At 40.0% G+C, this 72089-nt stretch overlaps 1 long non-coding RNA gene across 1 annotated transcript; it reads left to right on the top strand.

Annotated features, from left to right (window-relative positions):
- Nucleotides 1-22417: 22417 nt before the first annotated feature.
- LOC145796989 (uncharacterized) lies at nt 22418-62572 on the top strand. The gene is made up of 5 exons (XR_014337855.1): nt 22418-22569; nt 26423-26493; nt 60313-60480; nt 60584-60651; nt 60793-62572. It is a non-coding gene; the product is annotated as an uncharacterized LOC145796989 (long non-coding RNA).
- The last annotated feature ends 9517 nt before the right edge of the window (nt 62573-72089 follow it).

Raw genomic sequence — 72089 nt, 5'->3', positions numbered from 1 at the left:
TCTCTCCTACTTTTTCTAAAAACCATTTTTGGGAGCCTCTCTTTCTAGAAACTCCCTTCTCTCTAGGGTTTGATCTAGTTAGAGTGTCCTCCTTCTCTTTGGCCTTTGTAAAAGTCGTGTTGATCGTTGAGGGCGTCGTTTTGATCCGAAAATCTTGTGCTTTGGAGCATTTTGGTTTTGATCTCTACTCCATCCGAGCTCTAACTTCGAGGTAGGGATAACCTACTCCTTACTATGAGCTTTGTCTTTAAATTTTTGCATTTAGATATGTTGGGGGTTGTTGGGTAATTTCGAGAGAGTTTGGGCCTTTGTGTAATTTTACAAAAGTTGGGGTTTTCATTTATATAAAACCAAAATGCATGTTTGCCATGGAAAAATTAATGTTGAAACAATAATGAAAATGGAACCTAAGGGTTGTAATGTTAATTATGGAAAATGCCCTAATTACATTAATTGATTAATTTGTATAATTAATTGTTGGAGATGAGGGATTGATTTGAAAATGTGGAAATTGGAAAGGGAAGGGGTTAAAGGGTGTAGTTGGATCATTTATCACTCACCTGGTTGAAATGTTGATTATATATCCATTGTTGCATTTATTTTCTATACAGAAATAACTGCTTTGGGCTATCGGTGGAGGATAGTCTTGATCGTTGTAGACAATGCATGATGATTAGGCAAACTGAAACTAATCACTGGAACGGGTCATTGAGCATGACGGTTGAAAGAATACATTAAATTTATGTATTGTGTGATGATGTGTATAATTATTGTTTATATGCATTGTGTTGTGTTGGAGGAGATAGAGGATGTACTCCACGGTTTAGGGGAAGATAGGGGATGGACCTCTAAACCGGATGTTGTTGGGAGGAGATAGGGGATGGACTCCATAGATAGAGCTCATATGCTTATCTAATAATGTGTTGACAGAGCTCATATGCTTGTCATTGGAAGTGTGATAGTGCTTTTATGCATATCTGTGGAAGTGATGATATAGCTTGTATGCTTATCTGTTGATGTGTGATATAGCTAGTATGCTTATCTATTGTGAAATGGGAAAGTGCTTAATATGAGTTATTGTCTCGTGTAAGTTGTTTGGCCAGGTTCTGAGCCATGGTTATAAATTGAGAATTGAAAGGAATTGGAAAATGGATTGTAACATGAACTTGTATGTCATGAAACTCTAAAGTGTGATAAGGAAAAGTATCAGTGTTGACCATCTATCAATTGCTAATCTTTTAGTCATTGTTCATATTTGGTTAAGTGTATTTCTACTGGGCTGTGGCTCACCCTATATGGGAATATCATTTTCAGGTACAGGTAGCATGCCACCTCCAAGGACATAGCTTGGGAGGCTAGAGGAGGACACACTTTTGTTGTCTTATTTCTTTTGATGTATTACATGTAAATTCAAGCCAAGGGCTTAATATGTAATCGAGTTGACACTCTTTTCTTTGTAACCAAGTGTTAACTTGGAAAGCTGTAAGCCTTTAGGGCATTTGCTTTTGTTGTTAATATGTAATACTTTTGGTAATGGAACTCTGATGAATAGAACAAAGTGGAGCTTTTATATATCAATGCATGTCTATATTGATGGGTTTTATGTTATTAATTTGAGGGCGTTACAACTTGGTATCAGAGCGTACCGGGTTCGAATACTTTGGGTACGTGGGAAGTGATTAGTATCACAATGGGTTTGTCTCGCTTGATAGAGACTTAGATGTAGTGTCATATGCTATGTGCTTATTTGATAACATGCTTATGTGACTATGTGGGTATGGGATTTAGTTTCTGGGATGTTGATTGGATCCTTGGGTTTCTGTGAGTCTTGTTGGAAAGGCACTTGATCAATGCCATTTCTAACCGGAACTCCAGTAACGCCTCGGGACTATCATTATCCGGAAATGAAATTCATAAGTGCTTATGTGTTTATGTACTTACGTGGAGTGAATTACAGTTGTCCATGCATTAGGACGTGAGTGTTTAGTTTTGGCACATTTGTGAATGTGCTAACGTTCTGTATTACCTTTATTAGGATGTCAGGACGAGGAAGAGGTGCTAGGCGTGGTAGGCCTGCGAGGCAGGAAGTGCCGTTACCGGAGGACGTTCCGGCAGTACAGGAAGGAGTTGGTCAGGCCCATGCGGCCGAGCCAGCGGGTCAGCAGGCTATGAGTGCCTTGGCATGAGAGATAGAAGGAGCTTTGGGTATTCTTAGGGCTGGAAATCAGGTAGCTGAGGCAGGGCCTTCTTTCTTGAAGAGGGAGTTCTTCCGGTCTAATCCGGATGAGTTTGTTGGGGATCCAAAGGAACCACTGAAGGCTGACGAGTGGTTAGAACAAATGAGTAAGACGTTCGAGATGCTTGGCATCGAGGACGGAGCTTTGAAGGTGACCTTGGCATCCTTCCAATTGAAGGGAGATGCGGGTCAATGGTGGAAGTACGAGAAGGCTCGTGTTGGTGGTACATGGGAGGCGTTTGTGAATGCTTTCCAGGAGAGGTTTTTTTCTGCAGTTGCTAGGGAGAAGCTGAGGGATCAGTTTAGCCGACTTAATCAGCAGGGTATGTCCGTGGCAGAGTTTGAGGCTACTTTCACTAGTTTGTCCAGGTTTGCACCTGAGTTGGTGGCGTCCGAAGAACACCGTCGCTATGAGTTTGAGCGGAAGTTGAAGCGGGGCCTCAAGTTGAGGGTTGGTGGGTCTTACATCCGAGAGTATAGACACTTAGTGGATGCTGCAGCTCATATGGAGCTTATGATGTAGGAGGAAGACGAGGAGAAACATAGAGGCGCCAAGCGGGGCCAGGAGGGTCAGGGTGATGGCAGGAGACAGAGGGGTTATAACCCTCAGCAGTCTCAGGGTGGAGTTGCTAGATCGACCTTTCTGGTGCCGAGTGCAGGCTCGGGGAGAGGTAGTCAGGGAGGCTTGACTTGTTTTTCGTGTGGCCAACTGGGTCACAAGTCTTCGGTTTGCCCACAAAAGAGAGGGGGTCAGCGAGCTACTTCTTCTTCAGCTAGACCTCAGGGCCAGAGTCAGGGCAGGGGCCAGCCCTTGTCTTACTATCAGTGTGGTCAACCTGGGCACCTGAAGAGGTATTGCCCACAGTTGAGTGCTACTTCAGGAGCGTCTGGTTCTAGGCAGACGCAGGGTTATCAGCCAGCTCAGTCTGTGCAGGCCTCGAGGGCCAATCCGGGGGCTTCGTCATCCCAGTCAGTGCAGCAGTCGTATGCTCCGAGGGGTGAGCAGGTGGATCAGGGGCCTACAGGGCGCGTGTATGCTGTTACCGCACAGGATCTAGTACCGGCTCCATCAGTAGTGAGAGGTACTTTTCTGTTTTGCAACTCGGTTGCTAGTGTGTTGATTGACACGGGTGCATCTCATTCTTTTGTATCTGCTGCATTTGCATCTGTTTTGGAATTGGAGTTGGCACAGTTAGCATCTCCTATTTGTGTGGTATCGCCTATTGGTGGTGAGTTGATCTTGAAACAAGGTGTTAGAGGTTGTGATATAGAGGTCGCCGACCATAGGCTTCCTTTTCCCTTTGTAGTTATGCCCATGAAGGGTTTTGATGTTATTTTGGGTATGGACTGGCTATCGTCATACCAGGCTGTCATTGATTGCTACCGCCAGAGGGTTACGTTATGTACCTTGAGCGGGGAGTGGTTCCATTTCTTGGGAGACCGGATTGGTAGTGTTTTGCCACCGGGGTATGATTCGCGAGGGCGGAGTGAGCTTAGTGGTCTACTTGCTAGCTTTGAGAGTGGTGAGTGTGGTGAGACCCAGCTTGTGTTGCCAAGGGTGGTTTGCGAGTATTCGGACGTCTTTCCTGAGGACCTTGTTAGTTTGCCACCCCACCGAGAGATAGAGTTCTCTATTGATCTAGTGCCCGGCACGGCGCCGATTTCTATGGCACCTTATCGTTTTGCCCTAGCAGAGTTGGTTGAGTTGAAAGTTCAGCTCCAGGAATTGCTAGATAAGGGTTTTGTTCGCCCTAGTGTTTCACCGTGGGGAGCACCGGCCCTCTTTGCTAAAAAGAAAGATGGTGCCTTGAGATTGTGTATAGACTACCGGAAGTTGAATCGGGCTACGGTCAAGAATAAGTACCCTATGCCCCGTATAGATGATTTGTTTGACCAGTTGAAGGGTTCCCGTTGTTTCTCTAAGATAGACCTAAGATCGGGTTACCACCAGTTGAGGGTCAAGGAGGAGGATATTCCTAAGACGGCATTCCGTACGCGGTATGGCCATTATGAGTTTCTGGTGATGCCATTTGGGCTCACCAATGCACCGGCAGTCTTTATGGACTTGATGAACCGGATCTTCCGGGAATTTTTGGATCAATTTGTAGTCGTTTTCCTGGATGACATTCTTATCTATTCGCCTTCAGAAGAAGAGCACGAGGAACACTTGAGAGTGGTGCTTGAGTTGCTTAGAGCCCATAGGCTGTATGCCAAGTTTGGGAAGTGTGAGTTCTGGCTGGGGGAAGTCAAATTCTTAGGTCACGTAGTATCCGGGGAAGGGGTGTCTGTTGATGCATCCAAGGTTGAGGCAGTGCAAGATTGGGCACAGCCTAAGAGTGTGTTTGAGATCCGCAGTTTTCTGGGATTAGCTGGGTATTACCGTCGGTTTGTGAAAGATTTCTCCAGGCTAGCTTCGCCGTTGACTAGATTGACTCGGAAGGGAGTCAAATTTGTGTGGAATGAGACTTGTGAAAAGTCGTTCCAAGAGCTGAAGGTTAGATTGACCACTGCTCCGGTCTTGGTTATCCCGGAGAGAAGGTCGGGTTACGCGGTTTATTGTGATGCCTCACGAGAGGGTTTGGGTTGTGTATTGATGCAAGAGGGGAAAGTGGTAGCTTATGGCTCACGTCAGTTGAAAATTGACGAGAAGAATTACCCTACACACGACCTAGAGTTAGCAGCAGTGATCTTTGCCTTCAAGATCTTGAGGCACTACCTTTATGGTGAGAGGTTCGAGGTGTTCTCGGACCACAAGAGTTTGAAGTATCTGTTTACACAGAAAGACTTGAATTTGAGGCAGAAGAGATGGATGGAGTTCATTGAGGACTATGATTTTGAGTTACACTATCATCCGGGGAAGGCCAATGTTGTGGCCGATGCCCTTAGTAGGAAATCCATTAGTGATGTAGCTTGTATAGCCATCCGGGAATGGGGGATGTTGGGTGTACTTGGCGAGTTTGATTTGCATCTGGGCGAATCTGTTGAGGCTGCGGCCTTGTTTTCTGTTGTTGCGCAGCCTACACTTGTGACTAGAGTGTTAGAGGCACAGAGAGGTGACCTTGAGGTAGAGTCCTTCCGAGAGAAGATCTCTAGTGGGAATGTTGAGAAGGGATTGACGGTGTATCCCGACCTGAGTGTGAGATACCGAGACCGTTTGTTGTGCCAGAGTCTTGCCGAGAGGAAGTACTCCGAGAGTTCCATCATTCACGCCTTGCGGTGCATCCGGGAGGTACTAAGATATATCGGGATTTGGGTCGCCAATTTTGGTGGCAGGGTATGAAGAGAGATGTGGCAGTTTTCGTGTCTAAGTGCCTTACTTGCCAGCAAGTGAAGGCCGAGCATCAGAGGCCAGCGGGTTTGTTGCAACCCTTGCCTATTGCCGAGTGCAAGTGGGAGCATGTCACTATGGACTTCGTTGTAGGTCTTCCGAGGACTCAGCGGGGTAGTGATGCTATTTGGGTGGTTGTAGACCGGTTAACTAATCACTGGAACGGGTCATTGAGCATGACGGTTGAAAGAATACATTAAATTTATGTATTATGTGATGATGTGTATAATTATTGTTTATATGCATTGTGTTGTGTTAGAGGAGATAGGGGATGTACTCCACGGTTTAGGGGAAGATAGGGGATGGACCTCTAAACCGGATGTTGTTGGGAGGAGATAGGGGATGGACTCCATAGATAGAGCTCATATGCTTATCTAATAATGTGTTGACAGAGCTCATATGCTTGTCATTGGAAGTGTGATAATGCTTTTATGCATATCTGTGGAAGTGATGATATAACTTGTATGCTTATCTGTTGATGTGTGATATAGCTAGTATGCTTATCTATTGTGAAATGGGAAAGTGCTTAATATGAGTTATTGTCTCGTATAAGTTGTTTGGCCAGGTTCTGAGCCATGGTTATAAATTGAGAATTGAAAGGAATTGGAAAATGGATTGTAACATGAACTTGTATGTCATGAAACTGTAAAGTGTGATAAGGAAAAGTATCAGTATTGACCATCTATCAATTGCTAATCTTTTAGTCATTGTCCATATTTGGTTTAGTGTATTTCTACTGGGTTGTGGCTCACCCTATATGGGAATATCATTTTCAGGTACAGGTAGCATGCCACCTCCAAGGACATAGCTTGGGAGGCTAGAGGCAGACACACTTTTGTTGTCTTATTTCTTTTGATGTATTACATGTAAATTCAAGCCAAGGGCTTAATATGTAATCGAGTTGGCACTCTTTTCTTTGTAACCAAGTGTTAACTTGGAAAGTTGTAAGCCTTTAGGGCATTTGCTTTTGTTGTTAATATGTAATACTTTTGGTAATGGAACTCTGATGAATAAAACAAAGTGGAGCTTTTATATATCAATGCATGTCTATATTGATGGGTTTTATGTTATTAATTTGAGGGCGTTACACATACTGCTAATGTCCAACAGACTCAGGGCAATCTGGCGAAGCCAATCCCAAAACAGGCCTCTAAAGCTCTTGTTTATCAAACCGAAGCTCCGTTTGAATTTGAGGTTGACCCAACTGCACTTAAGGTCAATAAACTGGAGAAGTTATTCAAACGAGCACAGGGAGTGAACTCCATCCCGGATTTAGAGGACGAGTATACTAAATCTGCAGTTACCTTACCGGAGCGGTTCAAAATGCCGCATATCGACCGCTTCGACGACTCTGGAGACCTAATGGTGCATCTCCGCATGTTTTTTGATATCCTGAGGCCAATAGGTCTAACCCCAGCCCAGAAGTTATCTCTCTTCAACCGAACCATGTCTGGAATAACCGCAAGCTGGTATGCGAAATTGGAGGACTCTGTGAAACAGAACTAGAAAAAGATGGCTAAGGCCTTTATTGCTCAATACTCCTGCAACACACTGATTGAGGTCACAAGTCGTGATCTCGAAGTCACCCGCCAAGAGCCAAAAGAGGGTTTTTCAGAGTTCTTGACAAGATGGAGAGCAAAGGCCTTGATGGTGACTACAAGGCCTTCCGACAAAGATCAGATCAGGATGATTGTGTGGAATCTGCATGGCAAGTTACTGCAAAAGATGATCGTTCTACCTCTGTTTACCTTTCCAGACCTTCATGAAATGGGGGTTCAAATCGAGGATGCCTTCAGACAAGGGATCTTTGCGGAAGATAATGAGTCTTTGAAAAAGAATGTTGTTCGCAGTTCCAATGCTACTGCTGGCGGTAGCACAACTGCGAAATGTTCAGAAATAGACACTATCACCACTCCCCTCAATGGCCAAAAATCAACCACTTCAACTCGGCCCCAAGCCCGAAATTTTCATCCTCTTTACATGAGTCTCTCTCAAGCTTTGAAAATGTTGGGAGAAGAAGGGTACCTAGAGCTCCTAGAACCTCAACCCCTTCCAAATCCTCTTCCACCAAGATATGACCTAGCTAAATATTGTGTCTATCATCAACAACATGGTCATGATACAAACCATTGCATCCGCCTCCGTCAGAAGATTCAGGATCTTATTGATGAAGAGACCATAACTCCACCAAAAGGACCTCAGGTTAGTATTGACTCGTCACCTCCCCATCTCAATCTAATCCATACACTCACGTCTACCTACAACCCCAACATATACATCACCCCGGCCCATTTACCCAAGCCTGAGGTGTTCATTTCGGAAAGCATGGACTTATGCATGATGGATGCACTCGAACCCCAATCATCTCAAACCCATGAACCCACTACTTCAGAGCTAATGAGAATGATTGAAGATTTGCAAAGAACTGTGGCTGATTTAGCCTTTGGAATTTTGGCTCCATCATCGACCACATCACAGGTCGGAAGTGTCAATCCAAAAGGCTCCTCAATCTTGGGGCAAACTGCAATTGAAAAGGGCCAACCTGATGCCATCTCAGATCTGGGTGGTGGCATGTCGGCAACAACTGGGCTCCACTCTGATATAGCGATCCGATCTTTTGGCAAAGTGGAGGCAAATGGCAAGAACAAGGTAGGTCGGGGAGCATTGGTCCCTATGAACATCTTCAATGGGTTGTTGAGGCTTTGAAAGCCGAAGGACTGAACAAACAGCAAGTGCTTACAGTTGTTGCAAAGACTATGGATGGCACTTTTGCCACTCAGGATGAAAGCATTCTGAATCAATGGGCAAGCCGGGAAAAGGGATGTCATACCAAAAACGTTCCTTTTAGCTCCAATCCTATACTCAAAAGAGATCATCAAACCCAGCCAGCACCTGCCAATCCCTTTGCTAGTACATCCAACACTTCACAAACCTCGAAGTACCAACCCCGAGGCTAGCGGGGTCTTCAATCCTCTCTACATGACTTTGTCCAAAGCTCTCCAAATCCTCATAGGACAAAGCCATCTCAAACCCCTTAAGCCTCGACCTCTCCCGAATCCCCTTCTAGCTAAGCATGATGTGGCTAAGCACTGTGCCTTCCATCAACAAGCCGGCCATGAAATACAAGATTTGATTGATAACGAGGTCATCATCATACCAAGTCCTGCAAAGTCTATCGGTACTGGATCAACGAGCATGGGAGATAATGTGACTATGTGTATACGTCCCCAAACGTCCCGGGAGGATGAATCCCCCCCCCCCCCCCGGTTTTGTTCATTGGGCTCACTACAGTTCAGGACTCAATGTCACGGTCCTGTATCTAATCTCGCAGAGTACAATGCAAGACCGATGAAATCATCAAAGAGTCCAAATCCGGCAAATCATTTTTTAAAACAGATTTTTTGAAAGAAGTGCCAAACATGGACTACTTTGCTAGATACAGAGTCGCCACCTAAATATTTTATTTTGAAAAATTTAGGAAACCCTGACTCGTTGCCTAAGGCCACGTGTCCGTCATCACCAAAGTTGCCTCGGCTCGAGAACTTGGGTACGATTGGGGAAGGTCACTTCGTGAGCACCCCCGCTCGCCCGATCAAAGATCGGCCTCTACTAACCATGATATCTAGTTTTGAAAACATTATGCGTTCTTATTCCGATTATTAGCCTAGATTTCCTATGTGATGCGCACAGCATACAAGTATAGACTGGATCGCCTGAATTAGAACGAAACAATTCATGTTTGTTTTGAAAACGGTTTGCTACTCGCAAGTAGGCTAAAATGTGGATTTGCCACCCTCAGGTGGGCTTAGAAAACAAGGTGATTTGCTACTATCTAGTGGGCTTAAAACTCGCATTTAATGAATTGTTCCAATTCAAATAACCCAACCGTCACCCACAGGCAGTTATATCATATAAGCACTTAGCCTCATGGTAAGCATGCTATCATGGCAGTCACTCACACACATGCAAGGATGCTAAAGCATAAAACTTACCAAGTACTCCAAGCCAAAACAAAAGCTATGTTAGAAATCCATGCATGATCCTAACTATACAGAAATGCCTAATGCAACACATGCAGGAATGCAACTACAACAGGCTCGGCTATTCTAAACATGGCATATGATGATGCTACAGCTAGCACATATTCAATTTGGAATTTGGAATTTGAAATACAAATGCAGTTAGTATGATGCGCCGAGCCCGGTGCATGCAATACAGATGAATGATGCAAACATGCTATCATACTGTATGCTAATTGAATCATGCCCTAATCTAACCATCATAAGCTGGTAAATAAAAGGGAGAAAGACGTGGGATTGGAAGACATACATCACACTCACGCACACTTATTACAACATTGCCCTTGCTCGGAGGATCCGAAAGAATAATACAGTCCGAATGAATAATACAGATATTACAAAACCCTAATTAATTAACAAATTAATCTAGGAAAGCGAGTAAATTGGCACGCAAATCCATGGACTGCCTCAACTCTGTTCCAAATGATAAATGATGCATGCTCGAGTTGCCTGGTGCGGAAATCCATTGCGATGCCCCGAGTCGCCTCTGTTTCCAATTGTTTTCGGAATATTGCGCAATGCTCCAGAAGGCCGGTGATTTTTGATTTACTGCAACAAAGAGCAACAAAGGTGCATGGCAAAGTATTTCACATGTGTATGCATGACTACTCTTCAGGGAGTGTAGTCCTCGATCCTCGTGCCACCAATCACCCATATCGATGCATGATGGCTGAGGAGCTGATTTGCACGACTCAATATGAAATGAATGCACATGAAAACACAACAAGACCTAAACTCCATCATGGGTAATCCGGAGTGTCGGCGACAGGGAATTGAGACACGTTCCGTCACTTGGAGTACGAAACGTCCCTCGTTTCCCGTGCTTGGGCTAACTCCTATTCCAAACACAATGCAAATGAAATGGCATACACAATGCGACTAACATACAACCTAGCATACGCAATGCTATGTGATGGCATACACAATGCTCGATGTAACATGGCATACACAATGCATTAACACGCAACCTAGCATACGCAATGCTATGAATTGAAAAGGCATACACAATGCGTAATAGACTTACACCAACATGAGTGGACCTCAACCACACTCACATCAGTAGCCATAAGATGAAAATGAGACAATCGAAATGCGTGCACACATGCACGCAAACCGAGGACCGAACCTAAGGCATAAAATACCACTCTACCAAGGCATGGCAAGGATGAAGCATGGCATTCAAACATGTAATTTTCAGCACTGAAACATAATGCTAAATGGTCCCGAATCATGCAAACATGGCACCCGATGCATGGAGTAAGCCCCGAACTCAAAACTAGCCACATGTATTGACTTGTAGCTATACAAAGCATGCATTATTTGACTATGAAGCACAAAGGCAGAGCCAAGGCAGTCCCAAAACATGAATATTTCTAGTTCAAAGCATGACCAAAAGATGCTAGCATGATGGACTAAAATAGCATGCAACTTTGACTAGCAAACATGGTTTACATGGCATGCATATGAAGCATATGAAATCTCACCAAACCAGAAAAAATTAGTGAATAAAACATGCCAAAATATGTCCAAATAATTATTGAAATGCAGCCAACATGTGCAAAAATGAGGGGCTTCTTTGGAAGGGCATGCAAGGGGTAATTAAGCACATGCATCATAGACACTTAACATGACCAAACCAACTCTGAAAATGAGTTATGACAGCCCTAAAACTCACAAAATTGGCCCTGAAATCAGTCAAGGAAGCATGCAAAGAAAGGCCCCTTCAAAAGGCCTTGAATGGAATTGTTCTACACATGCATTGTAGACATAAAATATGGCAAAATGGGCTCTAGACAGAGCTTATGCAGACCCCAAAACTCACATAATGAGGCCTGAAACATGACTTTGATGTATGCAAAATAGGGTCCCTTTGACTTTGATGTATGCAAAAATAGGGTCCCTTTGGAAGGCCCAAAAGACCCCCAAACAAGACAAGGAGAGAGGGGGTCACCCCCCTCTAATTTTGGCCCTCAAAAATGCATCAAAGCCACTGAAAATCCACTGGATTTCAGTGGCTAAGAGGACAAACCATGGCCAATGCAAGTGCTCTAATGCATAGCCTTAATCATGAAGAGATGAAGCATGCATAGGGGAATATGACCCCAAACGGAAATGGGACCTTAACAAAACTTGAAGAGGAGCTCAAAATAAGAACTTTTTCAGTTTATAGAAAATCTCGAAAATGCTCACAAGTATGGCTAAAATAGGATGCAAAAATAGCCCTAAAAGAGAGATAGAGGATAAGGGGAAGTAAATGACCTGAAACATCAAAGTGACCTTAAACAAAGTTGAATAGAGGATCAAAATAAGACACTTTATAGTTTGGGTCGAAGCCCAAAAATGTTTCCAAATAAGGCTAACCAATCATGCAAAAAAATGTGAATTTAGGGGAAATAGGCACTTACCCTTGAAAAGCCAACCTCCAGCAGCTTTTGGACCAAGTTGGTGAGCTTTCAACCTCTGCAAATAACTTCCAAGGTGCTGGAATGGATGATGGAGGTGTTAGCCTTAGAGGTGTAGTGTAAATGGCCAAGAAAATTAGGGTTTGGAGCTTTGGAGAAGAAGGCTATGGAGGGTGGAGTGCATGTGCCTTGGCCAAATTTTTCTAACCCTTGCAAAATGAGGTGGGGGGTTGGTTATATAGAGGGAGAGAAGTAAGGCTTCTTGGAGAAGCCAAGAGAGGGGGTCAAAGCTTCTTAAAGAAGCTTTAACCAAAAAGGTCAAGCTTTTTGAGGAAGCTAGACCAAAATGGTCAAGCTTCCTCAAGAAGCTTGACAAAAGAGTCAAGCTTCTCCAAGAAGTTAAGCAAGGGGGGCAAAACAAATTAAAAAGGATCAAAAAGAGGCTCAAAATCTCGGACAGTGGGTCAAGTGCTTCACAGCTGGCACAACTGTGTTGCATTTGAGAAGAGCAAAAAGTAGAAAGCTGGCCGACCAGCTAAGGTGGCCGGCCGGCCACTCCCTATGGTCGGCCGACCAGGGGTCAAAAGGGTCAAGCAAAGTTGCTGGTCGGCCTACCCAGAAAGGTGGCCTCCCAGATGAGTAGATCACAATGGTGGTATGAAAAGCCAGAAAATGTGGCTCAAAAGTGAGAAAAACTAGCTTTCTGTCAGGAAAACCGGCTTTTGGAGAGAGAAAATGAGGAAACTGGCTTTTCAGGGAAAAAGGTGGCCGGCCACCATGCTACCCCCTCCCTAACAGTGAAAATAGGGTCCCTACCAAAAATGGACCAAAACGGACGCAAAACGAAGGTTCGGAGGCCAAAACGCGCGATTCGGGGCTCCGAAAACAGGCTGTTAGGCACCGGAAGTGGCGTATGAGCACGAAGGTGGTCTCCCAGGCCACAGTGTTCCTCTAAAGGGAGGAAATAAGGTGTGTGCCAAAAACCGGAGTAAACGGAGGTAGTTAAGCGGTCTCGAACCGAGGCAAACGGCCGACGGCTCCGAAAATCGGAAACCGGGCTCCAAACGGGAAAAATGGCCTACGACCACGAAACGTGGCCTACGGCCATTGAGAGATGATCTACGAGACCTCTCCCTCCCCCAGGAAGAGAAAATAGAGAAAACATGACCTGATTCACAAACCGAGGCAAGGCACAAAAAAATCTTGTTTCATTTATCCTTTCACGTTGAGTAGCGTTTAGGATCATTGTCCCTCGAGGCTTATCTCAGGATGCGTACAACGCGCTCTTGATTGCTTTTCTTTCAGACCACTTCTCACGATTTCAGCGTAGTTAGAGTTTTTTTTTTTTCTCACACGATTTCAGCATGTTTGGAATTTATCTCAGGATGCATGGAACGTATTCCTGATTGGTTATTTTCAGACCTCTTCTCACGATTTCAACATGGTTAGAGTTTTCTTTTCTTCACACGATTTCAGCGTGTTTGGAATTTATCTCAGGATGCATGGAACGCATTCGTGATTGGTTACTTTCAGACCTCTTCTCACGATTTCAGCGTGGTTAGAGTTTTTTTTTCCTCACACGATTTCAGCGTGATTAGAATTTATCTCAGGATGCGTAGAACGCATTCCTGATTGGTTGTTTTCAGACCTCTTCTCACGATTTCAGCGTGGTTAGAGTTTTCTTTTCCTCACACAAGTTCAGCGTGTTTGGAATTTATCTTAGGATGCGTGGAACGCATTCTTGATTGGTTGTTTTTGGACCTCTTCTCACGATTTCAGGGTGGTTATAGTGTTCATTTCCTCACACGATTTCAGCGTGTTTGGAATTTATCTTAGGTTACATGGAACACGCTCCTGATTGGTTTTTCTTTTAAGCTCTTCTCACAATTTCAGCGTGGTTTGAGTGTTCCTTTCCTCACACGATTTCAGCGTGTTTGGGATTTTTTCTTCCTCCTCTCACGATTCCAGCGTGGTTGGAGTATGTCACCCTTTTGCATCTACTGCATTATCTGTCACATCTATCGCATCATATCCATTTTATTGCCTGCATCCTTTCCATGATAAGCTTAGTCTAGCATGTGCTCATACATTTTCTTCGTTGAAGCACAGCTCTATGATAATGTGTATGCGCCTATTCCACTAAGAGAATTGTGGTCTGAAGGTTTCGGCACCTTTTCCCTGTTAGACATGCTTTGTTTTGTGTCCATGCCTTTTCTAGACAAAATGTGGTTTGGCTTGCATCCCTTTATTCAGTGCATCCATTGCATCGTACTTTGTTTTGTTGTATTCAGTACTTAGGGTCATGATCTTTCCTCAGCAAATCATTCCTCACTTATATCATCCCACCCAATTGCTTGTATTCTTTCTGCGAAACACATAGTTCTACATGTGCATACGCCTATTCCACTAAGAGAATTGTGGTTTGAGGGTTCCAGCACCTTTTCTATGTTAAACGTAGTTTGATTTTACATCTCCATCCCTTTATGATATTTGTGTGGCTTTGCACTGCTTGTGGTTTGATTATGTCATTTACATTGTTTTGTTGCATTGTGTATCATTTGCATCCTACCCCTAAACTACTCTGGTTTGATTCCTTGAAAAGGGATACGTAGGCAACCTTCGGGTTCAACCAACTGCATTTACATTTTGTTTGTTTGTCCAAGTCTTCGGCCTTATCAAAAATGGGTCGTCTTTAGGCTTTGACATTCACTCACATCATTTCATGACTCTGAGCTCTGTCAAAGAGGGGCAACTGTAGACACCCCATTTTTGACCGCCCTTAAGACTTGGGTGCCACTGATTGCTTATTTGGTAATGAAAGTTGTGCAGTGCAAAGGTTCGATTTCTTCGGCAAAGAGAGAGTCAAATCCCAACCTTACAACCCTCTTTTTTTTTTGGACCAAATCCTTTAGACCAAAAAATATTTTAGACCTTAAAATCCTCTCTTTCAAAATAGTTTTTGAAAAAGTTCCTACGATGTTCCGAGGCTCGCATTTCGTTCAATATTGCGCTTTTCGGTAAACTGAGCAAGGACAAAGTAGAAATAAATGAAAGAGAGGTGAACTCTTCGAAAAAATCTTTAAAACATCTTGTTTAGAGGTTTGGGGTTGAGGAAAATGGGAGAGGAGAGAAGAAAACTAGTTGAGGAGAAGTTTGGCATGAATCCGGGTAAAACCAAAACTGAGCAGTCTTCACTAAAATGAGCATAACATTTTGCACACTTGGATATTTGATGTGAGGCTGCCACCATTGGAAAGCTTACTTCCGGGGATTCAATTTAGACACAAGCTACTTCTGGGGATTCTATTTAGACACAAGAATGACCTAAAAAGGAATCTAGATGAAGGATATATTCCCATTTGAAGTTGGGCCCAAAAAGAGATTTTTTTGGCCAACTAGAGGTGGAGGTTGCTGGTCATGAATGGGATTTTCTGGCCATGTGCCGGCCATGAATGGCCTATGCCGGCCACCTGCCATCCAAGAGTAACCATTGCTGGGAAAAATGATCATGTGCCGACCATCAATGAAGCAGTGCCGGCCATTGATGCAAAAAAACAGCTTTTTGCAAATATTTTTGTTCCAGCTGTTCCAGCTGTCCCTTTTGGGATATTTTCGACCTGGAGCCTCATTGCCTATATATAGAGAGTCTTCTCTATGGTTTTGAAGGTTAGAAACATTTGAGGAGAAAAAGTTTGGGAGCCTCTCTCTCTACAATCCCCTCTCTCTAAATTTCTCTCTCTTGAACTTTTGTGCTTAGAAGCTTGTATACCTCAAACTTTAGCCTATACATCCTTGACCAAAGTGATTCATCTTTGGGCTGAGGTTTCTTGAAGCTCTCTTGGAGCCTCCTTTGAGCTTTAGAAGGTGTTTTAAGCTCAGATTTGTGCCTAAAGTGTGTTGTGCTTCAAGAGGTATAACTATCACCCTTTAAACTTGTTTTGCACACTTGTTTTGCCACCTTTGCAAACTGTTTTTGAGCTGGTTTTCAACTGTAAAAACCTCTACTTTTCAATCCTAAAAATGGTGGTTTGAGCCTTTGTGAGTTAGGGGGTTGTCCCCCCTTTTGGCTCTTTGGCTACTGAAGCTTTTTGTGTCATCTTTCATCACCTTTCAAACCAACTCTTTTAGCCTTTCAACCACTGAAACTTAGAGACTTTTCAGTGGTAAAAACTTTATTTTGAGGTCCAAAAATGAAGGGGTTAGCCTCCCCTCCTTGTGTCTTTTTTGCAAATGTAGATAGCCTAACATGTGAGCATGTATTTCTACCTTTTTGTAGCTTAATTCAAGCATGTTTTAGGCTCGATTTTGACATGTTTCAACTCTGTTTTTGGTTGGTTGGAGCCCTTGTTGCTTGCTTCTTGCACTTATAGTGTACTTATGCTTACTAGCCTAGCATGCCTAATGAGTTAGCCTATCATTCTGGCTTGTGTTAACTTAACTCCAGCACATTTTTGCTAATATTTTGACATGCTTTAACTCTGTTTTGAGTGGTCTTGATCATGTGAGCTTTCTATTGCATAGCTACAGTGCAAAGGCCTTCACTAGCTTAGTGTTTTAAGGCCTCCAACATGTTTTGCATGAGATGATTGCATGTTGTAGCATTGTTCGACAAATGATTTCAGTACATATATCTCTATCATACTCTCACATATATCACTTTTTCCTTACTTTTGAGAGTTGTGCTTTGTGTCTTGCTTGCGAGCCAACATGTGTGCATGATTTTCTTGCCTTTTGTGCCTAAATTTTAGCATGTTTTGGCTACTGATTTGGCATGTTTAAGCTCTGTCCAAAGCTAGTTTGGTCAATTAAGCTTGTTATTGCATGCCTCTAGTGTAGTACTCTTCACTAGCTTTAAGGTTTTTGGCTTTTGAGCATGTCTTGCATGTTTTGCTTGCATATTTTAGTGTCTTGAGCATGCCATTTCAGCACTAAAAAAGCTCTACAACCTCCCTCATTTTTTCATTTTTCTATTTGCTTAACGGTTGGTTAACCTTATGGTTGTGTTTAAGCTTAAGATGGAGCTTGTGCTCAATGGCTTTAACTCTCTTTTGAGGGTTTCTAATAGCCAAAGGCATGGACTCTCTCATGTCTTAAACCACCCTTTGATTAACCCCTCTCTCATTAGAGGACACTCATCTTGGACTTAACCAATTAAAGAATGGCTTGGCTACCAATTAACCCCTCTCACATGTGTGCATGATTTTCTTGCCTTTTGTGCCTAAATTTCAGCATGTTTTGGCTACTAATTTGGCATGTTTAAGCTCTGCCCAGAGCTGGTTTGGTCAATTAAGCTTGTTATTGCATGCCTCTAGTGTAGTGCTCTTCACTAGCTTTAAGGTTTTTGGCTTTTGAGCATGTCTTGCATGTTTTGCTTGCATATTTTAGTGTCTTGAGCATGCCATTTCAGCACTAAAAAAGCTCTGCAACCTCCCTCATTTTTTCATTTTTCTATTTGTTTAACGGTTGGTTAACCTTATGGTTGTGTTTAAGCTTAAGATGGAGCTTGTGCTCAATGGCTTTAACTCTCTTTTGAGGGTTTCTAATAGCCAAAGGCATGGACTCTCTCATGTCTTAAACCACCCTTTGATTAACCCCTCTCTCATTAGAGGACACTCATCTTGGACTTAACCAATTAAAGAATGGCTTGCTAATGATAAAATGCGTAAACAAGAATTGGACAAGTAAAACCTGACCAAGAGAAGCATGTTATGTGGGCATTGCATGTGTTCAATCAGACGTTATATTGAACACAAGGTAGATTAGTCCATTTCATACTCAAAGTGATGAAATGAGCCAATCTCCTTTGGTCTCCATCACCCTTGATCATGCATGGTAGGGTGGTGGTCCCTTGAGTCTTGATTTTGTGCATTTATTGAAAGTGTACAACTTGGATCTTTGGCCATCATGCATTGAATATGCTGGATTGGTGGTTTTGGATCCAAGAGTGCCTCTCCTTTGATGTTTTGAGATGATAAGGAGGGGCACAGTACAAACATGTTCATGGAAAACCCTCAATTTTTCTATGTTTGTGCTCTGTTGCAGAATGGTGATTCAGCACACCAGTGGCCGGCAGTGCCTCATCAGTGGCCGGCAAGGCTTCATCCTTGGCTGGCAGTGCCTCTATTTGGCCGGCAGGTGGCCGGCAGCAAGCAATCATGGCCGACAGGCCACTGGTGTACTCCTCAGCATGGAATTGGTAAGGTGGAGTAGAGAGTTCTTGGAGTAACCCTACAAACAGAGCCTTTCAAGAGCAAACCGGTGGGCTTTTCGGGGCGAAAACCGAGTGTATGTATCCTCCGCTTCCCGAGGCAGAGCTGAAGCAGTGTAGTTTTAACATTTGTTTTGCATGTTCAGTTAGAATACATTTGTAATTTAATTAATTAGTTTGCTAATTAGTTAAGTGTTGTAATAATTAGTAAGTAGTTTACTAGTTATTCGATTGGTTTGTAATAATTAGTCTAATTAGTTTAATTAGATTAGTTAGATTAGCTTAGCTCTTATTCATTTGGACCCTCCTTCACGAGAGCGTAATGTTGTAATAAGTGTGCGTGCATGTGTGCATGTCTTCTAACCCCACGTCTTTCTCCCTTTTATTTAACCGCTTTCAATGGTTAGTTTAGGGACATTTTCAATTAGCATGCCTTATGCTTACATGCATGCATCATTCATTTGTCTTACATGCACCGGGCTCGGTGCATCATTCAAACTGCATTATATTTCAATACTTACTTGAATACATGTTTCAAAGCATGTTATCAAGTTGCTTCGTATGCCATGATTAGATGGACGAGCCTATTTAGCTGTATTATTGCATGTGTTGCATTAGGCATCTAACATAGTTAGGATCATGCATATTTCTAACTATCTTTTGTTTTAGCTTGGAGTACACTGTAAGTTTTACGCTTTAACATATTGCATGAGTGTGAGTGTTGCCATGATAGCATACTAGCCATGAGGCTATGTGCTTAAATGATTAACTGCATGAATGCCTGTGAATGAAGGCTTTGTTACTTGAATTGGAACAATTCATCAAATGTGAGTTTTAAAGCCCAGTTTGCGAAGTGGCAAATCATGTTTTAAGCCCACTTGAGGGTGGCGCTTTCAAACCATTTTCGAAAACAAACATGAATTGTTTTGTTCCAATTCTTGCGATTTAGTCTATACTTGTACGTTGTGCGCCTCACATAGTAAAGTTAGCTAATAACCAGAATAAGAACACATGTGTTTATAAAACAACATATCATGATAGTAGAGGCTGATCCTTTGATCGGGCGAGCGGTGGTGCTCATTTCAAGACCTTCCCCTTTCGTACCCAAGTTCCCGAGCCGAGGCAACTTTGGTGATGACGGACACGTGGCCTTTGGCACGAGTCAGGGTTTCCTAAATTTCCCAAAAACAAAATATTTAGGTGGCGACTCTGTAATCTGGCAAACCAGTCCAGTTTTGGCATAATTTGATTCAAAATCTGATTTTTCAAAATGATTTGCCAGATTGGACTCTTTGGTGTTTATCAGTCTCACATTGCACTTTGTGAGATTAGATTCAAAACCGTGATAGGAGTCCGAACTGTAGGACCAATTCACGCCTCTCCGAAAAGGGGGCGCGCGAAGAAAGTCGAGCGCTACAACATATATAAGCATTACAAAGTATAGGGGCAGAACTTGGGTTGGAAGCCAAGTGATTTACTATATTACCCTTGAAGGTGGTCATTTGAATATCATTTCCATCTAGATTATTAACGTAGGTTAATAAAGGAAGTGAATTGACCTGAAGGTACTGCTAATGTGTCTTTCAATTTGGCTAATTGGACTATTCATTTGGGGAATTTTTTGAAGCTTAACTATGATGTGGCTGTTGAGAAAAACTTTTCTCAAGGTACAATTGATGTTCTTTTATGAAGTGCTCATGAAAATCTCATTAATGAAATAGCCAAGCATGTGACTATTTCATCTGTTCTACAAGGTGAAGCACTTGCTATTCGGCTGGCTTGCCATGTGGCATAGGTGCATGATCTTTCAAACTTTGAGATTAAAGGTGACAACAAGTTAGTCATACACCTTTGTGTGTCTGAAACTGTTCCCCCTTGGGAGTGCAGTGTCCTTGATATCAGATGCATGGCAAGGCAAGGCAAGGAAATTTCTTATTCAAGTGGAGTCCTCGATCAACAATTAAGGCAGCTTATTGGAAAACCCAATCTCTTCTGCGAGGTGATTTACTATTTTCTTGAGTGTCTTGTCCCCCTCCCCTCTCCCCCCTTCCCTCCCCTCCCTCTTGGTTTATTAAGGGCTTTGTCTTTGTAATTGTTTGTTTGGTCTTCTTAGTTTATCAGTTCAAAAAAAAAAAATGCCTTGATTAGAAGTATAAGGGTTTAAGTGTCACTTTTTAAAGGTCAGGGGCCAAAGTGGAATTGAGTGTAAAGTGCAAGGGTACCACGTGTAATTTTCTTTAAAAAATAAAAAGGCAAATTTGAGTGTGTTCGTATACCCAATATATATACGGAACTACAAAGTATTAATACCTAATACGGATAGATATTTGTGAAAGTAGCTGCTTCATAGAGTAAATAATAGTTAATGGTGACATTATTCCTAGAGGGGGGTGCTGAAGAGCCACTCTCTCTCTAAGTGATTTCCGATGCCTTTCCGATGACTTTATGGCATGTCTTTGCCGAGCTCCCAAAACACTTTCACAGTATAGATCTAGATTTTTTTTATGTTTAGGAAGAAGGGTTTGAGAGTTTCTCTCCCGATTTTTGAATTTTCTACACCCACAATGGTTCCCTCTTCTCTCAATCTTCCTCGCATACTGTTGTGAGTGTTCTTCCATTTCAATTCTAGCTTTTGGCGGTGACCGAAGTATAGTGATTGTAGCAGTGGAGTTGGGTAGCAACGATAGGGACGAGGTCGACGGCAACAACAATGGCATGTTTGATGTAGATCTTGATTTTTCAAACCACATTTGTGAGAAGATTAGTGGTTTTCTTGAAATTGTAGTTGTGTTTTTTGACAGCTTTGTAATTTGTTATTTGTAATTCTTGTTAGGTTGTTTGTTTGGCTCTTTAAGGTCTTATTGTTTTTGTTGTTATTTTTATTTTAATATAATTGCTTTATATATTTTTTTTTTTTTGAAAAAAAAAATAATTAATTGTTAAATGATAATCAAGGGTAACTAGCTATTCAATTTATAGTGAACCTAGTAGTGACCTTTATTAGCATCTTCAATGAATGTTGCACAAGATCTTAAAATGAAAATATGTGCTAAAACTAACCAAACTTGGCTAGCGATGGGCAGGCCAAGCGGTCCAAGCACTGTGAATGAATCATGGGAAGCCCAATATATGATAAATGGAGATGTCTACGCCCATCTTCTCAATCCTGAACCTGGATTCTGAAACCTAGGCTGTGTTGGTCTATTAATTTGAATAACTGTTTGAAAATATATATATATATATATATGTAAAACATAATTATATTTTAGGGAAATTTTTTTTAAGATCTCTGATATTAAGATTTTATAAGATAAAGGACATATAATATTTTTATAGTAGTCAAGGTCCCTGAACATTTCTACAGAGAAAATTCGATTCAGAGAAATTTTATCCAACTTAGAGAAATTTTACCCCGAGTTAGAGAAATCTTAATTTTTACAGAGAAATTAATTTCTCTGTGATCATACCAAAGAAATTTTGAAATTTTTTTGAGTAGGAGTCAAACTTTCTCTGAAATTGATGAAATTTTTCTGATTTCATAGAAAAATTTCTCTATGATCATCTAAATGAATCTCAAAATGAGCTCGGTACAATAATTGTTGTTGTGCATTTCTAAATCCCTAATTAACCCTGTTTTTGGTTCCATGAAAAATAATGAAAGCAATAATACTATAAATTTAGAGTTAATTATTTAAAAATTATTCATAATTATTATTTCGTGATTCGGATTTATTTTATGTGTAGATTTTGCACTACATAAATTCAATTTCAACCACACAATTTCTATTTGGAATAAATTTGAGATAATTAAGTAGGTTTTATAGTATTTTTCTATCAAAAATGCCACAAATTTTATAAAAAAATACTAAAATATTAAAGGAGAATTCTACCTACACACTCCTTGTCATATGCGCATCTAATTATGTTATTTTATTCAATAGTTATGAACAATTTTGTTCAATACTTATGATATTATTTTATTTATGTCGCATGTAGTATTTTATTATAATTTTTTTTAATTATGATTTAAAAATATGAGATTATGATATATATATATATATATATATATTCATTATATGATGTATATGGTTGTACATAATTTTTCCAAATATTAAATACAAAATTGCACCTATAAATAACGGTCTTCTCTAGGTCGTCGTCTTCGTCAACTGGATGAGAGAGGAGAGCGAACCATGGAAGCTCTGCATAGGCTTCGAGTAGCCCTAGTGTTCTCAGTCGTGGCTCACTTCTCTCTCCTCGCCAAATCTTCTTCTTTCTCCTCGCAGGAGTTTCAGATCGTCAATGTCGAAAGCAGAGTAAGCTCTCTGAATTCATCAAATTTGTGTCTCCTCTATCTATATACATACATATATATATATATATATATATCATCAGAACGAGTCCCTGTAGCAAATTGAGCCACAGATCTTACACTTGAGGCTTTGGTCTTTTAGATAGTATAATGGAATTTGGCTTTGTTTCTGAAATAAAACCTCCTAGGTTCGTTTGGCCGCCAAGAAAATGGAGGGAAAAAAAAAGTAATTTCTCATTTTCCTCAGTTTCTAGTAAATATAGGATAAAATAAATCAAAGTGTAAAAAGTTGTTTCAGTGGTTACAGAGCTTGAACTCAGGTTTGAATGGTTACAGAGCTCGAATATTAAATTTTGAATATTTCGATTTTTTTCAGAAAGATAGATATGGAGTTTTTTTTTTTTCAAAAGGTGTGCACATTTATAATAAAAAACAATGTGCTGTGACCTCTTGTTAACCAGAATTGCCCCCAACTGTGAATTCTCCCAAATTTCAACAAAAAATGGAAATTTTTCTTGTAATTCTATAGAAGGATGAGCTTTTTTGGGGGGTATGATTTTCACAAATTCATAGATGATGATGATTATGATTATGATGATGATGACGATGATTATTATTATTATTATTATTATTCATGCAAGTTTGAGGTTCATTACTTGCAAAATCATTTCATGATAAATTTATTTGGAAAACTTAATTCGTATTCTTCTTTATTAAAAACATATATAGATCTAAGTTACTGGAGCAAGGGAATGGGAAAATTGCTAGCTTCTTTTATAGTGTCAACTTCGTATCCATTTTTCTTAGTTTTTAGCCCACAAGAATAGATGCAGCGAAATGGCTATGGATTGAATCTTATTGATAATATGGCTGTCAGTTGAGACAGTGGCAGACGAGTTGACCATAAAAGTGGGTACATATATTTTTTCTACTTTCTATTTATTCCACTTAAGTTTCTCTACGTTGGACATTTCCCTGGAATGAAACATCATCTAAATACTAACACAGGAACTGTTGCTTTTAGGTGGTGTTGTCAGAGGGATTAAAAAAGGGGAATTAACACTTCACTCTATATTTGTAAATAATAAAAAAGGCAAATCAATCTAGGGGTGGGTGGCCTTGTGGTAAGAATATGAGAATTTAGTCCTCAGATCATGAGTTCAAATCCCTCCTGGGCTAATCTCATGGGCGTAGCACAGTTGGTTAGGAGGTTGGATTTCAAGTTGTCTAACCAGCACTTGACGTGGATTCAATGCTCCCCCGCTGTGCGAGTCTTGACTTAAGCGGAGCTTGTCTTGGGAGGTCAGGGCAAGTTCCCAGGTTATACGTGGATTCAATGCTCCCCCGCTGTGCGAGTCTTGACTTAAGCGGAGTTTGTCTTGGGAGGTCAGGGCAAGTTCCCAGGTTATAGTCTCCTCGCTCGGAACAGCTAACAGGAAACTTTAGTGATCTCTACAAAGGGGCGCTACCTTGGACCTGCGGGAGAGTAGGGAGAATTTTCCTATAACTAAAAAAAAAAAAAAAAAAAAAAAAAAGGAATTAACACATCACTCTACATATGTAAATAATAAATACATAATAAATTAATTAATTAAAAAAGGGGAATTAATACTTCACTCTATCTGTTCAAAAATTGTTTGTTCAATATTTTTATTTGTACAAAGTTTCTATCCAAATTTTATCTGTATAAATTTTTCATATCTGTCCAATTCACTAAGTTTATTTTTCATAAATGGTGAATATCACCAAGCTTATTGAACATATTTGTGTTAAATAACTATTTGTTGAACTTATTTGTGTGAAATTCTTATCAGAGAAAGATAAATTGAATAGATCGATCATTCATTGAACAGTTTGGGTATGAACAGATCAATTCAAAAACCATTGAAAGCATATATAACCACAAAACACAAAACACAACACATCTAAATCTAACCACAAAACACATATAAATCTAACCACAAAGCATATCTACACTACAAGCATATATAACCACAAAACACACATCTAAATCTAAAGCATATATAACCACAACAATCACATTCTTGAGAATCAATGGTTGATCCATGTGGATACTCCTCCACAGAAGAGGACCACTTCTAACAATTGAATGCAAAGATTTGCAAACCCGTTCCATAGAAGAGGATCACTTCTAATAGTTGAATTCAAAGATTTCCAAACCCGTTCCACAGGAAAAAAAAAGGATCTCGAACACCAAGAAAACTAAGGGCAAATGGCAAATCCACATGAAGAGCTCCACTATCTTCATCAGCACAGCTTTTAGCAACCTCCGGAGATTGCCAACCAATAGAACTAGTCGATTCATTTCCAAAGCAAATTGCCACCGCTGGCTACCTACAAAGCCAAGTACAGGTGCAGTTTTGGTGGAGAGAGAGAGAGAGGATGAAAGATAAAGAGAGAGATTAGCCGGTAAAGAAAGAGAGGGGGGAGAGAGAGGAGAGAGAGAGAGAGAGAGAGAGCGACAGTGATGGCCGTAACATGGTAGTGGTCTAGATCTAGGGATCTAGGGTTAGGGTAAGCAGGGACGAAACCCTTGGGGTCACCGGTGATGAATCTCTTATTCCCTCATTCGAACATCTCTATCTCCGGCAGAGGTGCCGGAGTGAACGTATAGATCTGAGAAGATGAGTGATCAAGGTAAAAAGAGAAGATAAGAAAATGAGAAGACGAATTATCTAAGGCAGATCTAAGGAAGATCGGTACTTTCCGCCTTTTCATCTTCACCGGCGGCGACGCCTTGTGCTGGCAAGAGATCAATGATGAAACCCTAACACCTTGTTTCGTGAATATCTCCAATGAATCATCGAGAGGTGTATTTGTGATTATGAGAAGCGGTGGCTAGGATGGCACTGTCGGAAGCCGCCATTGGTGGGAGGTGCCAGATGGGTTTTTGGCAGTGGTGATGGAAGAGAAGGAAGATGAGAGAGAGAGAGAGAGAGAGAGAGAGAGAGATGCATAAATGAGGAGAGTTGTATACATATATATAATGGGGGTAGTTTCATCATTTTGCACAACCAAGTCCTTATGGGCATAATTGTTTACTGCCTAGAATTTTGGACTAAAAGAATTCAAATTTGGATTTATAGACCGAATGCCCTAATCAAAATCATATATTTTTTTCATGAGTTAGTAATTATTTTGCGAGAAAATCTACTGATCTGTAAATTCCCCATAAAAAAAAAAAAAAAAAAACCTTTTGATGTGGTTTCTTTTCTAGTGCAACAACACCTGTAAGTAATTTTTTTTATATATAGTATACTATTTTAATTAGACATTTGAAATAAATTTTACCATATGTTAGGAAATCGACTCTTCCTAATCAGAATCAGTGAGATACAAAATCGAAAGCAAAAAAATTAAAATGAATCGAAACAATCATACACACAAGAAACACAAAAATTTACGCAATTCATCCCATAATAAGGCTACATCCACGGTGGCTGTGGTTTTCACTATGATCATAAAACAATTACAACTCTCTACAATAAAATAAATGTCCCCCCTTATCTATTTATAAGCATAGAAATTAAGGTAATGCAGAAGCAACAAAAAATTATCAAAATATCCAAAAAATTTGAGCCTTCTCCCAACCCCCCATCACTTGAGGGAGAAACCCCAAACCCCCCATTGGATCTATGGCCCAGTGTACAATACTTATTAGGGTCCACAAACCCAACAATGTGTGCATATGATGGAGTGCATTACTCACATCACAAACCACCTGATTCATCTGATTTTTTTATATTGCTTATTCTTTGTTGAAAGGATTTATTAGAGAAATAATATGTGTATCTTACAATGTTAACTATAATTTCCTCTCATATGGATCTCTACAGACCAATTATTCATACCTTGACATCGTTGTTAAAGAAAAATGTAGTTCCTGAAAACAAGTCTTCCTTTCCAGGTGATTTGCCAACCTCTTGTGTTGATTGTCACATTTGCATTGCCTTAGTTCTTTTCAGACTTGAGTTTTAACATGGTTAAGCGTAATTTCAAATGATTTTAGGGTTTGGTGCACGTATGTTGAGAATTATTTCAGTAATTTTTTAAGACAAATGAATCATACATACAAGACACAACAAAGGCTCATATGTCATTTGTACAACATTTTGCTAACTTGAGTATTTGACAAATGTTCATAGAGACATTAGTGAACAAATAAGATATCCAATATGTAGTAAATGCATGTTTGTACAAAACATGTTTAAACAAGCATATGTTATGTTAAAACTTTTGCATCTGTAAGTAGCATGTTATTTATTGTTATTTCTAATATGTACTGAAGCTTTTATTTTCATTTTATGAGTAAGCAAACTTTTTAATCGCCCACAAGTAGCATACCTTGTCAAAACAAAAGATATACATTGATTTAGCCTGTTACAATATCTAAGAGAGAGAGAAAGAGAATATTATATGATGTGTATATTCAATATTATGTTGAATAATAATGTAACAATATATACAAGACTCCTTTATATAGGAGAAAAGAAACTTAAGTATGGCAATCCTAAGTATGGTAATGAATATAATATGGTATATATGATAAACAGAATATATAGTTACTATATTTAACACCCCCCTCAAATTCAAATAGGGATACCAACTTGAGTTTGGAGAGAGAAACTAATACATGAAATAAAACTAAAAATAAAATAAAACATGGACAGATCCGAGGCAAATAAATTGCAAAGTCTAAATGAGAGCACAGGGGCGTTTGAGATAGATCAGAGGCCGGAGCTAATGTCGAGAGACAATTTATGGTTGTGTCAAACCATTGTAGGAACATGGCCGAAGCTAATAGTGCTAATGTCAGGAGAAAGTTTATGGTTGTGTCGGACTGTTGTAGAAGAAAAATGGGTGTTGAACCAATAAACGTGGCACACACATAACTTATGACATGGTGTTGAACGGTGATGGCAATAAATGAAGAAGTGTGCTAGGAGGCGGCTTGGAAAGGAACCATGTGCACTAGGAGGTGGCTTCAAAAGAAACAAAATGTGCCAAGGGGGGGCTTAGGTAGTACGCCAAGGGGGCAGCTTAGGTAGTGCGCCAAGGAGAAGACTTAGGGTGGTGCACCAAGGAGGTGACTTAGGTAGCGAGCCAAGGGGGTGATTTAGGTGATTTGCATAGTGTACAACCATGCTCACCATGATATAGGTATAATACCCCCCTTCCTCAAACTCAAATAGGTTTGAAAATAGAAACCTATTTGAGGTTGAAGTAGAGGGAAAGACAGAGTGGAGCATAAGCATAAAAAAAAAACAAAAAAAAATTTGTGAGTAAAACAAATGGATTGTGAGTAAAAAAAATGATAGAAATATTTGGGGTAGGAATAAACCAGCGAACAGAGAAAGATATCATTACAAAGCAATACAGAAAGAAAAATATGACAGCGAAATGGGTTGAGGTTCGGCGAGTGGTTGAGGCAAGGTTGTCGCTCGCTAGTAAGGCGAAGAAAACCAAGAGCTTAACCTATAGCTCTAATATCATGTTACAATATCTAAGAGAGAGAAAAAGAGAATATTATATGATTTGTATATTCAATATTATGTTGAATAATAATGTAAACAATGTATACAAGACTCCTTTATATAGGAGGAGAGAAACATAAGCATGGTAATCCTAAGTATGATAATGAATATAATATAGTATGTATGATAGACAAAATATATAGTTACTATATTTAACATAACCCACAAGATTCTCTATAAAATCCAAAAGATACTCTCAACCGTTCAGTTACTAACCCTTGGAGGCCCACACATACAAAAAGTCAACAGACAAGATTTCAACTTAGAAAGGGGTATCAAAAGACCTTCTATTCATTTCTCCCCATCAAGTCCACATCAAACACCGTAAAGCCACTTTCCATGCTTTCCTTGTATAAATCTGTCAGGATTCATCAAAGCATGATAAAAAGAGTTGACTTCAAATTTCCTTGATTCAGATCTATTCCACTTCCTTATGTCATCTCTCCATTTTGAGTCCTCATAGATTATACATTAAAGTGAAGTTGATAAAATAAAAGTAAAAAATTAAATGAAAAGGTAAATCACATTGACACCCCTCTATTAATTTGAAATCATACACAGACCACCCCTTCTATTCTTTGAAATATCATGGAGCTCCCTTACTTTAAATTTTGATATAAAACATAGACCCTTTCATGAGTCAACCATTTGTTTACCAAACATAAACTTTTGATTTAGGCAAACAATTTTCTTTAAAGGCCTACTTTACCTTTTGTAGACGCGCCCGTGTGAGGCCCTCGCGCTACAATTCAGACTCGATTTGTGTCACGGTTCTTAATATGAACCAAAGAGTCCAAATCCGGCAAATCGTTTTGAGAAAACAGATTTTTGGAAAGAAGTGCCAAACATAGACTGCTTTGCCAGATATAGAGTCGCCACCTAAATATTTTAAAATGGGGAAATTTAGGAAACCCTGACTCGATGCCAAAGGCCACGTGTCCGTCATCACCAAAGTTGCCTTGGCTCGGGAGCTTGGGTACGATTGGGGAAGGTCAGCTATGAGCACCCCCTCTCGCCCGATCCGAAGATCGGCCTCTACTAACCATGATATCCGTTTTTGAAAACGTTATGTGTTCTTATTCCATTTATTAGCCTAGAATTACTATGTTATGCGCACAGCAAACAAGTATAGACCAAATCGCCTAAATTGGAACAAAACATTGCATGTTCGTTTTGAAGATGGTTTGCTACTCGCAAGTAGGCTTAAAATGCAAGTTTTGCCACTCTCAAGTGGGCTTTAGAAAAGATGGTTTTGCCACTATCTAATGCGCTTAAAACTCACAGTTTTAATGCATTATCCCAATTTAGGTAATTCAACCTCCACCCACAGGCATTCAAGCAGTTATATCACATAAGCAACTAGCCTCATGGTAATCATGCTATCATGGCAACACTCACACGCATGCAAGGATGATAAAGCATAAATACTTACATCGTACTCCGTGCCAAAACAAAAACTAGTTAGTAATCACATGCATGATCCTAGTTCATGTTAAAAATGACTAGTGCAATACATGCAAAGATGCAATCTAGACAGGCTCGGCTATTCTAAGATGGCATATGATGATGATACAACTAACATGTATTCAACTTGGAATTGAAGTACAAATGCAGTTAGAATGATGCGCCGAGCCCGGTGCATACAAGACAAATGTATGAATGCACGCATGCATTGCATAAGGTATGCTAAGTTAAACGTGTCCTAATACTAACCATCAAAGCGGGTAAGCAAAAGGGAGAAAGAAGTGGGGGTTGGAAGACATGCACACACGCACCCACACTTATTACAAATTACCCCTCGCTCGGAGGGACCGAATAAATATTACAAATAATTAACCTACAAGCTAATTAATTATTACAAATTGCCTTAATTAGTTAACAAACTAAGCTAGGAAAAATAGTAAATCGCCTCGGGAAGAGAGCTCGATGCAATCCGTGCTCGGGTCTTGCTCGGAAGTGCACCGCCATGCATAGGCTACCTGTGTTTTCCTTGTTGTACTCCTCTGGAGGCAGCTAGAACCTCAGGATTCCTTCTCTGGATACTGGGGAATGCCATCGGCTGAGCAGAATGCCCACCGGTAGTGGCCTGTGATCACCGGCCATTGGTGAATCTATCGGCAGCGGGAGGATTGCCGGTCGGCAGAAAGCTCCTGTAGAATCTGCAATTGATAGCAACAGAGGGCAAGGCAGAGCATGGCAATACAATTCAAGGCATATGTGCACCAATCATGTCCCTTATCATGTTAGTGACTCAAAGGGACATGCTTCTTGGTTCTCGAACCATCAATCGCGCATTTCAATGCGTGATGGCCCAAGAGACCAAGTTATGCATTTCCATGTCAAATGCAATGCAAACAATCAAACCAATGGGGACTTAACCTCTATCATGGATAGTCAAGAGGCCAAGCATGCATGCCAATGCAATGCAATCTAAGCATGTTAACTAGGCATGCAATACGGCAATGCAAATGAGCATGCAAGAAATGCAAGGCGTAGAGCAATGCGACTAACAAGTGTGCAAGGCTAATGTAGGCATTCAAGCATGTAAGCCAACATGTGACTTCATTCAATCATGTGATTTCAAACATGCAACAACTCACCAATATGCTACAATATACAAGGAGATCATGCAACAAACAAAGAGTTGGACTTAAACATGATTTGGACAGCTCTAATTAGGCCCAAAACAGTGGCCATAGTGCTATGAAATAAGGGCTAAATGACATGCAAACATGCATGCAAATATGGTCCAATTCCTAAGGCCCACCAAAGAAGTATTGAACTACACTTAGTGCAACCACACATGGCATGAATTAAATGACTAAAAACAGAATTTTAGCATATTAAAACAAGGCCTAAAGATCACTTAGATGGCATCCAAATGACCTAAATTTAAAGGCATGCACAAATGCCAAAACATGCTACACAAACTTTCAAAGCATTAAAGTGGTGTCCAAGGCAAGCATACAAGCATGTCAAAGGGACTGAAATGATGCTACGAATGGTGCCAAACCAATAAAACAAAGCAAATAAAGCATGCTACATACTCACACACTTAAGGCCAACAAGCCAAAATGCAAAGGGGCTATACTAAACATGGAAAATGTGAATCTAAAGACCCAAGACAGACCTTAAGCATGTTAAAACATGACCAAAAACTTCACAAAGCTAAGCCAAAATATGCAAGAATGGTGGTCCAAAGGCAAGATGCATTTCTAGGCAAAATAGAGGACTACAAAGCAAGTGTATGATGCACATGGAATCTCACCAAACCATCAAAAATTAGTGAATAAAACATGTGAAAATAGGCCCAAACAACCACTGATACGCAACCATGGCATGCAAAAATGATGAGTTACTTTAGAGGGCCATGCAAGGAGTTATTAAGCACATGCAAGATAGACATTCAATATGACCAAAACAACTCTGGAAATGGCTTATGGGGGTCCTAAAACCCACTAAAAAATGCCTGAACCAAGCTCAAGAAGTGTGCAAATATAGACCCCTTTGTAAGGCCAAAAAAGGCATCAAACAAGACAACAAGGAGAGGGGATGGCCCTCTCCTTCTTAGGACCTTAAACCACCATTCTCACCATTGAAATCCCTCAAGATTTCAGTGGTGAGGAGGCCCAAACAAGGTGGTCCCGAAGTTCACCAAAAATAGCACAAAATGGGGCCAAACAAGGCCTAAGAGGGGGTAAACGACCCCAAACACAAAAGTGGTCTTAATGAAGTATCTTAAACACAAAAAAACAGAACTTTTTTATGTTATACACAAAGCCCAAATCAGAAAGCAAGATAGGTTAAATGGGTGTGCAAAAACGGGGAATAAAGAGGGAAAAGGGGTTACCTTTGAAGGCCAGCAAGAACCAGTAGCTTTTAGACCCAAAAATGCAACCCTCAACCTCTGAAAACAAGCTCCAAGAACCTCCAAGTGATGATGGAGGTGTGTGGCTATGAAGTGGTGTCCAATAGGCCAAGAACAAGACCCTTTTGGACCCTCTAACCCACCCAAATGTAGAGAGAGAGGGAGATATAGAGAGGGAGTGATATATATGTGATATATATCAGATTTTTCTAACCCCTAAAATGGAAGGAGAGTCTCTCCTTATATAGAGAAACCAAGGGGGCAAAGCTTCTCTTAGAAGCTTTGACCAAAAAGGCCAAGCTTCTCTTAGAAGCTTGGAGCAAAAGGGCCAAGAAGGCCAAGCTTCTTGGAGAAGCTAGACAAAAGGGCCAAGCTTCTTGGAGAAGCTAGGCAAAGGTTCAAGCTTCTCTTAGAAGCTTGGAGAAAAGAGTTCAAGCTTCTTGGAGAAGCTTGAACAAGGGTGCAAAAGGTGCAAGCTTCTTGGAGAAGCTAAAACCAAGGGTTCAAAAGCATCAAGCTTCCTCAAGAAGCTAAGAAGGGTCAAGCTTCTTAGAGAAGCTAAAAAAAAAGGTCAAAAGGTTCAAGCTTCTTGGAGAAGCTAAAAAAGGTCAAGCTTCTTGGAGAAGCTAAAAAAAGGTCAAGCTTCTTGGAGAAGCTAAAAAAAAGTCAAACCGGCCAGCAAAAAAAAAGGTCACCGGCCAAAACAAAGTGCCGGTCGGCAAAATATAGTGCTGACCGGCCATTGGTTTTAAGAAACCACTGCCGGTGGCACCAATAAATGGCCGGTGATGTGAGGGGACAGCCGGTGGGTTGTGGGAATGGCCAACAAGCCATTCCCTGCCTTTCAAGGCAAAAAAAAAAAAAACACAAGTGTTTGGTGCAAAACCAGACACCGAAAAGTTGAGTTGAGAGATCCTGTGGCGAGGCGCGCAGCCGAGACCTCTGGGAACTCGAGACGAACACAAGCACGGATGATCACCGAGTGTTCCAACGGTGACGTCCAAGTCTTGAGGCCGGTCAAAAATGGGGTGTCTACAGTTGCCCCTCTTTGACAGAACTCGAAAGTCATAACAATGACGGGAGTGATTGTCAAAGCCCAGAGACGACCCATTTTTGACAAGGCCGAAGACTTAGACAAAGCATACAAGCTACAGATAAAGATATGCGCCCGAGGGCAGGGGCAAAATGCAAGACAATGCACAAAGCCGAGCATAACATATGATAATGCAAAGAAAGCTGTAATGAAGCATACATGCGACAATTTTAAGCTAGCATACACCGAACTACACTACAATGCAGAAAGGATGTAAGAGAATTATGCAATTCTCAATACGTCTCACTCGAAGGATACAATACCTGTGCGGCTCGTCTGGTTGCACCAGCCTCAAATGAACCGTACATACAATATCGTGCCTGAAAAGAAAACAAACTTAACAGGTACAATATCATTAGCAACATGCATGACAATGCAAAAAGGGATACAAAATGATATGCAGTATATACAAAACAATGTAATGTACTAACAAGTACAAGTGAGATGCGCAAGATAGCGCGATAGGATGCCTGCAAAATGCAAGTAAGGTGCACAAAACAGTGCGATGCGCAAGAAAGCGCGAGTGATTTGAAATGCACAAGACAGTGCGAGTGATTTGAAATGCACAAGAAAGTGCGATTGAGGTGCGTAAAATGGCGCGAAATGTAAACTGCACAAAACAGTGCGATGCGCAAAATAGCACGAATGTAAACTGCACAAAACAGTGCAATACGCAAAATAGCACGAATGATAAACTGCACAAAACAGTGCGATTGAGGTGCGCAAAATAGCGCGAATGTAGCTGCACAAAACAGTGCAATGCGCAAAATAGCGCGAATGTAAACTGCACAAAACAGTGCAATGCGCAAAATAGCGCGAATGATAAACTGCACAAAACAGTGCGATTGAGGTGCGCAAAATAGCGCGAAATGTAAACTGCACAAAACAGTGCAATACGCAAAATAGCGCGAATGATTTGAAGTGCACTAAACAGCGCGATACGCTAAACAGCGCGAGTGATTTGAAATGCACAAGACAGTGCGATACGCTAAACAGCGCGATTGATTTTGAAATGCACAAGACAGTGCGATACGCTGCACAAAACAGTGCAATACGCAAAATAGCACGAGTGATTTGAGGTGCACTAAACAGTGCGATACGCTAAACAGCGCGAGTGATTTTGAAATGCACAAGATAGTGCGATACGCTAAACAGCGCGATTGGTTTTGCAATGCACAAAATAGTGCGATACGCTAAACAGCGCGATTGATTTTGAAATGCACAAGACAGTGCGATACGCTAAACAGCGCGAGTGGTTTTGCAATGCACAAAATAGTGCGATACGCTAAATAGCGTGATTGATTTTGAAATGCACAAGACAGTGCGATACGCTAAACAGCGCGAGTGATTTTGAAATGCACAAGACAGTGCGATATGCTAAACAGCGCGATTGATATGCAATGCACAAAATAGTGCGATACGCTAAACAGCGCGATTGATCTTGAAATGCACAAGACAGTGCGATACGCTAAACAGCGCGATTGATATGCAATGCACAAAATAGTGCGAGTGAGATACAACCACAAGATGCACAAAATAGTGCTAGTGAGATACAAAGTGTAAGTGCACAAGATAGTGCGAGTGAATGCATGTTCTATGCAAATGAGGTGCATTTTCTATGCAAGTATGGAAGAGTGCATTTTCTATGCAAAAGATACGAGCATTTTCTATGCAAGAAATAGGAGCATATTCTATGCAATATTGAAAGCAAATTCTATGCAGAATCGAAAGCAAGCATATTCTATGCATGAATCATAACGACGTGCGGCACGCATGTCACAGAAGTGTATATGAAAGTGCACATTCTATGCAATGGAAGGGCCTCAAACATGTACTCTGGTGCCTCCGATTTACCTTTCGGAGGACTTTGTAACACACTCAGCTCAAAAAGGGCACACCCTGTTTATGTTGGCAAGAGATAACATCTGATGCTGCTTTAATTGCCATTCTGAGTTGAAACAGGCTTACACTTGGGGTCGAGATACACTCATACTCCAGAGAAATGGCGAGGTCTGGGAAGGTGCACCTGAAATGCAGTCTCGGATCTTGCGAAAGCTGGAACACCCTAAGATGCTCCAAATTTTCCTTTTTTCTTTTGCTTTGTAGTCTGGAACCTACATAGCTTCAGATAGGTCCTTGTTCTATTGTTCACACTTATCGGGGGTGGACCCTGCAATTTTATGAAAGAACAAATACTGTTTTGCACAAATGTGGAGAATGGCACAGCACTCTGAGCACAAGATGATTTTTTGGAAATTGAGAAATGAGTTCTTAACCAGGTATTAAGCCGACGGCTGGCCACAGCCAAAACGACTCGACAAGGGAAAAACAAAGGTAAACAACCTAAACACATTGAGTAACACTCGAAGCGACTCAAAACAAGAATCGAGGCAGACAAAATAAAACACAAGACTCAAATGTGCACATGGAGCCTGTTTCCCCGGGTATTGTTTCCCACCCTTTCTCATTTGTGATCCTCACATCACCCGGCCCTCAAGCTCTGTTCTTCTGAAAAAGCCCTTTTTCTCACTTTTTCTCTCAGCGCACATCTCTCTATTCTTTAATCTCTCATTTTTCATCCCTCCCCAGGGTGGTTGATGAATAAACAAGAAGTTGCGAGTTCTTGCCCCAAGAATTCTGCTAGATTCTCTTCTTCTGCTCACAACAGTGAACTTTCTACCACAGAGGGGTTGCGATCCAGCTGGATGTGCAGCAAATCTGCAATCGACATGGGTTGACGATGCTTTTGCTGGGGAGTTTGGACGTGATTAGATCTGTCCAAACAAAGGAGTGGAATATCTTGATCCATTCTCGTTCGTGCTTCGCACTTGGCTTGATACCTCGTTGCTTAGAGGACGAAAGAGCTCTCAGCCCTTTGTTGTTAACTTCAGTTGTGTCCTCTTCTAGCAGGTAGAGTGCCCTTCTTGGCGAGTATGTTAAAAATGGGGAAAAGACAGGAAGCTTGACTTAACTGTGTCCCTATTTCATCATTTTGACCATTTTTTGTTTTTGCCTTCTACTAAAACAATCTTGACCAATATGAGAGTTAGATTAACATACTTGTTCGATTTTTGATTTGAAATCATGCAAGTCAGGCTATGAGCACAGAAAATTTTCCTTTTTTGGGTCCAAGAAATGGTCCAGTTTTTGGAAAAGATGGAACAATTTTCAAGAAAATTAGTCAACTTCAGTAAAAATTCTCAAAAACTATTTTTGCAAACGGCCAATGCTTAACAAGCACGGAACCTACTCTTGTGATGCACAATCTCGGATTTGGAGGAAAATTGCCCCCTTGCTCGAAAAGAGCTGCATGGCAACGAAAAGTTGCCCCTTGTTTGAATGGCACCACAGCGCATTGAATGGCAACGGAAACTTGCCCCTTCTTTGAATGGCACCGCAACGCACTGCAATCAATCCTCAGAGTGACGATCACAACCGAATTCTCGGATACAGAGAAGGCAAAGACAATCAAAACCATCACATGGACACAATCGATTTTAGAGGTGTTTGTGGCTGGACTTCAGAATGAAGTTGCCTACGTATCCCAAACATGGGAATCAAGCCTTACGTAGTTCCGGGTAAGGTGCACTCAGGTATTATCCTCTCCTTTTTTAGGCTCTAACTTTTGCCAAGGCGCCCGTTGCGGGTTTTCGACCTTGCGAGCTTTGTTCTTCTTTTCTTTTCAATTTTTTTATTTCTTTCTCTCTTCTTTTTTTTTTCTTTTATTCTTGTTGTTATTTTCTTTTTCTCTTTTTTTTGTTCTTTTCTCTTGCTCTAACTTTTGCCTGGGTCACCCTTCTGGGTTTTCGGCCCAGCGAGCCTCTCAAAGGGTAAAAGTGTAACAAGTCTATGCCAAATGGTTTTAGGGTTTTGAAGCCATCCGTATCCGGGAGAGTGGCTGTTGTACTGATTTACTGAAGGATCCATCTTCGGCTCTTCGAGCATATCTGACATTTTTGCTCCTAGTTTGAGGGGGGGCTTCTGATCTAGCTTTACAAGCTTCCTTTGATCTGATCTTCTTGCTCTGACTTTGGTGCCTCTTGTTCGAGGGCTGCTTCAAAATGGCCACACAGGCCTCACGTTGTGGTTGACCGTTGAACGTTCTGAACTCAGGTTCAAGGTTTGAAAGCGAGGGGTCGAATCTCGAGGCTGAGAGCGATCCTAAACTGCACAATCTCAAGAGCGATCCTACACAAGTCTTCGCAGGACCACGCAAAATATTTTTTGAAATTTTTTAAGAAAGCGACAAATCGCTCGCGCCGAAGACAGTGTAAAACCAATCTGGATCAAGCCAGGGTCCTTCTCAGTACTCACATTAACAAGCATGATCTCGATCATTAAGGGCTTAGCATGCCTCTCTTCCTTTTAATTGATCAAATTTTGCAAAACCCGAGGAATTCCTTCCTCTTCGTTTTTATCGCAATGTTTCGAAAAAAAAGTTTTGAAAAACTTAGGTCATTACAATGACTTCAAAGGCACAGAAAAGGCAGGAAAAGAGCATTGTCATTTCATTCAAACTTCTGGCACACGGCAGAAGCAAACACAAGAGTGTGAAAATCACTGTTGTTCCATTCAAATCTGTTGGCATAACTGGCTCCAAGGCAGAAACAGACTCAAAAGAAAGCAAAAAAGACAAACACCAAAACAAGCAAGTGATGTCCAAGGTAACACCCCCGAAATCACCCGACTCTAACAAAACAGGACTGACTCGGTACAACAAGACAGACCCAGCTGACTCAACACGAAAAGACTGACTCAAAACAAAGAGACAGACTCAAAACAAAACAACAGAACTGACTCAATACCCAAGTCAGAACGTACAAAACCCAGCATTCACAAATGCTCAAAACAGTGCGTGCCATACGCCACATCCGGAGTAAACTGAGCGCCGCCCGCAGGTGGTTCATCCCTCGATCACATCACATTATCCCCCACAAATTCACTGATCAAGTGCCGATAGACTTTGTAGGACCTGGTGCGGGGATGACTTCGTCGTCAATTAAATTTTGTATCTCGTGACGGAGACGGACGCAACTGTCGGTGTCATGACCGGTCTATTGATGAAAAGCACAGTACTTAGTCAGGTCATGCTTTGGAGGGAGAGGATCGGGTAGAAGCCGTTGTTCCAACGGTTTCAGATGTCCTTTCCTGAGTAGGACCCCCAGGGCTTTAGACAAAGGCATAAAGAGTGGGGTGAAAACCCTCTTGCCTCGGGGTAGATAGTCTGAAGTTCGGGGGTTTGGATTGGATGCACCAACAAAAGGGGTTGCTGTTCTTGGTGTGGTGGTGGCGACCATGCCCACTTCGGAAGATCTTGCAGCTGCGTCACCACTGGTGGCCGCATTCGAACTACGGGTAAACACCCTCCTGGGCTGCTCCTTCTCCTGATCAATAAGGCCTTGCTTCATAGCATCCTCGATCTGTACCCCCATCTCATGCAGATTCGAAAAGGTAGGGAAGGGGAGCACGATCATTTTCTGCATTAGTTTGGGTTGGAGGTTGCGCACAACCATCCTTATCTGGTCTTTGTCGGAAGGCCTTGTAGCCATCATCGAGGCCTTCGCTCTCCACCTCGCCACAAACTCTGAAAAACCCTCCTTTGGCTCTTGGTGGGTGACTTCAAGATCACGAGTTGTGACCTCAATCTGTGTGTTGTTGGAGTATTGATCACTGAAGGCCTTAGCCATCTCTTCCCAATTCTGTTTCACAGAGTTCTCCAATTTCGCATACCAGATTGCGGCTATCCCAGACAGGGTCCGGCTAAACAATGATAGCTTCTATAATCTAGTGAGGCCCATCGGCCTTAGAATGTCTGAAAACAGCCGCAAGTGCACCATGGGATCCCCGGACCGATCGAAACGGTCAATATGTGGCATCTTGAATCTGTCTGGCAGCGTCACAGCTGCATCGGTATACTCATCCTCGATGTCCGGGACGGATTTCATGCCTTGAGCCTTCTTGAACAACCTTTCAAGCTTGCTCATCTTTAGCGCCGTTGGATCCGTCTCTAACTCAAAAGGGGAGTCCGGTAGGTTGATGGGTGTCTTGGATAGCTGGGGTAGAACCGGGGACGGAGCTGGCCCTGTCGGAATGTCCGTATCTTCCTGGACATTAGCTGTCTCCCCGAGTGTTGGAACTCTTGGTGGAGGAGGAGCCTGGTATGAAGTAGATACTCCAGTTTGCTGCTCTAACCTGGCAATTGTCTCTGCCTGTCGGGTTATGACCACAGCCTGTTGCTTGGCGAATTCTGCTTGATAGACAGCGTCTTGCTGCATGGCTTTCATACTATCTTGGAGTTGGCGCACCATCTCTTCCAAACTCGACATACTGTTCTAATCTAACTGAGCAACCGGTATATCTGTGTCAGCAATAGACTCGGAAATCTTAGCCCGACTGCTCAAAGATCACTGATCTGGTAGTTGTTGTACTGGTGGTCTGTGCCTGACTAGCCTTCTCTGGCCCTGATTACCCTTGAACTGAGTCTATGACCTGACAAAGTCTGTCAGTACAAGTCCAATGAATCTCGGGGGATATTGGAGCCTTCTGAAGCTATGGTTCCAGGACTACCTAGCAAAAGAGAAAACAGGCAGCATCTCAGCACAATTTCACTGGAACAGATTTGAGCATACTTGGATGACTGTACTCAATACTGATCACTGTTTCCCAAATATCTGCTTGTAAACTGATACCCTCGGGTAAAACGGATTCCCCAAATACTGATGCTGATGCCCAGAGGCCTGATACCCAGACTTGCAAACTGGTATATGCGTCCCTGTAGAGATACACTCTAAAAGCACATAGCAAGTAAGAGAGAGCCAAAACACCCCTATGTTGGGGTAGGGTTTCCCTGTCTTATTTTGTCAGGAGCGATGGTTTCACTATGCACGAAGCGATTTCAAACAACTTAGCATCGGGTAAGCAACCTGCCCTAGTTTGGAATGCTCACTATGGATTCCGAATATGCACTAGGTCGAATGGTCAAAAGGGTGCCCCGGTAAAAACCGGGGTTTGTGTTCCCACACTGTCAGAGCCCATAACCGGTTAGCCTTATGGTCATGTCTTGACAAGACAAGCCTCCGGCAAACCGTTCAGGAATGGCAGATGGCAAACACGGTGTCCTAGGCGCACCAATGCACATGCAATGCAAAGAAACACATAAGTGAAATCAAAACAGGATATCACGAGTTCGAGTCAAGCTCTCTAACTTCCCCAGCAGAGTCGCCAGAAACTGTAGACGCGCCCGCGTGAGGCCCCCGCGCTATAATTCGGACTCGATTTGTGTCACGGTTCTTAATCTGAACCAAAGAGTCCAAATTCGGCAAATCGTTTTGAGAAAACAGATTTTTGGAAAGAAGTGCCAAACATAGACTGCTTTGCCAGATACAGAGTCGCCACCTAAATATTTTAAAATGGGAAAATTTAGGAAACCCTGACTCGGTGCCAAAGGCCACGTGTCCGTCATCACCAAAGTTGCCTTGGCTCGGGAGCTTGGGTACGATTGGGGAAGGTCAGCTATGAGTACCCCCTCTCGCCCGATCCGAAGATCGGCCTCTACTAACCATGATATCCGTTTTTGAAAACGTTATGTGTTCTTATTCCATTTATTAGCCTAGAATTACTATGTTATGCGCACAGCAAACAAGTATAGACCAAATCGCCTAAATTGGAACAAAACATTGCATGTTTGTTTTGAAGATGGTTTGCTACTCGCAAGTAGGCTTAAAACGCAAGTTTTGCCACTCTCAAGTGGGCTTTAGAAAAGATGGTTTTGCCACTATCTAATGCGCTTAAAACTCACAGTTTTAATGCATTATCCCAATTTAGGTAATTCAACCTCCACCCACAGGCATTCAAGCAGTTATATCACATAAGCAGCTAGCCTCATGGTAATCATGCTATCATGGCAACACTCACACGCATGTAAGGATGCTAAAGCATAAATACTTACATCGTACTCCGTGCCAAAACAAAAACTAGTTAGTAATCACATGCATGATCCTAGTTCATGTTAAAAATGGCTAGTGCAACACATGCAAAGATGCAATCTAGACAGGCTCAGCTATTCTAAGATGGCATATGATGATGATACAACTAACATGTATTCAACTTGGAATTGAAGTACAAATGCAGTTAGAATGATGCGCCGAGCCCGGTGCATGCAAGACAAATGTATGAATGCACGCATGCATTGCATAAGGTATGCTAAGTTAAACGTGTCCTAATACTAACCATCAAAGCGGGTAAGTAAAAGGGAGAAAGAAGTGGGGGTTGGAAGACATGCACACACGCACCCACACTTATTACAAATTAGCCCTCGCTCGGAGGGACCGAATAAATATTACAGATAATCAACCTACAAGCTAATTAATTATTACAAATTGCCTTAATTAGTTAACAAACTAACTAAGCTAGGAAAAATAGTAAACCGCCTCGGGAAGAGAGCTCGATGCAATACGTGCTCGAGTCTTGCTCGGAAGTGCACCGCCATGCATAGGCTGCCTTTGTTTTCCTTGCTGTACTCCTCTGGAGGCTGCTAGAACCTCAGGATTGCTTCTCTAGATACTGGGGAATGCCATCGGCTGAGCAGAATGCCCACCGGCAGTGGCCTGTGATCACCGGCCATTGGTGAATCTATCGGCAGAGGGAGGATTGCCGGTCGGCACTTAGCACTGCCGGTCGGCAGAAAGCTCCTGCAGAATCTGCAATTGACAGCAACAGAGGGCAAGACAGAGCATGGCAATAAAATTCAAGGCATATATGCATCAATCATGTCCCTTATCATGTTAGTGACTCAAAGGGACATGCTCCTTGGTTCTCGGACCATCAATCGCGCATTTCAATGCGTGATGGCCCAAGAGACCAAGTTATGCATTTCCATGTCAAATGCAATGCAAACAATCAAACCAATGGGGACTTAACCTCTATCATGGATAGTCAAGAGGCCAAGCATGCATGCCAATGCAATGCAATCTAAGCATGTTAACTAGGCATGCAATACGGCAATGCAAATGAGCATGCAAGAAATGCAAGGCATAGAGCAATGCGACTAACAAGTGTGCAAGGCTAATGTAGGCATTCAAGCATGTAAGCCAACATGTGACTTCATTCAATCATGTGATTTCAAACATGCAACAACTCACCAACATGCTACAATATACAAGGAGAGCATGCAACAAACAAAGAGATGGACTTAAACATGATTTGGGCAGCTCTAATTAGGCCCAAAACAGTGGCCATAGTGCTATGAAATAAGGGCTAAATGACATGCAAACATGCATGCAAATATGGTCCAATTCCTAAGGCCCATCAAAGAAGTATTGAACTACACGTAGTGCAACCACACATGGCATGAATTAAATGACTAAAAACAGAATTTTAGCATATTAAAACAAGGCCTAAAGATCACTTAGATGGCATCCAAATGACCTAAATTCAAAGGCATGCACAAATGCCAAAACATGGAGCATGCTACACAAACTTTCAAAGCATTAAGGAGGTGTCCAAGGCAAGCATACAAGCATGTCAAAGGGACTGAAATGATGCTACGAATGGTGCCAAACCAATAAAACAAAGCAAATAAAGCATGCTACATACTCACACACTTAAGGCCAACAAGCCAAAATGCAAAGGGGCTATACTAAACATGGAAAATGTGAATCTAAAGACCCATTACAGACCTTAAGCATGTTAAAACATGACCAAAAACTTCACAAAGCTAAGCCAAAATATGCAAGCATGGTGGTCCAAAGGCAAGATGCATTTCTAGGCAAAATAGAGGAATACAAAGCAAGTGTATGATGCACATGGAATCTCACCAAACCATTAAAAATTAGTGAATAAAACATGTGAAAATAGTCCCAAATAACCACTGATACGCAACCATGGCATGCAAAAATGATGAGTTACTTTAGAGGGCCATGCAAGGAGTTATTAAGCACATGCAAGATAGACATTCAATATGACCAAAACAACTCTGGAAATGGCTTATGGGGGTCCTAAAACCCACTGAAAAATGCCTGAACCAAGCTCAAGAAGTGTGCAAATATAGACCCCTTTGTAAGGCCAAAAAGGGCATCAAACAAGACAAAAAGGAGAGGGGATGGCCCTCTCCTTCTTAGGACCTTAAACCACCATCCTCACCACTAAAATCCCTCAAGATTTCAGTGGTGAGGAGGCCCAAACAAGGTGGTCCCGAAGTTCACCAAAAATAGCACAAAATGGGGCCAAACAAGGCCTAAGAGGGGGTAAACGACCCAAAACACAAAAGCGGTCTTAATGAAGTATCTTAAACACAAAAAAACAGAACTTTTTTATGTTATACACAAAGCCCAAATCAGCAATAAAGACAGGCTAAATGGGTGTGCAAAAACGGGGAATAAAGATGGAAAAGGGGTTACCTTTGAAGACCAGCAAGAACCAGCAGCTTTTAGACCCAAAAATGCAACCCTCAACCTCTGAAAACAAGCTCCAAGAACCTCCAAGTGATGATGGAGGTGTGTGGCTATGAAGTGGTGTGCAATAGGCCAAGAACAAGACCCTTTTGGACCCTCTAACCCACCCAAATGTAGAGAGAGAGGGAGATATAGAGAGGGAGTGATATATATGTGATATATATCATATTTTTCTAACCCCTAAAATGGAAGGAGAGGCTCTCCTTATATAGAGAAACCAAAGGGGCAAAGCTTCTCTGAGAAGCTTTGACCAAAAAGGCCAAGCTTCTCTTAGAAGCTTGGAGCAAAAGGGCCAAGAAGGCCAAGCTTCTTGGAAAAGCTAGATAAAAGGGCCAAGCTTCTTGGAGAAGCTAGGCAAAGGTTCAAGCAAAGAGTTCAAGCTTCTTGGAGAAGCTAGAACAAGGGTGCAAAACGTGCAAACTTCTTGGAGAAGCTAAAAAAAAGTCAAACCGGCCAGCAAAAAAAAAGGTCACCGGCCAAAACAAAGTGCCGGTCGGCAAAATATAGTGCCGACCGGCCATTGGTTTTAAGAAACCACTGCCGGTGGCACCAATAAACGGCCGGTGATGTGAGGGGACAGCCGGTGGGGTGTGGGAATGGCCAACAAGCCATTCCCTGCCTTTCAAGGAAAAAAAAAAAACACAAGTGTTTGGTGCAAAACCAGACACCGAAAAGTCGAGTTGAGAGATCCTGAGGCGAGGCGCGCAGCCGAGACCTCTGGGAACTCGAGACGAACACAAGCACGAATGATTACTGAGTGTTCCAACGGTAACATCCAAGTCTTGAGGCCGGTCAAAAATGGGGTGTCTACAGTTGCCCCTCTTTGACAGAACTCGAAAGTCATAACAATGACGTGAGTGATTGTCAAAGCCCAGAGACGACCCATTTTTGACAAGGCCGAAGACTTAGACAAAGCATACAAGCTACAGATAAAGATATGCGCCTGAGGGTAGGGCCAAAATGCAAGACAATGCACAAAGCCGAGCATAACATATGATCATGCAAAGAAAGCTGTAATGAAGCATACATGCGACAATTTTAAGCTAGCATACACCAAACTACACTAGAATGCAGAAAGGATGTAAGAGAATTATGCAATTCTCAATACGTCTCACTCGGAGGATACAATACTTGTGCGGCTCGTCTGGTTGCACCAGCCTCAAATGAACCGTACATACAATATCGTGCCTGAAAATAAAACAAACTTAACAGGTACAATATCATTAGCAACATGCATGACAATGCAAAAAGGGATGCAAAATGATATACAGTATATACAAAACAATGTAATGTACTAACAAGTACAAGTGAGATGCGCAAGATAGCGCAATAGGATGCCTGCAAAATGCAAGTAAGGTGCACAAAACAGTGCGATGCGCAAGAAAGCGCGAGTGATTTGAAATGCACAAGACAGTGCGAGTGATTTGAAATGCACAAGAAAGTGCGATTGAGGTGCGTAAAATAGCGCGAAATGTAAACTGCACAAAACAGTGCGATGCGCAAAATAGCACGAATGTAAACTGCACAAAACAATGCAATGCGCAAAATAGCGCGAATGATAAACTACACAAAACAGTGCGATTGAGGTGCGCAAAATAGCGCGAATGTAGCTGCACAAAACAGTGCAATGCGCAAAATAGCGCGAATGTAAACTGCACAAGATAGTGCAATGCGCAAAATAGCGCGAATGATAAACTACACAAAACAGTGAGATTGAGGTGCGCAAAATAGCGCGAAATGTAAACTTCACAAAACAGTGCAATGCGCAAAATAGCGCGAATGATTTGAAGTGCACTAAACAGTGCGATACGCTAAACAGCGCGAGTGATTTGAAATGCACAAGACAGTGCGATACGCTAAACAGCGCGATTGATTTTGAAATGCACAAGACAGTGCGATACGCTGCACAAAACAGTGCGATACGCAAAATAGCGCGAGTGATTTGAGGTGCACTAAACAGTGCGATACGCTAAACAGCGCGAGTGATTTTGAAATGCACAAGACAGTGCGATACGCTAAACAGCGCGAGTGATTTTGAAATGCACAAGACAGTGCGATACGCTAAACAGCGCGATTGGTTTTGCAATGCACAAAATAGTGCGATACACTAAACAGCGCGATTGATTTTGAAATGCACAAGACAGTGCGATACGCTAAACAGCGCGAGTGGTTTTGCAATGCACAAATAGTGCGATACGCTAAACAGCGTGATTGATTTTGAAATGCACAAGACAGTGCGATACGCTAAACAGCGCGAGTGATTTTGAAATGCACAAGACAGTGCGATACGCTAAACAGTGCGATTGATATGCAATGCACAAAATAGTGCGATATGCTAAACAGCGCGATTGATCTTGAAATGCACAAGACAGTGCGATACGCTAAACAGCGCGATTGATATGCAATGCACAAAATAGTGCGAGTGAGATACAACCACAAGATGCACAAAACAGTGCTAGTGAGATACAAAGTGTAAGTGCACAAGATAGTGCGAGTGAATGCATGTTCTATGCAAATGAGGTGCATTTTCTATGCAAGTATGGAAGATTGCATTTTCTATGCAAAAGATACGAGCATTTTCTATGCAAGAAATAGGAGCATATTCTATGCAATATTGAAAGCAAATTCTATGCAGAATCGAAAGCAAGCATATTCTATGCATGAATCATAACGACGTGCGGCACGCATGTCACAGAAGTGTATATGAAAGTGCACATTCTATGCAATGGAAGGGCCTCAAACATGTACTCTGGTGCTTCCGATTTACCTTTCGGAGGACTTTGTAACACATGCAGCTCAAAAAGGGCACACCTTGTTTATGTTGGCAAGAGATAACATCTGATGCTGCTTTAATTGCCATTCTGACTTGAAGCAGGCTTACACTTGGGGTCGAGATACACTCATACTCCAGAGAAATGGCGAGGTCTAGGAAGGTGCACCTGAAATGCAGTCTCGGATCTTGCGAAAGCTGGAACACCCTAAGATGCTCAAAATTTTCCTCTTTTCTTTTACTTTGCAGTCTGGAACCTACATAGCTTCAGATAGGTCCTTGTTCTATTGTTCACACTTATCGGGGGTGGACCCTGCAATTTTATGAAAGAACAAATACTGTTTTGCACAAATGTGGAGAATGGCACAGCACTCTGAGCACAAGATGATTTTTTGGAAATTGAGAAATGAGTTCTTAACCGGGTATTAAGCCGACGGCTGGCCACAGCCAAAACGAGTCAACAAGGGAAAAACAAAGGTAAACAACCTAAACACATTGAGTAACACTCGAAGTGACTCAAAATAAGAATCGAGGCAGACAAAATAAAACACAAGACTCAAATGTGCACATGGAGCCTGTTTCCCCGGGTATTGTTTCCCACCCTTTCTCATTTGTGATCCTCACATCACCCGGCCCTCAAGCTCTGTTCTTCTGAAAAAGCCCTTTTCCTCACTTTTTCTCTCAGCGCACATCTCTCTATTCTTTAATCTCTCATTTTTCATCCCTCCCCAGGGTGGTTGATGAATAAACAGGAAGTTGCGAGTTCTTGCCCCAAGCATTCTGCTAGATTCTCTTCTTCTGCTCACAACAGTGAACTTTCTCCCACAGAGGGGTTGCGATGCAGCTGGATGTGCAGTAGATCTGCAATCGACATGGGTTGACGATGCTTTTACTGGGGAGTTTGGACGTGATTAGATCTGTCCAAACAAAGGAGTGGAATATCTTGATCCATTCCCGTTCGTGCTTCGCACTTGGCTTGATACCTCGTTGCTTGGAGGACGAAAGAGCTCTCAGCCCTTTGTTGTTAACTTCAGTTGTGTCCTCTTCTGGCAGGTAGAGTGCCCTTCTTGGCGAGTATGTCAAAAATGGGAAAAAGACAGGAAGCTTGACTTAACTGTGTCCTTATTTCATCATTTTGACCATTTTTTGTTTTTGCCTTCTACTAAAACAATCTTGACCAATATGAGAGTTAGATTAACATACTTGTTCGATTTTTGATTTGAAATCATGCAAGTCAGGCTATGAGCACAGAAAATTTTCCTTTTTTGGGTCCAAGAAATGGTCCAGTTTTTGGAAAAGATGGAACAATTTTCAAGAAAATTAGTCAACTTCAGTAAAAATTCTCAAAAACTATTTTTGCGAACAGCCAATGCCTAACAAGCACGGAACCTACTCTTGAGACGCACAACCTCGGATTTGGAGGAAAATTGCTCCTTGCTCGAAGAGAGCTGCATGGCAACGGAAAGTTGCCCCTTGTTTGAACGGCATCGTAGCGCATTGAATAGCAACGGAAACTTGCCCCTTGTTTGAATGGCACCGCAACGCACTGCAATCAATCCTCAGAGTGACGATCACAACCGAATTCTCTGGTACAGAGAAGGCAAAGACAATCAAAACCATTACATGGACACAAAGCCTTACGTAGTTCCGGGTAAGGTGCACTCAGGTATTATCCTCTCCTTTTTTAGGCTCTAACTTTTGTCAAGGCACCCGTTGCGGGTTTTCGACCTTGCGAGCTTTGTTTTTCTTTTCTTTTCAATTTTTTTATTTCTTTTTCTCTTCTTTTTTTTTTATTTTATTCTTGTTGTTATTTTCTTTTTCTCTTTTTTTTTTATTTTTTTCTCTTGCTCTAACTTTTGCCTGGGTCGCCCTTCCGGGTTTTCGGCTTAGCGAGCCTCTCAAAGGGTAAAAGTGTAACAAGTCCATGCCAAATGGTTTTAGGGTTTTGAAGCCATCCGTATCCGGGAGAGTGGCTGTTGTACTGATTTACTGAAGGATCCATCTTCGGCTCTTCGAGCATATCTGACATTTTTGCTCCTAGTTTGAGGGGGGGGGCTTCTGATCTAGCTTTACAAGCTTCCTTTGATCTGATCTTCTTGGTCTGACTTTGGTGCCTCTTGTTCGAGGGCTGCTTCAAAATGGCCACACAGGCCTCACGTTGTGGTTGACCGTTGAACGTTCTGAACTCAGGTTCAAGGTTTGAAAGCGAGGGGTCGAATCTCGAGGCTGAGAGCGATCCTAAGCTGCACAATCTCAAGAGTGATCCTACACAAGTCTTCGCAGGACCGCGCAAAATATTTTTTGAAATTTTTTAAGAAAGCGACAAATCGCTCGCACCGAAGATAGTGTAAAACCAATTTGGATCAAGCTAGGGTCCTTCTCAGTACTCACATTAACAAGCATGATCTCGATCATTAAGGGCTTAGCATGCCTCTCTTCCTCTTAATTGATCAAATTTTGCAAAACCTGAGGAATTCCTTCCTCTTCGTTTTTATCACAATGTTTCGAAAAAAAAGTTTTGAAAAACTTAGGTCATTACAATGACTTCAAAGGCACAGAAAAGGCAGGCAAAGAGCACTGTCATTTCATTCAAACTTCTGGCACAACTGGCACACGGAAGAAGCAAACACAAGAGTGTGAAAATCACTGCTGTTCCATTCAAATCTGTTGGCATAACTGGCTCCAAGGCAGAAACAGACTCAAAGAAAGCAAAAAAGACAAACACCAAAACAAGCAAGTGATGTCCGAGGTAACACCCCCGAAATCACCCGACTCTAACAAAACAGGACTGACTCGGTACAACAAGATAGACCCGGCTGACTCAGCATGAAAAGACTGACTCAAAACAAAGAGACAAACTCAAAACAAAACAACAGAACTGACTCAATACCCAAGTCAGAACGTACAAAACCCAGCATTCACATATGCTCAAAACAGTGCGTGCCATACGCCACATTCGGAGTAAACTAAGCGCCGCCCGTAGGTGGTTCATCCCTCGATCACATCACATTATCCCCCACAAGTTCACTGATCAAGTGCCGATAGACTTTGCAGGACCTGGTGCGGGGATGACCTCGTCATCAATCAAATTTTGTATCTCGTGACGGAGACGGACGCAACTGTCGGTGTCATGACCGGTCTGTTGATGAAAAGCACAGTACTTAGTCAGGTCATGCTTTGGAGGAAGAGGATCGGGTAGAGGCCGTTGTTCCAACGGTTTCAGATGTCCTTTCCTGAGTAGGACCCCCAGGGCTTTAGACAAAGGCATAAAGAGTGGGGTGAAAACCCTCTTGCCTCGGGGTTGATAGTCCGAAGTTCGGGGGTTTGGATTGGATGCACCAACAAAAGGGGTGGCTGTTCTTGGTGTGGTGGTAGCGACCATGCCCACTTCGGAAGATCTTGCAGCTGCGTCACCGCTGATGGCCGCATTCGAACTACGGGTAAACGCCCTCCTGGGCTGCTCCTTCTCCTGATCAATAAGGCCCTGCTTCATAGCATCCTCGATCTGTACCCCCATCTCATGCAGATCCGAAAAGGTAGGGAAGGGGAGCACGATCATTTTCTGCATTAGTTTGGGTTGGAGGTTGCGCACAACCATCCTTATCTGGTCTTTGTCGGAAGGCCTTGTAGCCATCATCGAGGCCTTCGCTCTCCACCTCGCCACAAACTCTGAAAAACCCTCCTTTGGCTCTTGGTGGGTGACTTCAAGATCACGAGTTGTGACCTCAATCTGTGTGTTGTAGGAGTATTGATCACTGAAGGCCTTAGCCATCTCTTCCCAATTCTGTTTCACAGAGTTCTCCAATTTCGCATACCAGATTGCGGCTATCCCAGACATGGTCCGGCTAAACAATGATAGCTTCTGTAATCTAGTGAGGCCCATCGGCCTTAGAATGTCTGAAAATAGCCGCAAGTGCACCATGGGATCCCCGGACCGATCGAAACGGTCAATATGTGGCATCTTGAATATGTCTGGCAGCGTCACAGCTGCATCGGTATACTCATCCTCGATGTCCGGGACGGATTTCATGCCTTGAGCCTTCTTGAACAACCTTTCAAGCTTGCTCATCTTTAGCGCCGTTGGATCCGTCTCTAACTCAAAAGGGGAGTCCGGTAGGTTGATGGGTGTCTTGGATAGCTGGGGTAGAACCGGGGACGGAGCTGGCCCTGTCGGAATGTCCGTATCTTCCTGGACATTAGCTGTCTCCCCGAGTGTTGGAACTCTTGGTGGAGGAGGAGCCTAGTGTGAAGTAGATACTCCAGTTTGCTGCTCTAACCTGGCAATTGTCTCTGCCTGTCGGGCTATGACCACAGCTTGTTGCTTTGCGAATTCTGCTTGATGGACAGCGTCTTGCTGCATGGCTTTCATACTATCTTGGAGTTAGCGCACCATCTCTTCCAAACTCGACATACTGTTCTAATCTAATTGGGCAACTGGTATATCTGTGTCGGCAATAGACTCGGAAATCTCAGCCCGACTGCTCAAAGATCACTGATCTGGTTGCTGTTGTACTGGTGGTCTGTGCCTGACTAGCCTTCTCTGGCCTTGATTACCCTTGAACTGAGTCTATGACCTGACAAAGTCTATCAGTACAAGTCCAATGAATCTCAGGGGATATTGGAGCCTTCTGAAGCTATGGTTCCAGGACTACCTAGCAAAAGAGAAAACAGGCAGCATCTCAGCACAATTTCACTGGAACGGATTTGAGCATAGTAGGATGACTGTACTCAATACTGATCACTGTTTCCCAAATATCTGCCTGTAAACTGATACCCTCGGGTAAAACTGATTCCCCAAATATTGATGCTGATGCCCAGAGGCCTGATACCCAGACTTGCAAACTGGTATATGCGTCCCTGTAGAGATACACTCTAAAAGCACATAGCAAGTAAGAGAGAGCCAAAACACCCTTATGTTAGGGTAGGGTTTCCCTATCCTATTTTGTCAGGAGCTATGGTTTCATTACGCACGCAGCGGTTTCAAACAACTTAGCATCGGGTAAGCAACCTGCCCTAGTTTGGAATGGTCACTATGGATTCCGAATATGCACTAGGTCGAATGGTCAAAAGGGTGCCCCGGTAAAAACCGGGGTTTGTGTTCCCACACTGTCAGAGCCCATAACCGATTAGCCTTATGGTCATGTCTTGACAAGACAAGCCTCCGGCAAACCGTTCAGGAATGGTAGATGGCAAACACGGTGTCCTAGGTGCACCAATGCACATGCAATGCAAAGAAACACATAAGTGAAATCAAAACAGGATATCAGGAGTTCGAGTCAAGCTCTCTAACTTCCCCAGCAGAGTTGCCAGAAACTGTAGACGCGCCCGCGTGAGGCCCTCGCGCTACAATTCGGACTCGATTTGTGTCACGGTTCTTAATTTGAACCAAAGAGTCCAAATCCGGCAAATCGTTTTGAGAAAACAGATTTTTGGAAAGAAGTGCCAAACATGGACTGCTTTGCCAGATACAGAGTCGCCACCTAAATATTTTAAAATGGGGAAATTTAGGAAACCCTGACTCGGTGCCAAAGGCCACGTGTCCGTCATCACCAAAGTTGCCTTGGCTCGAGAGCTTGGGTACGATTGAGGAAGGTCAGCTATGAGCACCCCCTCTCGCCCGATCCGAAGATCGGCCTCTACTAACCATGATATCCGTTTTTGAAAACGTTATGTGTTCTTATTCCATTTATTAGCCTAGAATTACTATGTTATGCGCACAGCAAACAAGTATAGACCAAATCGCCTAAATTGGAACAAAACATTGCATGTTCGTTTTGAAGATGGTTTGCTACTCACAAGTAGGCTTAACATGCAAGTTTTGCCACTCTCAAGTGGGCTTTAGAAAAGATGATTTTGCCACTATCTACTGGGCTTAAAACTCACAGTTTTAATGCATTATCCCAATTTAGGTAATTCAACCTCCACCCACAGGCATTCAAGCAGTTATATCACATAAGCAGCTAGCCTCATGGTAATCATGCTATCATGGCAACACTCACACGCATGTAAGGATGCTAAAGCATAAATACTTACATCGTACTCCGTGCCAAAACAAAAACTAGTTAGTAATCACATGCATGATCCTAGTTCATGTTAAAAATGGCTAGTGCAACACATGCAAAGATGCAATCTAGACAGGCTCGGCTATTCTAAGATGGCATATGATGATGATACAACTAACATGTATTCAACTTGGAATTGAAGTACAAATGCAGTTAGAATGATGCGCCGAGCCCGGTGCATGCAAGACAAATGTATGAATGCACGCATGCATTGCATAAGGTATGCTAAGTTAAACGTGTCCTAATACTAACCATCAAAGCGGGTAAGTAAAAGGGAGAAAGAAGTGGGGGTTGGAAGACATGCACACACGCACCCACACTTATTACAAATTAGCCCTCGCTCGGAGGGACCGAATAAATATTACAGATAATCAACCTACAAGCTAATTAATTACTACAAATTGCCTTAATTAGTTAACAAACTAACTAAGCTAGGAAAAACAGTAAACCGCCTCGGGAAGAGAGCTCGATGCAATACGTGCTCGAGTCTTGCTCGGAAGTGCACCGCCATGCATAGGTTGCCTTTGTTTTCCTTGTTGTACTCCTCTGGAGGCTGCTAGAACCTCAGGATTGCTTCTCTGGATACTGGGGAATGCCATCGGCTGAGCAGAATGCCCACCGGTAGTGGCCTGTGATCACCGGCCATTGGTGAATCTATCGGCAGAGGGAGGATTGCCGGTCGGCACTTAGCACTGCCGGTCGGCAGAAAGCTCCTGCAAAATCTGCAATTGACAGCAACATAGGGCAAGGCAGAGCATGGCAATACAATTCAAGGCATATATGCACCAATCATGTCCCTTATCATGTTAGTGACTCAAAGGGACATGCTCCTTGGTTCTCGGACCATCAATCGCGCATTTCAATGCATGATGGCCCAAGAGACCAAGTTATGCATTTCCATGTCAAATGCAATGCAAACAATCAAACCAATGGGGACTTAACCTCTATCATGGATAGTCAAGAGGCCAAGCATGCATGCCAATGCAATGCAATCTAAGCATGTTAACTAGGCATGCAATACGGCAATGCAAATGAGCATGCAAGAAATGCAAGGCATAGAGCAATGCGACTAACAAGTGTGCAAGGCTAATGTAGGCATTCAAGCATGTAAGCCAACATGTGACTTCATTCAATCATGTGATTTCAAACATGCAACAAATCACCAATATGCTACAATATACAAGGAGAGCATGCAACAAACAAAGAGATGGACTTAAACATGATTTGGGCAGTTCTAATTAGGCCCAAAACAGTGGCCATAGTGCTATGAAATAAGGGGTAAATGACATGCAAACATGCATACAAATATGGTCCAATTCCTAAGGCCCATCAAAGAAGTATTGAACTACACTTAGTGCAACCACACATGGCATGAATTAAATGACTAAAAACAGAATTTTAGCATATTGAAACAAGGCCTAAAGATCACTTAGATGGCATCCAAAGACCTAAATTCAAAGGCATGCACAAATGCCAAAACATGGAGCACGCTACACAAACTTTCAAAGCATTAAAGAGGTGTCCAAGGCAAGCATACAAGCATGTCAAAGGGACTGAAATGATGCTACGAATGGTGCCAAACCAATAAAACAAAGCAAATAAAGCATGCTACATACTCACACACTTAAGGCCAACAAGCCAAAATGCAAAGGGGCTATACTAAACATGAAAAATGTGAATCTAAAGACCCAAGACAGACCTTAAGCATGTTAAAACATGACCAAAAACTTCACAAAGCTAAGCCAAAATATGCAAGCATGGTGGTCCAAAGGCAAGATGCATTTCTAGGAAAAATAGAGGAATACAAAGCAAGTGTATGATGCACATGGAATCTCACCAAACCATCAAAAATTAGTGAATAAAACATGCGAAAATAGGCCCAAATAACCACTGATACGCAACCATGGCATGCAAAAATGATGAGTTACTTTAGAGGGCCATGCAAGGAGTTATTAAGCACATGCAAGATAGACATTCAATATGACCAAAACAACTCTGGAAATGGCTTATGGGGGTCCTAAAACCCACTGAAAAATGCCTGAACCAAGCTCAAGAAGTGTGCAAATATAGACCCTTTTGTAAGGCCGAAAAGGGCATCAAACAAGACAAAAAGGAGAGGGGATGGCCCTCTCCTTCTTAGGACCTTAAACCACCATCCTCACCACTGAAATCCCTCAAGATTTCAGTGGTGAGGAGGCCCAAACAAGGTGGTCCCGAAGTTCACCAAAAATAGCACAAAATGGGGCCAAACAAGGCCTAAGAGGGGGTAAACGACCCCAAACACAAAAGTGGTCTTAATGAAGTATCTTAAACACAAAAAAACAGAACTTTTTTATGTTATACACAAAGCCCAAATCAGCAAGAAAGACAGGCTAAATGGGTGTGCAAAAACGGAAAATAAAGAGGGAAAAGGGGTTACCTTTGAAGACCAGCAAGAACCAGCAGCTTTTAGACCCAAAAATGCAACCCTCAACCTCTGAAAACAAGCTCCAAGAACCTCCAAGTGATGATGGAGGTGTGTGGCTATGAAGTGGTGTGCAATAGGCCAAGAACAAGACCCTTTTGGACCCTCTAACCCACCCAAATGTAGAGAGAGAGGGAGATATAGAGAGGGAGTGATATATTTGTGATATATGTCAGATTTTTTCTAACCCCTAAAATAGAAGGAGAGGCTCTCCTTATATAGAGAAACCAAGGGGGCAAAGCTTCTCTTAGAAGCTTTGACCAAAAAGGCCAAGCTTCTCTTAGAAGCTTGGAGCAAAAGGACCAAGAAGGCCAAGCTTCTTGGAGAAGCTAGACAAAAGGGCCAAGCTTCTTGGAGAAGCTAGGCAAAGGTTCAAGCTTCTCTTAGAAGCTTGGAGCAAAGAGTTCAAGCTTCTTGGAGAAGCTAGAACAAGGGTGCAAAAGGTGCAAGCTTCTTGGAGAAGCTAAAACCAAGGGTTCAAAAGGATCAAGCTTCCTCAAGAAGCTAAGAAGGGTCAAGCTTTTTGGAGAAGCTAAAAAAAAAAGGTCAAAAGGTTCAAGCTTCTTGGAGAAGCTAAAAAAGGTCAAGCCTCTTGGAGAAGCTAAAAAAAGGTCAAGCTTCTTAGAGAAGCTAAAAAAAGGTCAAGCTTCTTGGAGAAGCTAAAAAGGGTCAAGCTTCTTAGAGAAGCTAAAAAGAGGTCAAGCTTCTTGGAGAAGCTAAAAAAAAGTCAAACCGGCCAGTAAAAAAAAAGGTCACTGGCCAAAACAAAGTGCCGGTCGGCAAAATATAGTGCCGACCGGCCATTGGTTTTAAGAAACCACTGCCGGTGGCACCAATAAACGGCCGGTGATGTAAGGGGACAGCCGGTGGGGTGTGGGAATGGCCAACAAGCCATTCTCTGCCTTTCAAGGCAAAAAAAAAACACAAGTGTTTGGTGCAAAACCAGACACCGAAAAGTCGAGTTGATAGATCCTGAGGCGAGGCGCGCAGCCGAGACCTCCGGGAACTCGAGACGAACACAAGCTCGGATGATCACCGAGTGTTCTAACGGTGACGTCCAAGTCTTGAGGCCGGTCAAAAATGGGGTGTCTACACCTTTATTGGCAAAATTCTTCAAGTGACAACCCTTTTTTTTGGGGGGGGGGGGAGGGGGTGGCAATTTCTCCGATCATATGCCCCTCTATTTTCTCTCTCCCTCCTTCATATAGAGGGTATCAAATGTATGCCTTCCACAATCTAACTATAATTGAACCAATGAAAAAAATTCTTCACGTTTTTCTCTCTCTACCACAACCATTGATGATAGCTACAACAACCGCAAAATACTCATTTGATCAGACAAAGAGGTTAGAATACAAAGCCCTAGCCCAAAACCACCATTACAACCTCCAGAATATTGGCAAATCCATCTTTTCACCTACCACTACCTCTATTGGATTGCACCAATCAACACTACCTCTCAACTCAAACCAACCCTTACACCCTCCACTACTTTTTTACCTACTATTTCATCCACTGTTCATCACCATTCGCTTCATCCCTCATTTGATCAATGAACAATCACAGCCACCACCTAACATAAAATCCACAACCAAAGAATCCATCCGTACGTAGATCCAAATGAGATGATGATTTTAACCCAAAAAATTAATTTAAAAGAAAACCTGTTGAGCAATAGGAGATTAGAGAGGGAATAGCGCATTGGTAGTGATGGTGTGCGACGAAAGAACTATGGCAAAGGTGTCAAAAATACATTTAGAGAAATGATTTATAATGCGAAAAACAAACTTTTATTTCACTAGGATAAACTAAAACAAATACAAGGAGAGGCGAACACTTTCTCTCAAACTCTCACACTCTCTCACTTTCTTATTTTTCTTCTCAACTCCCACACTTAGAACTAGCATAATCCTTACATATTTATAGCTAAGCATTGATAATATGAATGTATTAAATAAACTACAATAAAACCATTCAAACTTGAACTCTTCAACCATCAAACCTATAGTAATATGTAGCAATCCTTGAACCCTAATTTTCTGTATTTTTGCTCCTACCTCCTAGCTAGGATGGTGGAGAAGAATGCTTATTTCACAACATCCCCCCTTAAGCTTAATTGTCCACAATGCTTTATCCATTGTCTTTTTCTATAACATCATTATAAGACAAGAGCAACATCACCTCTTCACTCACTGCAAAGTTTACATACTCGCCAACTTTGTCGTATGTTACTTCCTCCATGCACTCATGACTATAGTGCTCATACTGATTGCAGTTATAACATTGGACCCCTTTTGTGCATTCACTATGGTAATGACCATATGTTGTAATTATAGCACAGCACGTAGCTTCTATCGCGACCTCTTCATCTGCTGTTAACCCACTATTGACCTCTTTCTCATAAAACAACCATCTGTTGTCATCTCTTGTCAACCATTTATTAACTTTTGTCTCTTGAAACAATCACCTATTGTTCTGTTTTGTCAACCACTTGTTGACCTCTTTTGTTTCGCAGAACAATCGCTTGTTATCTGTCCCATGGAATAAATATATGTTGTTCTCTATGGTCAATCAACTATTGACTTTTGCCCTCCTACCCCCATGTTAGAGCCTCTTCCAATTGGTCTATGGCCTTTTCCTCCACTTCTCCATGGTGTTCCCTATTATTGTTCTCTGTTTCCTCTAAACGTCAACTTTGACTAAAGAGCTTGCTCTAGGAAACTTGTGAAAGTTCTCTTGTTTATTCTTTGCTCGTGGATCTCCAGCGTTGCCATAAACTTATCCACGGTCATGGTGTTCAAGTCCTTTGATTCCTCAACTGTAACAACTACATGTTCAAACTTCAAACATAGGGATTCAAGTATCTCCTCTATTACTCAAACATCATCCATCTTGTCTCTATATCATCTGATCTGATTCACAATGGTCAAAGTCTTCATAAAGTACTTGAAAATTGACTCATGGTTTCCCATCTATAACAATTCAAACTCACCTCTTAATACTTGGAGTCAAATCCTCATGGTCTTCTCAATTCCTCAGTGTGAACTCGGAAGAGTACTTCATGCTTCTTTAGAGGTTGTTATCTTTTCAAAGCTTGACTCGTCAATGCTTTGATAGAGCAAGTACAAGGATTTCTTGTCTCTTCTCCTTGTATCTCTCAAAGTAGCCTTTTGGGCTCTATTCATTTTTTGTTCATCTTCTACGCTTGCCAGCCCTTCATATCCACGTTCAACCAAGTCCCACACATCTTATAAGGCTAATAATACTCCTATTTGGATACTTCAGTTCTCATAGTTCTTTTTGCTCAATTTTGGAAACTGTGGTTGAAAAATGGTGTTCATCTTGGCCATCGATTGACTTATGTTCTTCAAATAAGCTACACAAAATTTTCAAGTCTGAATATTGAAAAAAAAAAAAAACGATTCCACAAATAAACTTAGAAGGATCAATTTAGCTAGGAACATATTTTGTAAAATTTTAGAATTTTTCAAGGTTCTAAATGAAAATATTCAAAAATATCAAGGATATAAATTGTATTTTAAAATCTTTTGGGGCCAAAATGAAATTTCAAAAATTACTGGGCAAAACTGGACACAACCGTGTGGTTCAAGCATTGTGATTTGGAAATGGTACTAGGTGGAAGAGATGGTTGTTGAATGCATGACATTTTGTCCTCGTTTGTACTTGGATTGATTGTTGTATTTGGTTGTGTTGTTTGCAAAAGTCATGACAATTTGAGCAGGATCAGTTCTAAGCTAAGGCTAGTAAAGCATGTGCCTAGGGTCTCAAAAATTAGGTCCAAGAAAAGATTGCCAAATTTATTAGTCTTGAACTGTATTAAAAATTCAAAATGATCCAATTTTATTTTATTAATTTAGGCCAATTTAAGGGCCCCAAAATATTCTGTTAGACCCAATTAAAAAATATTTATAAGTGTTAGACGTTAGCCCGATTGAAAAAATAAAAATAAAATAATTATATATGTATTAGTCGTTAGCTTAATTCTATTTAGCCTTTTTTTTTTTAACTCTCTTTATGGCTCAATTATGTGTTTTTTTAAAGAATTTTTTTAATATTTTACGTAATTTTTTATATTTATTTTGTAAATACACTTAATTTAGATACACTTAGAAAGTATAATATTTGTGATTTTTTTTAGAAAAAAATTTACCAAATCTAAAATAATATAAAAAATACAAATTACAAACTTAAAAGTTATTTTTGAAGACTCTAAACCAAATAAAATAAAATTTTTTATTTATTTTATGATTATTTAAAATGTTCTCGAAACTCAGGGCTAACTCTGGATTTGAGGTTGATCACATGGTGGAGATGTTGGTATAGAGTGATAAGATTGGGTAGTTGAAGTTGGTTGAGTTTTTCCATTGGTAGTGGGGAATGGCTTGAGGGAGTTTTATCCACCGTCTTCCTTTTTGGTTGGGCTGAAAATTATCAAATCAGATAAAGGCATTGTAGTACTTTTACCATTTTATCAACGATGTTAGCTAATCGGGGTGCAAGTAGAGGTGGATAGACGCCGGGTCAGGTCGAGTTCGAGCTAAGCCAACACTACATAATAACAGATTTTGTGTCTGTCCAATTCTAACTCGACTCTAGGGTCTCTATATCTGCCCAAGTCCAGTCCAAAAAATAATTCTAAATTCCAAACCCACCCATTAGGTTGTATATTATAAAAAATTGAAACATTTCATAATTAAATTCAATCATACATTATATTTTTTAACTAAATATTTTGACAGCATTATAAATATAAGGGTAAATTACATCGACACGCCCTGAGGTTTATGTTTATTATAGTTCCCCCTCACCTTTTGGAAACTACATCCCCCTCCCTGAGGTTTAAAGTTTCATTACAGATTGTCCCCTGAGGTTTAAAGTTTCATAACAGTTCCCCTCTTACCATAATGATCATCATACATAAAATTAAATTAACAGAGGGGTCAGTGTAATTTCTCAAATGTGAGGGGGGAACTATAATAAACAAAAACCTCAGGGGGTGTCAGTGTAATTTACCCTAAATATTAAGATTGGCTTCAACATAATCCAACTTATGAGGTTTTGAAAAATAAATCAGTTAAATGCCTATATAAGCTATATTTCGTACTTCGAATCTTGTGAGACTGATATACTTTCCAAGTATCGAATCATCTGGTCCTTACATATATAGATATATATGATCCTTCATTTCATTGTCATATTCTAATCCTGCTAGGTTTTTGCTAATCCTGTTGTGTTTTCTTCGTTTCTTTGAAGAGTGCAACTTTGGCATGATAAAAATTGTTGTTCTGCTGTTAGTCTATCATTTCCCTCTATGGAATTTTGTTCCTTTTCATTTGGATGAATGATCGCAATTTCACACACTGCTCAATTAAAAAATGAGAAAATGGAAAATTTTCTTAATGTTATTCTTAAAAACATTCTCTATACCAATGACTTTTTCTTTGCAATCAAAATTGGAAATAGAGCCACAATATCCTTTATTTGAAGGCTGGAAGGCCACTTTAGTCATTGGATATGGACTACCATTGCAAGACTTCCTTTTGTTGTGATCTGACGGTAGGCGTTACCTCAACTTCAGTTTTGGATGTCCTCTTGTTGAGATAGTAGTAGACGAGTTGACCATCAAAGTGAGTACGTTCTTTAAACTTATATTTTTTTACAATCTTTTATTCCACTTATGTCTCTCTATGCTGGAATGAAATACAAATACTAAAGCAGGAACTGTTATTTTTAGTGGTTCTGCCAAAGGGATCAAAACACCCTTCTGCTGTGGTTCATTTTCCACTGCAACAGCATATGGAGGTAATTGTTATGGTATACCATTTTTGTCATCTTTAGAGACATTTGAAATAAATTTTATCATGCGTGGACGTGTACTGTGTTCCTTCCCTTGATGTTGTTTTACTCATATCCTAAAACACCTGATTCATCTGATTGTGGCAGCAAAATTTCATAAGTAAAGGCCAATTGCTCATATCTTAACGTCATTGGAAACATTCTAGCAGTGTTGGTTCCTAGACACAAAGTCTCCTTTCCAGGTGATTTACTAACTTATTGTGCTGATTTTCAGATTTGCCTTAGCATTAGTTCTTTTCAGCCTTGAGTTATAACATGGTTAAGGATAATTTTGGATGATTTTGAGGTTTGATACACATATGTTGAGAATTAGTTCAGTAATTTTTTAAAACAAATGAATCATACACACGGGACATAACAAGGACAGACATTGTCGTTTGTACAACATTTGGGTAACTTGAATATTTAACAAATGTTCATAAAGACATTAGTGAACAAACAAGACATCCAATAAAGCATGTTTATACAAAACATGTATAAACTAGCATATGTTATGTTTAAAAAAATTTATCTTTATGTAGGCATGTCATTTACTGTTATTTCTAATATGGTGGGTGTTAGAGAAGAAATGGGTAACAAAAAGTTACATTGATATGATTAGGGACATGTATGAAGGGGTGGTGACCACTATTAGATCACCTGCTGGAGAGACAAATGAATTTCCTATCACTGTTGGGTTACGCCAAGGATCTACCTTAAGCCCTTATCTTTTTGTTTTAGTTATGGATGAGTTGGCGAGAAATATTCAGGATGACGTGCCATGGTGTATACTTTTTGCAGACGATATCGTGCTAGTGGATGAGACTAGAGAAAGAGTTAATACAAAGTTGAAGATTTGGAGAAAAGCTCTTGAATCTAAAGGTTTCCGAATAAGCAGAAATATGACAGAGTACATGAGTGTAAATTTAGTAACAGTAACAATGAAAGCAGAGGAGAAGTGAAGGTTGAGAATTAAGAATTGCCTAAGAATGAACATTTTCGTTATTTAAGGTCGATTATCACAACAGTGGGGGAGATTGATGCGGATGTGGCCTATAGGATTAAGACGGGATGGTGTAAGTGGAGAAGTGTATCTGGGGTATTATGCGATAAACGAATACCCACTAGACTAAAAGGTAAGTTTTATAGCATAGCTATTAGACCAACGATGTTGTATGGGACGAAGTGTTGGGCAACCAAAAAACAACATGTAGATAAGATGAGTGTGGCTGAGATGACGATACTAAGGCGGATGTGTGGCAAGACTAGACAAGACAGAATTAGAAATGAGTGTATTCAGGAATGGGTACGAGTAACACCGATAGAACATAAGTTGAGAGAGAATCGATTGAGATGGTTTGGTCACATTCAACGGAGACCAACAGAGGCAGTAGTAAAGAGATGCGATGATATAACGGTAGAAGGGAACGTTAGGGGACGGGCGGAGTAGGCCTAAATTAACGTTGGCTAACGTTGTAAATAGAGATATAGATCTACTTAATTTGACTAACGAAATGGCATTTGATAGGGCCGCGTGGAGAAGAAGGATTCATATAACTAACCCCATTTGATGGGACTTAGGGCTTGGTTTGGTTTGGGTAAGTAAAAAATCTTCAAGACGTTAATAAAAAAAAAAAAAAAAAGAACAAGAAAACTTAAAATAGGAAGCCATCAAAGGGAATGTTACCTGTATTCTTCCACAACCACAAGCATACCTAGACAAAAACAAAAGTTGATTTGACTAAAGAAATGGCCTTTAATAGGGCCGCGTGGAGAAGAATGATTCATGTAACTGACCTCATTTGATGAGACTTAAGGCCTGGTTTGGTTTGGGTAAGTAAAAAATTTGCAAGCCGTAAATTAAAAAAAAAAAAAAAAAAAAGAACAAGAAAACATAAAATATGAAGCCATCAAAGGGAATGTTACCTGTATTCTTCCACAACCACAAGCATACCTAGACAAAACAAAAGCTGCACATTCCTTTAGCCATCAAAGTTCTCTAAAAAAATCCAAAAGATACTCAATCATCGAGTTACTGACACCCTTGGAGAACCAAATACACAAAAGAGTCAAGAAACAATGTAGAAAGAGGTTTCTCCATCCCATCAAAAGACCATCAATTCCTTTCTCCCCATAAAATCCATATAAAACACAACAAAGCTGTTTTCCATGGTTTTCTTCTACTCTTGCCATCTCACACCATTCCAACAATGCATGAGTTAATCACCTTCCCTGGGAACACCCAATCCACTCCAAAAACTGATAAAACTAAAGTTTGCATTTTATTAGCCACAGGACACCAATTCTGTATCTTCCTTAATTAACAGTAATTTGCTTATGCAGAATTAGCCTAATTCAAAGCGAGGATTCTAGCACAGGTTGTTATCCAAATAAAGAAGGCAACCTTGCATGGTGGTTTAGACCTCCAAATTCCTTTCCAAGTGTGGGTATCTATATTATACTTGGCACGTGGTGAGCCCAACGGGCGTCACGACAACACCACTACATATCCATGTGGCAGACCCCTCAGGCACCACGATGAGTATGTCATCACCATCATGCATCCACGTGGCAAACCCCTAAGGCACCACGATGAGTCGAGATTGTATACCTAGCCTAAGCAGGGGCATGCACACCACCAAGAATGAAACAAGGCCACATGGAGCTGGCTCACTTAGAGTTCTTCATGGCCCTTCATAACTCAAGAAATTTGTTTTCTACCCACTCACCCAACACCATAGCAACATAGTCAGACTCTTCGCTCACCTATGCTCGGTTCACCTATGTTTACTTAGCTACTAAGGTGAGCCCTCAGCTCACCCATGCATTCACCCTCTTGGCTGCCTAGGTCGAGAGCAGGACCTAGGCACTCCCGCTTGGGATCATTGGAGGATTGTGGATTGGAGGCTAAGACCTCGGGATCCTCAAGGTCATGTAGCTATCTCCCTGCAGTGATAGCTCCCCCTTTGACCTGGCTTAGAGAAAGAGACGTTGACCTTACACTTACATCTGATGCACATATGATACGCCTCTCAAGATATCACACCTACCCCTGCAGTTCCTATGATGCAACCTCCCCAAGGACCTGAATCATAGAACACAGCTAGTAGGGCTGATATCACCCTCCTGTCGAGTTGATGAGAACTTACCACCTGTCTTGAGGTTGCTTGGGCTCTAATACTCCTGGAGTCTATATAACGGCATCATAAGTGCAGCCACAGACACACAGCAAGAGCAACAAGAATCACATAACATGCATTAAGTATTATGTAGAGATCAACGACCGATCGCCTCTAATCTCTATTACCCACACCAAGGAATGGATACACAGCCACCAAGCAAAGCATTGATAAAAGGACTCAATTTTCAAATTTTCTTGATCTAGACCTATTCAAACTACCCACCCAAAAAAGGACCTATTCCACCTTATGTTATCCCCCCTTTCGAGTCCTGATAGACTATACAATAAAATAAAGCTTTAAATAATAATAATAATAATAAAGAAAAGACAACCTATACAATAAAGTGAAAAAAACCTCTAACCCCTCAAACTTCCAATCATGCCTGTAGTGCCCACCTAAAACGACACATTCCAAAATGCCCTGAATCGCCCCATCCTTCCACAACGAAGTTGTCACACTTAAGATTTTGGCCTTGATTCAAGTTTTTTTGGGTCCACCTCCTATTCAACTAAGCTAGCCTCAGTCACTGCTAGCTTATAATAAAGTAATCTTAACACTCTAATACAAGTATACTAAAAAATAAGAAAATTAAAACTGATTCAGAATAAAGAAACTGAAATGACTAGAAAAATATAAATTCTATACTATTTTAGGCTAGATAACAATAATCCTTATCAAAACCTAAATTTAAAATAAAATAAAATAAAATAAAATATAAAAGTTTCCAAAATGGTGTCGTACATCAGCTAGCGAGCATTTTGGATTCATCTATTCTGACCTCTGTGGTTGAATGGAAAACAGAGTAGTTCCAAGCTCAATGGCTCAATATTGGTGTGATTGCACAATCAGTTGGCAAACCCGCACTGTTCGCATAGAATTGGAATGGAATGATCCTTGCACCCCATGGTTTGGGCTCACTTGTGCCATCGAAGACATTACTAGTGTCAACTTGTTTTTAAAAAAAAATAAAAAATAAAAATAAATAAATAAATAAAGTCTTACATTGATGACATTACTTGGTTGTAGAGACTTTTCTTGTGTGTGTATATATAGTAGCGGATGGTATATGCTATGCATGTGTAATTCAAATGAGTAAAAATAAAATAAAATATTTATTATATTGTGTTATTCAAGTAGTAAGAGTAAATAAATAAAGTCTTACATTGATGACATTACTTGGTTGTAGAGACTTTTCTTGTGTGTGTATATATAGTAGCGGATGGTATATGCTATGCATGTGTAATTCAAATGAGTAAAAATAAAATAAAATATTTATTATATTGTGTTATTCAAGTAGTAAGAGTAAATAAATAAAGTCTTACATTGATGACATTACTTGGTTGTAGAGACTTTTCTTGTGTGTGTATATATAGTAGCGGATGGTATATGCTATGCATGTGTAATTCAAATGAGTAAAAATAAAATAAAATATTTATTATATTGTGTTATTCAAGTAGTAAGAGTTTGCTATAATAATAATAATAATAATAATAATAATAATAATAATAATAATAATAATAATAGGTCTTCTTCCTTAGACTCAAGGTCCAAGGATCAATCTATCTAATTTTTTTATTTTCAATAAAAAAAATAAGGGATGCATGGCATAAGGAGAAGCAAGTAAAGGCTTGGATATTAAGTCCAACTTTCATAATAGTATAGATAGACAGCATAGATATACTAGTGTGTGCCTCACCCAATGGGTGAACAAAGGTTTAGGTTCAAGTTTCATTTACCTCACTATATAATTTTGTAGTATTTGAAAAATTCCAAAATATGAGAGGTAGACACCATTGAGAGATGTAGACACTATAGGATGCCTTTACTTTGTAATAGTACTAGCGGTTGACACGCTTAATATATGTACAATTTAAGTAAGTGAAAATAAAATAAATAATAAATAAATTAACACTACAAGATGTGTGTTGCTCTGGTATAAACCTTCTCCTCAAGGGTCAAGTGGTAAGAATTCTTTCCCAGACCAACATTTTGATTTTGAGTCTTGTGCACTTCCTTATGTAACTTTTTTCTGTAAGATAGAAAAATCCACATGCCACAAGGCACGAAGAGAAGCAAGGTTTTATTTTATTTTATTTTTATTTTTTTTTAATAAAAAAATTAAAATGCCAATTAGCATGAAGAGAAGCAAAAGTTGCATGACACTAACCTTTACTTTATATAACAGTATTATAGATATAGATATATCACTTTTTAGATGTAGGTGATGGTTTAAAACAACCATAATAATGGTAAAATTAACATTTTAATACTAAAATATTGATAACATCATTAATCATCATTTTTAATGATCTCAAAATTACAAGCTAAATTACAATTTCGTCATTACTCAACAAAAGTTTGTATAATTATAATTTATCCTACCTAAAATTGTGATTTGATCTCTAAAAGTTATGACATGAGTATTTCTATCATCTTTTCTCCCTCTTTATCTTTGTTTGAAATTGCAATGTATCCTTCTCTTGCATGACTAGAAAATGTTTGTGTATATACACTAAAAGAAAAATCACCTTTGGTGACTAAATTTTTAGTTGCCAAAAGTTCATTTTTAGTGGCCAAAAGTTGATTTTTTAGTTTTCCCGACTAAATTTTTTAGTCGCCGATTTTGTCGCGAAAACATGGTCACCGGAGGTATTGGCAACTAAAAAAGTTTTAGTCAGCAAAAAACAGGTCTTTAGCGACCAAAGTTTTGGTCGGCAATAGTCAATTACACTTTTTAAAATTATACATTTAGCGACTAATCTTTTTGTTGCCAATAGTCAATGAATCGCCGACTAAACCGTTTAGTCGCCAAAAAAAAACTTTTGGCGACCAATAATTTTAGTCGCCAAAGGTTGTTCCATGAAAAAAAAAATACCAACTTTGTTGCTTTTTCCGAGTTTCGAACTACCAACCCCCCACATTCTAAACCTTTAGCAACATACTGTCTCCACTATGCCACTACAACACCACATAAATACATATGTAGCATATATTATTTATATACTATATTGACCCGTATTAATATAAAACTATATATATAAACATAATTATTTTTATTCAATATAATTTATGTAAAAAATAAATTATTTACTAAAAAAAAAATAAGAGCACTTTTGGCGACTAAATCTGTTTTTTGGTCGCCAATTCTATAGTTTTGGCTACTAATTATTTTTTAGTCGCTAAAAAAATTAATTCCCACCTAAAAATAATCACTTTTGGCAACTAAACTGAATTTCAGTCGCCAATTGTACACTTTTAGCTACTAAATTTTTTTTAGAAGCCAAAAAGCTTCACTTTTGGCTACAAAATTTATTTTTGTGGGTAAAACACGTATAATCCGCGACCAAACTATTTTTTTGTCGCCAAAACCTATACTTTTGGCTACTAATTTTTTTAGTCGCCAAAAACCTTCACTTTTGGCTACTAGAATTTTTTTGGTCGCTAAAACCCATATAATCGGCGACTAAACTGATTTTTAGTCGCCAATAACTACACATTTGGCTACTAAATTGTTTTAGTCGCCAAAAGTTTGTCTTCACTTTTGGCTACTAATTCCATTTTAGTCGCCAATTCTGCTACTTTCAGCGACGAAAATTCTATTTTTAGTCGCCAATTCTGCTTTTTCTTGTAGTGATAGTTGAAGTAATTAATACTTTTTTTTTTCCAGCTTCTAAATAATTGAGACACAATATTTTATTTTTGGATAAATTACACTTATCTCTTTTGAGGCTTAGGGAAAATATATCGAGTATCACAAGTTTTATAAAATTATACTAAGCCTCCGTTTGGGAAGTGGGTTGGCTTTTTTGCTTTTTAGCTTTTTTGGCTATTTGAGCCTGGGCTCAAAAGCTTGGTTTGGGAAAGACTTTTTGTCTTTTTGACTTTTTTGACTTTTTTTGTAAGAGAAGAGTGTAAAGATTATGGGTTTGATGTGATGTTTTGTCTGTTGTGACTCAAATAGCCTATTCTGTCTTTTGTGGCTCAAAGAGTCAAAAGAGCCTAAATGAGCTCTTCCCAAACGACACCTTAACTCTTTCAAAATTTTCACATGATACATCGCACTTGTATTCCGTAATTGATTAATAATATAGGCAAAACAAAAATATTGTCAACACTTGACGTTAAAATTTATATATTATTTTGTTTATCATTGCATTTGCATACCATTTTTATTAATTTTAATCATTTTAATATTATTAAAAGAGAAATTAATATAATTATGTCAAATAAAAAAAATAAAAATCACTGGTCAATTTAGGATTTGTTGATTTTTCTAGTGACTTGTTGGAGAAAAAAAAATATGATGTAAAAAAAGGCCTTGTTTTTAGGTAATAAAAACAAGGCCTTGTTTGGTTTGATTTTCAAAAGCTTACTTTAGAATCTTTTTTCTAAAAAATTAAAAATTAATTTAGTGAAAGAAATAAAAAAATTAAAAAAGTACTTATAATTTGTATATACACTACAAAAAAATACACATTTGGCGATTAAAGTTTTAGTCGCCAAAAGTCGGGTTTTGAGTTTTCCTGACTAAATTTTTTAGTCGCCGGCTTGGTCGCTGGAAAACTGTCGCGAAAGGTATTGGCGACTAACAAACTTTTAGTCGCCAAAAACCAAGTCTGTAGCGACTAAATTTTTCGTCGCCAAAGCTCATTTATATTTTTTAAATTATACATTTGGCGACTAAATTTTTAGTCGCCAATAGTGAATTATTTTTTTTAATTTATACATTTGCCGACTATTTTTTTCGACGCCAATACTGAAGCTTTTGACGACCACCCGTTTTAGTCGCCAAAAGGTTATTTCAGAAAAAATAAATAAATAATAAAAAAATAAAAATTAACCCTCTGCTCTTTCCAAGTTTTGAACCACCAACCTTCCACTTTCTAACCCTTTAGCAACACACTCTCTCCACTATGCCACAATAACACCACATGAATATGTATGCAAAATATATTATTTATATACTATATTGACCCGTATTAATATTAAACTATATATATAAACATAATTATTTTTATTCAATATAATTTATGTAAAAAATAAATTATTTATTAAAAAAAAAAAGGAAGCCACTTTTGGTGACTAAATTTTTTTATAGTCGCCAAAAACCTTAGTTTTGGCTACTACCCAGTAAGTTAGTCGCAAAAAAATTAATTTTCACCTAAAAATAACCACTTTCGGCGACTAAACTGATTTTTAGTCGCCAAAACCGCCACTTTTGCCAACTAAACTCAATTTTAGTCGCCAATTGTCCACTTTTAGCTACTAAATTTTTTTTAGTTGCCAAAAACCTTTATTTTTGGCTACAACATTTTTTTTTTGTCGGTAAGACACCTACAATCGGCAACCAAACCATTTTTTAGTCGCCAAAACCTATACCTTTGGCTACTAATTTTTTTTAGTCGCCAAAAACCTTCACTTTTGGCTACTAAAATTGTTTTAGTCGCTAAAACCCATGTAATCAGTGACTAATCTGATTTTTAGTCGCCAATAAGTATACATTTGGCTACTAAACTATTTTAGTCGCCAAAAGACTTTTGGCTACTAATTCAATTTCAGTCGCCAATTGTCCTACTTTCAGCGACGAAATTTACATTTTTGGTCGCCAAAACTGCTTTTTGTTGTAGCGATAGTTTTATCTTAGGAAGGCCAAAAATAATCTTTAAAAATTTTAAATTGTTATTTTTCAAAAAAAAAAATTTGAATTTTTTTCTGAAACATAAACCATGGCCAAAGTATTTTAGAATGACTTTTTAGAACCTGCAAAAAATAAAAATAAAAATGTGAAAGAATCTGCGACTATTTTGTAGGGTAAATTATACTCTGCCCAACATACGTTGGACTATTTTTTCATTTTGGCCCTTAATTTTTTTTTTCTACTTTAACCTTTCATGTTTCAAATTTTTTCTAAATTAATTGTAAAGCTATTATGTCTAAAGTTAGATAGAAAATGACACATAAACAGTCACATAGTATAAAAATATTTTATTATATATAACTCACATATCTAACACAAACCTAAATTCTAATGTAAATATTTTTAATATGGCAATTAATTTGGTTTTTTTTTTATGTCTATTTTTTATCATAGTTTAATTTTAAGAATAAATCAAGAAAAACTTAAAGGGGTCAAATGGAAAAAAAAAAAATTCAAGGGTCACAATGAGAAAATAGCCAAACATAAAGGAACAATATAATTTACTCCCATTTTGTAAGAATTTTTTAATTTTTTAGTATTTTTTTTTAAACTTTTTAACCATACTAACCTATTGCAGAATGGAATATTAATTTATATTATTGGTAAATTACATTTTCTTCCTTTATATTTGGTATTTTTTCAATTGACTCTTAAATTTTATGTTTATTTATTTTTTTTACTTTGGCCTTTTATATTTTAAGATTTTCTTAGTTTAATCCTAAAGTTAACTTATATTTAAAATTAGACAGAAAATGTCACGGTAATTATCATATAACATAAACACATATTATTATACTAGAGTTTGAACTTATATTAAAGGTAAATATATACAATGAAATATTTTTATATCACATAATTGTTAATATGTCCTTTTTTATCGAATTTTAAATATAAGTTAATTTTTGAAGTTATTTTTTTAAAAAAAAATTGAATTATAAAAGATTAAAAAAAAAATAAAGACCAAAGTATATACTAGACGCATGCAATAATAATTGTGCACTGCATGATTGGTAGTTGTTTTTGTTTTTTTTTATTTTTGGGCAATTACAAAAAAAAAATTCTAAAGTTAGGATTTTTTAACAAAATAAATTCTGAATTTTTAATTTTATTAAATTTAATTTTAATCTTTTAATTTATTTTCAATCTAAATCATCCACCTATTTTTATTAAGTAAAATCAATAAAAAAGATATTTTAAATATTAAACTAAATGTAAATATACATAAAATGTCTAAAATATCATTTTTTGTTGAATGATTAAAATATTATTTATTTAGTTGATTTTACTTAATAAAAATAGATAAATAATTTAAATTTAAAACAAATTCAAATTTTAAAGTTTAAATTAATAAAATTAAAAATTTATGATTTATTTTGATATAAGGGTGAGACTTTAAAGGAAATTTTTTTTTTCTTAATTTCTCCTTTTCTTTCATTACGATGGTGGTTTGTTAGTGGCTGATTGGCAGTTGTGTACCAAACATGCGGACATTCTCGCTTTTACTTGGATCTTCTCAAAAAGATTCGCAATATTACAAATTTAAAATTATGTATTCAAAATTTATTTAAAAATAATAATTAATTATTCAAATTTATTTTATTCATAATCTTACACTTTATCAATTTACTTTTCACTACAGTAAAATTTGAGTCCCTAATTCTAGGATCTCAAAATTTTTCCAAAAAGATATGGGACAATTGCTAGACGTATACAGAGTTCATTTGAAATATGTGTTGATTTTTTAACTTTTTTTTTTTGACTATTTTAATATGTGATTAAAAAATCTCATTTTGAATGAATTTTTTAAATTTTTTAACTTTTGTAAAAAAAAAATAATTATAATTTTAATATGATATTTTTTAATCTAAAATTAAATATTTTATTTTATTTAAATTATTTTAACCCCAAATCCATCCAACCTAACGTTGCAAACGAGTGCACAATAATAATTTGTACTGCATGGTTGGCAGTTGTTGATTGGCAGTTGTGTACCAAACATGCGGACAATCTTGCTTTGACCTAGATCTCCACAAAAATATTATTCTAAAAGAAAATGTTTGAGAGTCACAATTTTTATTGTTATAATAGCTTAAAATTGCAAAATTGACATCGTTTTGGATACAAAACATGCTAAAGCGACGTCGTTTTGGCAGTTTTGAATCATTGTGGCCACAAAAATTGTGGTCCTCTAGCATTGTTGTATTCTAAATTAAGACATAGAATATTCTTTAGCTGATGATTCTTCTGTCAGGATCAGTTTTTTATAATCATTATTTCACAAGGTGTTATTTTGAGTGTCTTAAATAATTGTATTTTTTATTTTTTTAGATAAAAAAGTTGAAGAAAAAAAAATTGATGTTTGGGTTAACTTTTTTTTTTAACGAAAAAATGTGTAATAAAAAATTGTATAAATAAATGTATAAGAGAAGTAAGTGTGATAAGCTGTACGGCAGCTTTTTTGGGCGGGGGGTTGGAGATAGGGAAATGATTGTCTCCATCGCGGGTAATCATGTGGGCTGTGTTGT

This window comes from Camellia sinensis, chromosome 8 (assembly GCF_055761805.1).
Source record: "Camellia sinensis isolate YWXY chromosome 8, ASM5576180v1, whole genome shotgun sequence".
Classification (NCBI taxonomy): Eukaryota; Viridiplantae; Streptophyta; class Magnoliopsida; order Ericales; family Theaceae; genus Camellia; species Camellia sinensis.
Note: the sequence above shows the minus strand (reverse complement) of the source record. Positions and strands in the feature narration are given on the sequence as shown.